The following is a 72,089-nucleotide window of genomic DNA, read 5'->3' on the forward strand; positions in this document are numbered from 1 at the left end:
TCTCGGAGGATGTGTTGGTACCATTCTTTATTCATGGCTGTGTTCTTAGGCAAAATTGTGATTGAGCCCACTGCCTTGGCTGAGAAGCAACCCCACACATAAATGGTCTCAGGATACTTTACTGTTGGCATGACACAGGACTGATGGTAGCGCTTACCTTGTCTTGTGTGTTAGGAATATGGCCCCCACAATCAGACAGCTACCTACCGTCAGGAGACCTGTGAATCCCCACCCTCGCCCTGAGAACATGTCAGACGCCAGAGGCCAACCCATTGCTTTACCTTCTATCGAACTCACACAGGGATGATCAGACAGGGTAAGGGAATCTTCGTTAAGGAGCCAACCCCCGAGCCCTAGTGGTGATCGGTTCTTTCTCCTAACTCTGTGTTTGTTCGTGAGGTGTAACTGGGTTTACCTTTTTGCAGTGTGTGACATGCACCCAGGTGGATCTCTCAGCTATTCTAATGGCAAAGGCAGTGACCAATAGGACTTGGTAGGGCCCTTCCCAACAGGCCTGCTTCCAGTTTTTCTTCTTTAGGGACTGGATGCTCACCAGTCACCCGGTTAGATAGAGTGGGTCACCTTTTCCTTTAGTTCACCTGTGGGGCACAAAACCTCTGACATACGGGTGTGGTTAATAAACTATCTTCACACATACATGTTCAGCTCTCAATTTCTATTCTTGTTGTTTTTTGTTTTTTTTAAAGTATTTTGTCCTCTCCTTCGTATATATTTATTATTTAATCCTACCATCTCCTACCATCCCCCTTTTGACACATGTTCTGCTCATGTGTCAATATTACCACCTACCTAAACAATCACTTAGGTAATATTGGTAATTCATCATCCAATTGCCATCCCTTATTTTTTTTATTTTTTTTTTAGACTGTCCCTTGCTTCTTTATTGCTCCTCCCTTCCTGATCTCATTACTAAATTAATGATCTAGGTTATTGTCAGGATAAACGTGTATGCGGTGAACGAAGTCAAGCGCAGGACACCGAGAGACTGGCAGATGTACTTTACTAACAAACGTAATGAAAAGTACAAAACAACAAAACCTCCAAAACAGGGAGGAACAATAATCGCAATACACAGTCCTGCCGAAAACAAATGGAGAACAAACACACACAACAAACGAATGACAGACAGGGGTTATAAAGGGAAACCATCAACACTAATGGGAAACAGGTGTACACAAAGCAGACCAATCTAGATGATTGCTGAAACCTAGATTGGTGGCAGCTAGTACTCCGGGACGACGAACGCCGAAGCCTGCCCGAGCAAGGAGGAGGAGCAGCCTCGGCTAAATCCGTGACAGTACCCCCCCCTTGACGCGCGGCTCCAGCCGTGCGCCGACCCCGGCCTCGGGGACGGCCAGGAGGACGCGGAGCAGGGCGAGTCGGATGACTCCGGTGGAAATCCCTCAGCATGGAGGGGTCTAGGATGTCCCTCCTAGGGACCCAGCACCGTTCCTCCGGACCGTACCCCTCCCACTCCACGAGATACTGCAGGCCCCCCATCCGACACCTCGAATCCAAGATGGAACGGACTGAGTACGCCGGAGCCCCCTCGATGTCCAATGGGGGTGGAGGAACCTCTCGTACCTCACTCTCCTGGAGTGGACCAGCTACCACCGGCCTGAGGAGAGACTCATGAACGAGGGGTTAATGCGGTAATTAATTGGCAGTTGTAATCTATAGCATACCTCGTTCAATCTCCTCAGGATTTAAATGGCCCCACAAACCGCCGACCCAGCTTCCGGCAGGGCAGGCGAAGGAGCAGGTTTCGGGTCGAGAGCCAGACCCGAGCTCCCGGTGCATACACCGAGACCCCCAGACGTTCCATAAACGCCTTCCAGACTCTAGAGGTGAACTGGGGACCCCGATCAGACACTATATCCTCAGGCACCCCGTAGTGCCGGAAGACGTGTGTAAACAGGGCGTCAGCAGCTTGTAGGGCTGTAGGGAGACCTGGCATAGGAATGAGATGGCAGGCCTTTGAAAACCGATCCACAACGACCAAGATCGTAGTGTTCCCCTGGGAGGGGGGAAGGTCCGTGACAAAATCCACCGATAGGTGAGACCACGGCCGTTGTGGAACGGGTAGATGTCTAGGCGCCTTACACTGGGCGCACACCGAGCAGGAGGAAACATAAACCCGCACGTCCTTAGCTAAAGTGGGCCACCAGTACTTCCCACTAAGGCAGTGCCCCGTCCGACCAATACCAGGATGACCAGAGGAGGGTGACGTGGGAGCCCAATAGATCAATCGATCACGAACCTCGAGCGGCACGTACTTCCGATCCTCTGGACATTGTGGGGGAGTAGGATCGGTACGTAATGCCCGCTCGATGTCTGCATCAACCTCCCACACCACCGGTGCCACCAGACAAGACTCCGGAAGTATGGGAGTGGGCTCAATGGACCTCTCCTCTGTGTCATACAGTCAGGACAGGGCGTCCGCCTTAGTGTTCTGTGACCCTGGTCTATAGGTGAGTTTAAATACAAATCTGGTAAAGAACATGGCCCACCTTGCCTGGCGAGGGTTTAGCCTCCTCGCTGCCCGGATGTACTCCAGGTTACGATGGTCAGTCAAAATGAGAAAAGGGTGGTTAGCCCCCTCAAGCCAATGTCTCCACACCTTCAGTGCTTGGACTACAGCCAACAGCTCCCTGTCCCCCACGTCATAATTACGCTCCGCCGGACTGAGCTTCTTAGAGAAGAAGGCACAGGGGCGGAGTTTTGGTGGCGTACCCGAGCGCTGAGATAGTACAGCACCAATCCCAGCCTAGGACGCATCCACCTCAAACTGGAACGCCAAAGAGGGATCCGGATGTGCCAGCACCGGAGCCGAGGTAAACAGGTCCTTCAGATGTCTAAACGCCCTGTCCGCCTCACCCGACCACTGCAGACGCGCCGGACCCCCTTTAGCAGGGAGGTGATGGGAGCTGCTACCTGTCCAAAGCCCCGGATAAACCTCCGGTAGTAATTGGCAAAACCCAAAAACCGCTGCACTTCCTTCACCGTGGTGGGAGTCTGCCAATTACGCACGGCTGAAACGCGGTCAATCTCCATCTCCACCCCTGACGTGGACAACCGATGCCTCAGGAAGGAGATGGACTCCTGGAAGAACAGACACTTCTCTGCCTTTACATACAGGTCATGCTCCAACAGTCTACCAAGCACCCGACGCACCAGGGACACATGCTCGGCTCGTGTAGCGGAGTATATTAGAATGTCATCAATATACATCACTACACCCTGTCCATGCAAGTCCCGGAAAATCTTGTCCACAAACGATTGGAATACTGAAGGAGCATTCATTAAACCGTATGGCATGACAAGGTACTCATAGTGACCCGAGGTTGTACTAAATGCTGTCTTCCACTCATCTCCCTCCCTAATGCGCACCAGGTTGTACGCGCTCCTGAGGTCCAATTTTGTGAAGAATCGCGCCCCGTGTAATGACTCCGTCATACTAGCAATCAGAGGGAGAGGATAGCTGTACTTGACTGTGATCTGATTGAGACCACGGTAATCAATACACGGGCGTAAACCCCCATCCTTCTTCTTCACAAAAAAGAAACTCGATGACACAGGGGAAGTGGATGGCCGTATGTAGCCCTGTCCCAGAGATTTGGCGACATATGTCTCCATAGCCGCCGTCTCCTCCTGAGACAGAGGATACACATGACTACGAGGAAGCGCAGCGCCTACTTGGAGGTCTATCGCACAATCCCCCTGTCGATGAGGTGGTAATTGAGTCGCCTTCTTTTTACTGAAGGCGAGCGCCAAATCGGCGTATTCAGGTGGAATGTGCATGGGGGGAACTTGGTTCGGACTTTCCACCGTCGTTGCCCCTACGGAAACACCTACACACCGCCCGAAACACTGATCAGACCATCCCTTGAGAGCCCTCTGCTGCCATGAAATGTTGGGGTCATGTGACATTAACCAGGGGAGTCCCAACACCACGGGAAACGCAGGAGAATCCATCAAATACTTACTAATTAACTCCTCATGGCCCTCCTGCGTTCTCATCTTGAGAGGTGCTGTGACTTCCCTAATCAATCCTGACCCCAAAGGACGGCTATCTAGGGCATGGATGGGGAAGGGCACATCAACGGGTACAATAGGAATCCCTAACTTATAGGTGAACTGGCGATCTATAAAATTCCCAGCTGCGCCTGAATCTACTAGCGCCTTATGCTGGGAATGAGGAGAGACCTCGGGAAACATAACAGTAATACACATATGCGCACCAGAGAGCTCTGGGTGAGTTGGGTGCCTACTCACCTGGAATGACTAATCAGTGCGCTGCCTACCGCCTCGAATTCCAGGAGACCCTCCCCAGCACCGACCAGCAGTGTGTCCTCTGCGGCCACAGTTGGTGCAGGGGACGGCCTCCCTCCTGGCCATTCTCCTGGTCTCCCTAGCACCAGCACCTCCGAGCTCCATAGGGGTCGGCTCGGAGGTGCTGGGGGATAGAATGGACGGCCCTGAATCCGGACGTCCGCGGGTAGCCAACAGGGTATCCAGGCGAATAGACATGTCCACCAGTTGGTCGAAGCTGAGGTTGGTGTCCCTGCAGGCCAATTCCCGACGCACGTCCTCCCTCAGGCTACATCGGTAGTGGTCGATGAGGGCCCTCTCATTCCATCCCGCGTTGGCAGCCAGCGTCCGGAAGTCCAGCGCGAACTCCTGTGCGCTCCTTCTCCCCTGCCTGAGGTGGAATAGACGCTCACCCGCCGCCTTACCCTCTGGTGGATGATCGAAAACTGCCCTGAAGCGGCGGGTGAACTCCGCATAGTTGACATTAGCGGCGTCTATTCCCCCCCACTCGGCGTTGGCCCACTCCAGCGCCTTGCCGGACAGACAGGAGATGAGGGCGGACACGATGGTTGCCAGGTAGAGTTCAACCTGGAGCAGGAAACCCTGACACCCGGCAGCTGTGCCATCATAAGCCCTCGGGAGCGAGAGCCGAATCCCACTGGACCCCGGAGGAGAAGCGATGGGTAATGCCGATGGTGGTGGTATCGTAGGAGGAGGTGTAGGCAGACCCCATCTTTCCCATCGCTCCATAGTGCTCACCACCCGTTCCATGGCGGTGCCGAGAGCCTGGATCATGGCCGCTTGTTGTTCAACGCGTTCCTCCACTGATCCAGCTGGCACCGCCGCTCCTGCTGACTCCATGTGAGGTGTGTGATTCTGTCAGGATAAACGTGTATGCGGTGAACGAAGTCAAGCGCAGGACACCGAGAGACTGGCAGATGTACTTTACTAACAAACGTAATGAAAAGTACAAAACAACAAAACCTCCAAAACAGGGAGGAACAATAATCGCAATACACAGTCCTGCCGAAAACAAACGGAGATCACACACAACAAACGAATGACAGACAGGGGTTATAAAGGGAAACCATCAACACTAATGGGAAACAGGTGTACACAAAGCAGACCAATCTAGATGATTGCTGAAACCTAGATCGGTGGCAGCTAGTACTCCGGGGACGACGAACGCCGAAGCCTGCCCGAACAAGGAGGAGGAGCAGCCTTGGCTAAATCCGTGACAGTTATAGCTGTTTCACATTAGATTGTGCCTTCCTCTGATTACTGCAGCTCATTGCATTAATTTAGTTTCAAATACCAACTTGTTGTTTATTAAAGCATACTAAAAATGAAATTTAAATGACAACATTTGATAATACCTCAATTTACTTATATCCCGTAAAAGTAATCCAAGATTAGTACAATTGACTAGCAACACGTATCCCTCATTCAGGGAAAACTCTCTCTCTCTTCTGTTATTTTATGGTTCAAATCATATATATTATTACCAAATTATAATCTTCTTCACACTTTTCACAGTATTATAAATTACCCTCAACTTAGTAAAATAAACTATCTTAAAGTCCTCCTCTCATGCCTTTAGAATGTACTAGTGTGGATGATTAATTAACACCAGAAAGTTAAAACAGAGTTCAGAGGCAATTGAAATTATTAAACGAACTGTTCCATCCCATAGTATACCAAACATTACCATTATTCTAAATATTTCATAAATGTTACTTATCCCAAGTGTTCATTAAGTCCTCATGACATTCATTCTCATAAGAAATCATATATACCCCAAACTCAGCCAAAACTGAAAAACTCTTTAGGCTTTATAAACATCATACTAGGTGTGTTGTTTTTTGTTTGAAAAACCCAATTTGAAAAAACAACAACCACAAATAGCCAGGCCCCACTTAAATACTGCCTAACTTCACTACTGCTCCCCCTAGCCCTGGGCAACATTCCAATGAGATAAGCTAATTATCTTTCTCCTGGTTATAATCTAAAGATGGTAGTACACACACATGATACAGATATCCCCAGTCCTAACCCATCAATAATTGTTTGTATCAATCTAATTCCTCATAACTAATCCATAAAACCACTCAAAATTCCTCGAGTATACAATGATTATTTAACTCTGCTACATGTGATCTCATCTCAAATGATCCATTATCAATTATTTGATCAACCCCCTAAGAAAATCTGTCTCCCCTTCTATTGTTCCTGTCCCCCCTGTAAATGTCATTTTTCAGTTTTTAGCCAATACAATCACGGTTACATCAAATGTTCCCTCAATTAATGGTATTTTCTCCCTAATAGATCTTCATACTCTTCCTCTTTCCCTAAATGAGATTTAATCCCTTGCCTTTCCTCTACTAACCAGTCACTCCACACATTCTGCGATGTCTTCAAAGTAAATACTTCCATTTCATAGAGCAAGTAACATCACCAAATTAAAACTTTACTAGCTTTCACCAAACATTCCGTAGCATCCTGTCACCACCCACACCAGCCGTTGAATTCACTCATACACACAGACTTCACCTCATGCCACCGAAATGCCCAACAAAACATAATAGTTCAATGGAGCCCCCAATTGGCTCTCCACTGTTTATACATTACTTCCATACCCACATTAGTTATGGTCCGATTACCCATTAAACCTTATCACATGATCAAACAACGGCACAACCTTAAACTCATATGGGGCGGCAGGCAGCTTAGTGACCAATAGCGCCGCGCCAACAACCGAGAGGTCGCCGGTTCCAATCCCCGAGCCGACCAGGCAAAAAATCTGCCGATGTGCCCCTGAGCAAGGCACTCAACCCCAATCGCTCCCATAAGTCGCTCTGGACCAGAGCGTCTGCCAAATGACCAAAAATGCAAATGTAAATATTCTCTACTTTATATTTCAACGATAAACCAAATTATTTCAGTCTAATTATTTAACCAGTATTTTGCAGGGTCAAACATCAACCGTTAAATTAAATAATAAACCAAATAGCTTCAACTTAATTATTTAAAACCAGTATTATGCTATGTCAAACATCAAACATTAAATCAAATTATAAACCAAATTGCTTCAACATAATTATTTAAAACTAGTATTATGCTATGTCAAACATCAAACGTTACAGTTCAATTTTATCCATTCAAACGTTTCAGTTTAGTCATACTAGTTATTCATTATTTTACCTTTATGTTCCCAATTATTATTAACGGGTTATACGGTTTAAGCAACCACAAACCCAACAATTATTCACAAATTATACAGTTTGGACAGCCACAGACGTCTTTAATTCCCAATTAGTTTTCTATCAAGGTATACAGGTTTATTAATTTTAGTAACTCTCCCTCTTTTATTTCGTCTGCAAACACTCTTTTGTTACACTGGGATTATTTTACACTCTCATGCATACGACAACACTCTATACTTTAAAGTGCCCCTCTGATCCTAGCTGTACCTAGCCTTTGCTGATACGTGTCAATAGCGTCACCCCTTTCTTAAAGAATTTTAAGTGCCTCCTATGAACCTAGTCATATCTAGTCTGAACTGATATGTGCCATAGCGTCGCACTGCCTAACTATTTAAAGTACCTCCTATGAGTCTCAGTCATAGCTCGCACTGTCTAACTATTTAAAGTACCTCCTATGAGTCTCAGTCATAGCTCGCACTGTCTAACTATTTAAAGTACCTCCTATGAGTCTCAGTCATAGCTCGCACTGTCTAACTATTTAAAGTACCTCCTATGAGTCTCAGTCATAGCTCGCACTGATGATCATACAATTCCCATGGGTTTAACCATCACAATTATCAAACATTTGCATAGTATATTATGAAATCGAAGTAGTATACTGTAATTGTTATTTATAGTACAATAGGGTTCACTTACATCAAACAGGTGCTTCACAAAATTAATTTGGATAAATCCAATGTGCAGAACTTTAGTTACATAACAATAGGTGTCTGCTTACCTGTTTTTAGAAGCCCGGGCACTTTGTGAAACACACCGTCCGACGACAGCGATGTCCAATGGGCTGGATGAATTCCAGCGAAGTTCCGCTACCAGATCACAGTCGGAGGTCACCAATTGTTAGAAATAGCGTAATTCAAATCTGGTATTGGAATAAGAGAAAACATAATCAAGAGATATTCAATCCAAGCTAAATTTATTATATGCAAAATGTATGTATGTTAAGTATGATGGTTCGTATACGGGCTCACTGAAATACCATGCAGGGCAGACAGAGAACTGATCCATTGTTACAGGCTCTTCTTCAAATACTCTGATAGAGATAGATCCCGCTCCCTGCTGGCCAATCAGAGTAGAGACTGAGCGTGGTTTAGACTTACTCAGCCTATCCGTTGGCGCACAGGCTGGTCCCAGCCCCTTGGCGCTTCACTGTTGCACACTGTTGCCAGGCATAAGTTGTTATCATCACAACCTGTAGAGTCAGCACCTTTTTGCAGTACACGTGTCCTTGAGTATGATGGTTTAACAAAGAGGCAGTGTTCGTGTATGTGAGACATTTGAGACACAATTTCTTATCTCCCCCTACTCCCTAACAGCTCCTCACATGAATCACAGCTTGTTATGTGAAATAATTTATATCAGTACAGTACAAACCTATTATGTTTAATCATTAATGCATTCTTTCTAAGCTAGGCATCACATCTAGATCCCCACAAAAACATAAATAAATTGTCACAATGAGCACTTGTCTCTCATACATCGTTAGTTGTTGGTTAGCTAGCTTGACTTGGTGTCAAGAACAAGGTGAAACGAGCAACTTACGATTCCCCACATGGCAGTTTGTTGTCATTCTTGCTAGCAATCTGTCCATCCAGAATCACAACAACACGCTGACTTCTGCCCCATGGAAGTGCGCACATCGTTTTCGTGATGTTGTCAGCTAACCCATCTGTAATATAAGGAAGTGTGATAATGAATTCAGTTATTGTCTTTCTTATGATTATAAGTTCAGTCAACACATTTTAAAGTTATGTAGAGGAGATGTAATGAAAGGTCAGATCACAAGTGATACTAACTAATCCACTGCATTGAAGATGACCAAGAAGTCCATCACCAGAACATGATTTTTGCACAATCACATTTCAAATGCATGAATCAAATACAACTAATCAACATCAAATCTACCAATCAAAAGCTTTCAAAGCACCCCATCTTGTCGCTTAGGTCACTTCCTGTTGACCCACTTATTGATTGACCTGATCATAAGGTCGACCCCGGCCAGGATCATCAATGTGTCCTCCATGGCTCATTCCTGGGGCACCATCAACCTGGACGACATCAACAGTGAGAAGGGCTATGACAAGAAGAAAGCCTACAGCCAGAGCAAGCTAGCTAACATCCTCTTCACCCGCTCCCTGGCAAAGAAGCTACAAGGTTTGGGTTTGTCCACTACTTCTGAGGCTTATACTGTAGCTATTTCTCTGGGTGTTTGTCATAGTTATAATCATGGAGTCCCAAAGAATCAAAAAACAATAATGACGATTATGTTATTACTGCATAATTACAATTTTACCACGTAAGTTCATAACAAATACCTGGTCATTTCTGTTACCGTTGTAGTGTCTAAGCAATTTATGACTTTGCTAATGTTTGCAGATGGTGTTTTAGAGGATGTTGACTCAGCTTAAGGAAGCATCTGGAGAGCATTTCTATAGGGGCACCCTAAAACAGAGGAAGACTGTTTTATGGCGTCCTGGGATTGGTCTGTAGGGGAAACCACCCATATCATGTCACAGATTATAAATACTTTGGTTGGGACAAAGGAGGGGAGAACAACATATTAGAGATTGGGCCGTTGTTCTCCAGATGTCTGCAGAAGTCTGTAAATTGACGCTGAAATCTTCAAATGTAATAAATAATTATAATCGAGGACAGTGTCCGCGGATTTCTTGTTCTCACAGCATCTCAGCATAGTTCTCGACACTACATTAATGGCGACGAGGGTGCCCACCCAAGGACGCTACATTAATGGCGACGAGGTATTTGGGACGTATTGCGTCTTTTCTCAGCGTTCCATTCATGGGCACCGAGTTGACTCTCGCTCCAGAGTCCGGCAGATAAGGGTGAGTTTTCTCACTGCTTTGGGCACTGGTCAGTTCGTGTGTCCGTGTGTGTGCGTTGAATGAATGCACCGTTAAGAACTTGCGTGTGTGCTTTGCTGTTATTTGCTGTGTGATGAGAATCCGTTCTAAATTTCTAAATTTGTTTGCGTTGAAAGCAACACAAACAGGGGGGAGTGTCTATAGGGATTGATAATACTGGACACAGGGATAGTTTGCTTGAGGAAAATTGAAAAAGAATAGAATGAAGGAATAAGGCCAGGAACTAAGGAAAAATGTATACAAATTAGGACGTCGCGGATCTATGGCAAGCCCTCAAACGAGGCGATCATTAGGATGGGCCGAAAATCCTGAAAACTCACTAGGTTGTTTTTAGGTCAGTTCTGGGGACTGGAGATTGTGGTAGATACATTCGGTTGCAAGTTACCGCTCGACTTATAGTTGACGAGGTATATGTTCGATGTAACCGCTCATTGAATATCCGCAAACTCGAGGTAACATAAATTTAGGAACAATGGAAAAACGCCGCAACGGTGGTAGCAGCATGCTTTAGGGGTCCGTAGGAACGGATATAAGCCTCTTAAACTGTGTGTGTATGTGTGTGGAAGAGAGTAGGATTTGTGTTCTATGTTTTGTGTTGGTTTGTGAGTTCTGTTAAGTGTTACTGTTTGTCTATGGGGGGAAATAACGGAGGGACAGCTGGTCTGTCTACTTTCTGTTGTTTAGCTTGGAGAGAGCTGCTTGGGAGCTCCTTCCACTCTGAAATCGCATTGGTGAATGGACTACGCATGCGTGGGATTTTATGAGTTTAGAGTTACGTAGAGCAAATATGCCACCCCCCTGCCTGCACTGAGCTGCTGGGAGACGCAGACTCAGAGCAGACAGAGAGGGAGGAGGAGACTTACACACTAAATAAAGTATTCTGTTTGTTAAATCGGCTGTTGCTTAACGATGAAACTATTTGATTGAGATCTATTGAATTGATAAATGAGAGATATGTTGACGGATTAAAAATAAATAAAATAAAAGGTTATTGAGCTATTTATACTATTCCTGATTTAAGCTGTTTGCTTATTTCTTAGCGCGAATGTGAACAGAGGGGTATTGCATGGTTGAAATAACCCAGTGAGTGCATAAAATACTAAATTCTTGTCTGTTCCTTTGTTCTTCTGTGATATGAGAGACGATAAGGAGGAGACAGAGAGAGAGAGGAGGTGCTGACGAGTGCATCAAGCGACAGGGTGTGCTGCAACGGATCAAGTCAAATCAAGGCCAGTACTGTTCTATTCACAAAACGTACCTTCCCATAGAGGATATTTTGGGTGCCTAGCATATTTCATGTTGTGACAATTTGACAAGGACTTGGCAACAGACTGATCAATTGATGTAATTAAAGAATTGCATTTTGGAGTTTTTTGTGCATGAGTGGGTTTGATTAGAGTTGAGTTGGGAAATCGAGCACTGACATTATTCTGTAAAATTAAGGTAATTGGGTGCTTATTAAGCAATTGGTTTGTGAGTGCTGTAGTGTTGCTGGATTAGAGGTCTTTCTTTTTTGGATTGCTCTGAAGTTGACTACTTTCCTTTACTTTTCCTGATCGGATGTGGTAAGATTGCCACTAATCAATCATTTGGTAAAATAAAATAAAATAAAAATGAATAAATAAGTAAATTGAATTGATTGATTGATTAATTAATTAATTAATTTGGGGGAAAGAAAAAAGAGGGAACCATAAGCTACATAGTCTAAGATAAGAAAATAATTCACAATAAAGGAATATAAAAGAGTTCTTACAATGGGGAAAAAGGACATCAAAACTATGACTCCTGTTGATGTAGTAGAAAATAGTAATCCTCTAGTTAATGGTATTGCAAGGTTATCTGGAAAAGGGAATAAACGTTGGCCTGACATTGAACAACCATGGCCAGTGGAAGGGACTCTTAACCCTGACGTCATCAACATAATGAAAGTGCTTGAATAATAGAGAGAGGAAAAGCAGAAACGACCATAAAGATGAATCCAAAACTCCAAAAGTAAGAAGAAAACGAGATGTCTGGAAACTAAGGGTGGAGTGAGGTTAAGGAGGATGGAACTTGAAGATGATGATGATGATCAGAGTGATTGAGAAGAGATCATGGGTGGATATGACCCTGTGATCAGAAGGAGGTTGGCAAGAGAGGAAAGAAGGGATGAAGGAAGTTGAAGGAAGAAGAAAGATACAAGAGATTCGATCTCTGATGAAAGTGAAGATGGAGAAAGCGATGAAGATTTGGAGATGAAAGGTGCTTCATGTTCAAGAGGATTTTATTCTACAATGATTAGCACAGAAGAAATAGAAAGAGATATAGATCATATAGCCCATCAAGTGGATCTGTACAGGAAAAAGGAACACAACCAGAAAGAACAGGACCAAGAAACTCTCAGAAAACTCAATGAAATACAACAGGGGGAGAATAAGAAGGAGAAGAAACAAGCCTTGGTTATGAAGAATCAGTGTGCACCAAATCAACAATCACTGCCACAGCTTCAACTGAACCAGGTTAAATGCAATTGTACCACCCACAACTAGTGGTACAAGTTGTTTCATATCCATAGACAGTCGCTGGACAGACACATAATTGGAGAGGAAGAGGACGAGAAGGCTTAGATTCAAGCCATACTTCCAACAATCTTCAGAAGTGTGTTATGATTGCGGACAGGTTGGTGACTTTGCTGTGAGTGTAAGGGGAAATTGATTTTCAATACGTCCCAGAAACACCAGAGGGAATTTCAGAGGAAGATACAGGGGCAAGTCAAGATCATCTGGAGGACAGGTGAACCTTATAGGGGCAAGGAGGAAGGATTCTAGGGGTGCCGAGAAGATCCGAAAGGAGTGTGTCAGCTGGTAGCATCAGGACTGGGAAAAAGATCCAACAATTGAGGTGAAAATAAACAACCGACCATTGGAAGTGATGGTGGATAGCAGAACTGCTTTTATCTGTGTTCAGCCTGAAGATGCTACACATCTCACTATGTCCAATCAACTAATTAGGAAAGGGATTTGAGGGAGTGAAACAGTTGATTGCTCTTACGGAACCAATTGAGCTCTGCTATAAAAATCAGAAAATTACAATACCCATACTGATATCAGAACGTACACCTATTGCATTGTTGGGAAGAGATGCATTGGGTAAGTTGAACTGTACAATAAGATGTACACCAGACGGCTGTCTGGTAGAAGTGCCAAAGGAAAAGGTTTACCAATTGTTGATGATGACAGAGATGGATTCGTCTACAGTATTCTGGATTGGAAATCTCAGTGAAGATTTTTTGAAGCAGGCTAAGATATGGGAGAAATTTAGGGGGAAAAATATGCCAGATGCGAGGCTTCTGGAATATCCATTTCAACTCAGCTCAAGTATTTCAAGAATGATGCTCAATCGAACTCAGAGGAATGGTTGAGTCATCAACCAAAGAAAGTTCAACTCAGCTTATGTTGAATAATTCTAGGACTACATGGAGCAGCTATGAAGATAAACATAGATGATTATCTGGATAAAGAATTTGAGATTGAGAAGAGTGTGCCACATGTGACCTTGTTGGTTTCTGAAGGATATGAGCAGAAGCAAATAGGAGAAATTATGACAGAAGCAGAGAGTTGTTTTTGTACTGATGAAAGAGAATTTGGGGGATTTGGAGGAGTGAAGATCAGCGATTTCTCAAAATAATGATTTTGGCTCAAGGACAAGGAGAGTCATAAGCTGTATGGATGACACATTAATCTATTTACAGTGTGAAGATGGATTATGACCCTATGAAAGAGGAGATGTTGCAACAAGTTTAAGAATGTTTGTGGTCTCAACACAGTACCGATAGTGGACTTGTGAAATCAGCCCAACCGGTGAAAGTTGAACTTCGACCAGGAGCCAGACCTCCTTGGAAGAATCAGTATCCATTGAAAGATGAAGCAATCCAAGGGATTGAACCACAAATTGAAGGACTTTTGAAAGCAGGTGTTTTGAAGACAATGGGAAAAATCCTCAGAGTAAGAATTTTTATTGTCTTTGGAGAAACCATGAGGGGTTGATAGTAGCGCCTCTAGACCTATTAAGTCTGATGATTTAGGAAGCTATGGGTTAGCTAATGTTGCAAGGGGGGAGGTTAGGAGAAAGATCATAAAGGAGTATGGTTTTTGGGAACCATATTTGCTTGAACAGGTTGAATGTCATAGGAAGGTGCACAATCTGTCTGAAAAATAATGTTTGCAGGGGTGTGACTGTTATTCTTGGTTACATTCCTACACCAAGAGGTGCATAAGATGTCAAACTAAGCTAAAATATGCTCAATCGTTTGCCATGTTTTTGTGTAAAGAAGTCATAAGCAGGTGGGGACTTCCCGATCGAAATATCCTAAAATTAGTGGGAAAGGAATTTGTGGATAAATCAGTGAAATGGTTTTTGAAAAAATTAGTGGGAAAGGAATTTGTGGATAAATCAGTGAACTGGTTTTTGAAAAAATTAGTGGAAAAAGTCAGACTAATAAGTTATGAAAACTAGGGTTGATGGAACTCTAGGAAAGTCCGCTCAGCTTCAATGTAAGTGTACAAGAGAGAGAACAGTGGTGAAGGGAAATTTAGAGTTAAGTGGAGAGATAATTATGGAGAAGAAGTGTTGTTATCAGGACAAGAAGTAGAAGCTGTTTCACCTAGTCAAAGGAAGTATATTTTGTACAACGATATGAAGTGGAAGAGGGTTATGAGTGATTGCTCACTTATTTTGAGTAATGTTAGAGGGGAAGATCAGGGAGAATACTATCATGGAGGTACAGGATGAGTTCTTTGATTTTGATGGAAGACCAGAAGATATATCTGATCAATACCGCTCGTTAGGGAAGAGAGAAACTAAATGGAAGGCATAGGGATTTGATTGTTCTGTTTTGCAAATTAAAGATGGATGGGCAGGTAGGAATCTATGGTTCCAGCAGTTAACTAATTCTGTAAGATCAGTGAGGAATCTTGAGGGTCCATGTCTGTTGAGAATTCCAGCAGGAACATGGGGTTGAATCTTAGAGAAGGTGGATCAACCTCTATCAAGTATGCGTCAATCTTATGCGTTATCATGGCTGTTGTATCAGCAACAATCATTAACAGATATAATAATGTTGTTGTAGAAGCATTTGTTTAGGCCTAGGTTTAAGTGTTCTGGGTTAAATGAATTACCCTATGTGAATTTGTTAGATGGGAAGGAAAATCAGTTAACAGCGATTCATGAAGCATTGGAGGTGAAACCCGTGAGGGCTAAAAGCTGTTTTTGTTGAAATAAAACATATGATGGAAAGGGGATGTTTAGGGGAATATCAGATTGTGATGATTATATTATGACTTTGGGTAAGCATGAACATAAGGTTAGTAATGAGAAATATAATGTAACTTTTTATGTTGAAGTTAGTAAGAAGAGCAGGACTTTGATGGTGAAAGATCAGCTTTTGCATGGTAATGTGACTATTGGGAATTTTAGAGATATTTAGGGGGTTTGTGGTGAGAGCATATATATTCTTACCCTATGGATGGACAGGATGTTGTTACATGTCGAAGTTGAAGCTTCCATATGAGGTTTTTACCATTAAAAGAGGGGAAGCACCGGACACAGATAAATCTGATTCTAGGTTTGGAAATAGGGTGAAAAGGGGAATGAAGAAATGTCATGGTCTGGAAGCCTACCATTGGAGGATAAGTCTAGGAGAGAAGTGGGGACTTGGACTTTTTCCATGGTATGGTGTAAACTTTTTGGCAGATCACATTGATAATATTACCTATACTTTGCAGGGTTTTGCAAATGAAACGATAAGAGGGTTTAACCTTCTGTCAAATACTCAAAGGAGTGTTGATGGATAGATATCAATTTTGAATATCCGATCATTTTTCACATGTTTTTACATATTATTGTGATTTTAGTATTTTGTGATGAATCAAAGGAGGGAAATGGAATGTGATTCATTTTTTATATTATTGTTGATATTGATGTTTTAATTTGAATGTGTTGTTTTGCAAAATATACTGTTTGGTCTTTTCTTTTCTTCCAGAAGCATATGGGGGAATGTGTAGAGGGGATTCAAATACTCAAACATGGACAATATGAAAGGACAATATGAATGGACTGGAGGAAGTGGAACAAGGAAGGTGTGGAAATGTTCAGATTCCATCATCGACGTTTCATTGAAAGTCGACACTGCTGAGGAGATTAAGTGTAGTGGACTACATTCCAGTTTCTGCAATGATATATAGACATATTTGCATGTGTAATACATAATTTGTGTCATATTCTTTCTGTATTAATTTTTGAAGAATGATATTTGCTGTAGTTGGATACATGTGGGGATCTCAGATGTTTTTGTTTATTTCGTTGATGCTTAGGGATATTGGGTCTAGGCAGGGACAGAGAGAATCCACAGGAGGGTCCGATGGGTCGACCAGCCTGAATGTGGACAAGTTTGATTGTATTTTGTTTGCTGAGGCTTTCATGTGTATTTAATTGCATCATAGTATAAAATGCATTGATAAAGATTTATGAATTGATCTGGAGTACTTAAGTGGTTGCCTGGGGCAGAGGGGCCGTGAGAGAATTTTACTGTCTTGACTGATTGATGGATATTTGGAAAGAAAGCTGCCAGACAGGTTTTTCGCTCTCACACTCCATAAAGATTTGTTCATATTTCATAGAATTTTTTTTACACTCCATAAAGATTTGTTCACATTTCATAGAAATGTATTTACGCTCCATAGAAAATTCTGTTTACTCTCCATAAAATTTGGTTTATTGTTAAAGTTACTCAATAAGATAAATTGTTATTTGTCATAATCCTATTATTTTTGTTTTCGAGACTTAATTAGTCTCGAAGGGGGGAAATATGTAGTGTCTAAGCAATTTATGACTTTGCTAATGTTTGCAGATGGTGTTTTAGAGGATGTTGACTCAGCTTAAGGAAGCATCTGGAGAGCATTTCTATAGGGGCACCCTAAAACAGAGGAAGTCTGTTTTATGGCATCCTGGGATTGGTCTGTAGGGGAAACCACCCATATCATGTCACAGATTATAAATACCTTGGTTGGGACAAAGGAGGGGAGAACAACATATTAAGAGATTGGGCCGTTGTTCTCCAGATGTCTGCAGAAGTCTGTAAATTGACGCTGAAATCTTTTGATATAATAAACCTTTATAATCAAAGTACAGCGTCAGCGGATTCCTTGTTCTCACAGCATAATTAGCATCATATGTTTAGATACCACACCGTAAAATAAAGTGCTACCACAGGATTTCTGAAGGTTATTTGAAGCTGCAACCCTTTTGTCAAAAGTATTGAATTGAATTGTCCTCTATCAGGCACAGGTGTGACAGCATACTCCCTCCACCCTGGCGTGGTTCAGACTGACCTGTGGCGGCACCTGAACGCACCTCAGGCAGCTATAATGAAGATGATCAGTCCCTTCACCAAGACATCCGTCCAGGGAGCTCAGACCACTATCTACTGTGCTGTGGCCCCTGAACTGGAAACCGAGAGTGGTGGATATTACAGGTAAACAAATGTGTATATACACTGAGTGTACAAAACATGAACTGACCAGGTGAATCTAGGTGAAAGCTTATTGATTTCACTAGTTAAATCTACTTCAATCAGTGTAGATAAAGGGGAGGAGACAGGTCAAAGAAGGATTTTTAAGCCTTGAGATAATTGAGACATGGATTGTGTATGTGTTCCATTGAGGGTGAATGGGCAAAACAAAAGATTTAAGTGCCTTTGAACGGGGTATGGTAGTAGGTGCCAGGCGCACCGGTCTGTGTCAAGAACTGCAACGCTGCTGGGGTTTTCCACGCTCAACAGTTTCCTGTGTGTATCAAAATTGGTCCACCACCCAAAGGACATCCAGCCAACTTGACACAACTGTGGTAAGCATTGGAGTCGACATGGGCCAGCATCCCTGTGGAACGCTTTCAACACCTTGTAGTCCATGCCCTGACGAATTAAGGTTGTTCTGAGGGCAAAGGAGGGGGAGAGGAGGGGGCAACTTAATATTACACTGAACAAAAATATAAACTCAATATGTAAAGTGTTGGTCCATGTTTTATGAGCTGAAATCAAAGATCCCAGAAATTTACCATACGCATAAAAACATTATGTATCTCAAATTTTGTGCACAAATTTGTTTACATCCAAGGTAAGTGAGCATTTTTCCTTTGCCAAGATAACCCATCCACCTGACAGGTGTGGCATATCAGGAAGCTGACTAAACAGCATGATCATTACACAGGTGCACCTTGTGCTGGGGGCAATAAAAGGCCACTCTAAAATGTGCAGTTTTGTCACTCAACATGATGCCACAGATATGTCAAGTTTTGAGGGAGCGTGCAATTGGCATTCTGACTGCAGCAATGTCCACCAGAGCTGTTGCCAGAGAATTTAATGTTCACGTCTCTACCATAAGCTGCCTCCAACGTCGTTTTAGAGAATTTGGCAGTACGTCCAACTGGCCTCACAACTGCAGACCACGTGTATGGCGTTGTGTGAGCGAGCGGTTTGCTGATGTCAACATTGTGAACAGTGTGCCCCATGGATGGCGGTGGGGTTATGGTATGGGCAGGCATGAGCTATGGACAACGAACACAATTGCATTTTATCGATGGCAATTTGAATGTACAAAAAGATCCTGAGGCCCATTTTTTCTTTTAAGGTATCTGTGACCAACAGATGCATATCTGTATTCCCAGTCATGTGAAATCCGTAGATTAAGGCCTAATGAATTTATTTCAATTGACTGATATGAACTGTAACTCAGTCAAATCAATGCAATTGTTGCATGTTGTGTTTGTTTTTTGTTCAGTATAGGAAGGTGTTCCTAATGTTTGGTATACTCAGTGTATATGCATATGCATGATGTTTATATTTAGTTTTAAATAAATCTGTGAGTGAGATTCTTCCAGCTTCATCAATACATTTAGTAGAGATGACATTTTCATTTGTTCTAATATTATTGTATTTGTATGTAGTATTTTATATTAAACTGTGTTAGATACATGATCATCTTGTCTGTGTGCCCACAGTGACTGCGCACAAGCCAACTGCTCAAGCTCTGCTTCAGATGACGACACGGCCCAGAAACTGTGGGAGCTAAGCTGCCAGATGCTTTCTCTATCATGGGATTGAATAACTCAGAAATAGTGTATGGTTTACATTGAGATGTATGAGCACTGAAATGCTATGAGCACTGAAGAGTACAACAAATGTACAGCATTTTAAATTAAAGTCCTTTGTCCAATGGATATATTCCAACATATCATATTATGATGTGGTATTTTAATTGAAATTATGTGGTTGACAGATCTTGTAGATGTAACATTAAAAAATACAATTTAACATGGTTGATTGCCACTGGCATTTGATGAGATGGAATACATGGTTGATATTCTTATTTTTTTATACTGTACATATATAGTCATATAATATTGCACATTATTATTATCCGTCAGGTTGGATGGGGAGTGTCGCTACATAGCTATTTTCAGGTCTCTCCAGAGATCGGGTTCAAGTCCGGGCTCTGGCTGGGCCACTCAAGGACATTCAGAGACTTGTCACGAAGCCACTCCTGCGTTGTTTTGGCTGTGTGCTTAGGGTCGTTGTCCGGTTGAAAGGTGAACCTTCGCCACAGTCTGAGGTCCTGAGCTCTCTGGAGCAGGTTTTCATCATGGACCTCTCTGTACTTTGCTCTGTTCATCTATCCCTCGATCCTAACTAGTATCCCAGTCCCTGCCGCTGACAAACATCCCCACATCATGATGGTGCCCGGTTTCCTCCAGACGTGACGCTTGGCATTCAGGCGAAATGGTTAAATCTTGGTTTCATCAGACCAGAAAATCTTGTTTCTCATGGTCTGAAAGTCTTTAGGTGCCTTTTGGCAAACTCCAAGCGGGCTGTACATTTACATTTACGTCATTTAGCAGACGCTCTTATCCAGAGCGACTTAAAGTTAGTGCATACATTATTATTATTTTCATACTGGCCCCCCGTGGGAATCGAACCCACAACCCTGGCGTTGCAAACGCCATGCTCTATCAACTGAGCTACCTCCCTGCCTGCCATTCCCTCCCCTACCCTGGACGACGCTGGGCCAATTGTGCGCCGCCCCATTGGTCTCCCGGTTGCGGCCGGCTACAGCAGAGCCTGGATTCGAACCAGGATCTAGTGGCACAGCTAACACTGCGATGCAGTGCCTTAGACCACTGCGCCACTCGGGAGGCTGTCATGTGCCTTTTACTGAGGCGTGGCTTCCGTCTGGCCACTCTCTAACATAAAGGCCTGATTGCTGGAGTGCTGCAGAGATCGTTGTTCTTCTGGAAGGTTCTCCCATTTCCACAGAGGAACTCTGGAGATCTGTTAGTGACCATCGGGTTCTTGGTCACCTCCCTGACCAAGGCCCTTCTCCCCCGATTGCTCAGTTTGGCCGGACGGCCAGCTCTAGGAAGAGGCTTGGTGGTTCCAAACTTCTTCCATTTAAGAATGATGGAGGCCACTGTGTTCTTGGAGACCTTCAATGCTGCATACATTTTTTGGTACCCCTTCCCCAGATCTGTGCCTCGACACAATCCTGTCTTGGAGCTCTACGGACAATTCCTTCGACCTCATGGCTTGGTTTTTGCTCTGACATGCACTGTTAACTGTGGAACCTTAGACAGGTGTGTGCCTTTCCAAATCATGTCCAATCAATTGAATTTACCACAGATGGACTCCAATCAAGTTGGAGAAACATCTCAAGGATGATCAATGGAAACAGGATGCACCTAAGCTCAATTTCGAGTCTCATAGCAAAGGCTCTGAATACTTATGTAAATAAGGTATTTCAGTTTTTTTATTAGCTGCGATTAGGTTGCCTACCCCTGCTGTATAGCCTCACCATGGTTAAAACTATAATATTGATATAATGGGTGCTCAGTCCTTGCATTATAGCTCTATGAATTTGAGAGTGGTTATTAACCCAGCCCCATCCCTCAGCTCTTTACTATATCAGTGGCGGGGTGTTCGCTTTGTTATTGTTTCAACTGCAGATTTCCCCTTTTTAAGGGTATTTACTAACTCAGCATTTCATAATGAATTTCCACTTATTATACTTTCAGAAAATATTATCGAAGCTTTTTTTTAAACGTTCTAGTGACCTTTTTCTAAAATGATGGTATAATTTTTCTAAACACTTACAATTACCAAGGGATGCCTATAGCATCATGTAACTTCCTTGTTTAATGTGGTCAAACTTTCTATTATGATAGAGCATTAAAATATCCTTCCACCAACATGATTGTAAGTGTGTGTTTCCTTTTCTGTAATTTATATTTTGTTGGATACAGTACATTTATAGAAGTGATCAGATCTGGACAATTTGCAATATTTTTGTTTAATCGTTTATTAAAGACATGAACATAGATATTTTCAAGATCACTAAACCTCTGCTCCACTTTTAACATTCCAATCCTTAGTTTTGTAATATTTGACTTATATATAATTGCCACTCCATCTGCTGCACACTACAAAGATTATTGAACACAACCAGAATAAACAAGAATAGCATGAGATGAAATAATCATTATACACAACTTTAAGATGATCTAAAATTGACCATGATACTCAGAACGGTTGAAAGAAAAATGTCAGATTAAACTATAGTCAAAACATAACAAAAGTCAATTATATCAGGATAATACATATGTATTTTGTGAAAATCAATCACCATATGTGAAAGGTTGTCAACGTTTTACCATAAAAGAAAAGGAGTGAAAATAATTAAGCCTGATATAGTATTTTTGTTTCGCACAAGTATTTTGAACACTTTGTCTTCTCTTGTGAAAATCCCATCTTATATTGCACAAGTTTTGCATTAATAATTTTTCTTCAAGTAACAATGTATACAGTATTGATAATTAATCGTTCAAATAATAATAAAGTTAGCCTTCTGTATGGCTAAACATCATGACCAAATCAAACTAAACTGACATTAAAAGGGTAAGCAGTGTGGGCTCTAAACTCCAAACAATCCTATCTGCCAACCAGGGCTGTGTATGTAAAATATTTTAATTTGTATCAACACGCCTATACAATCAGACTGAGCATTTCAATGGCAAAACGAGGCTCAGGGAAATAAATGATTAAAAATATATATATATTTGGCGTTATTGTCATGAAATAAACACACACAGTGATTTATCAGACAAACAGTTCTATTTTGACTTGAATACGTCTCTAAAGTATGGTAGACATGTAACTTTCTTCCTCATTATTTTCCATCAGATCCAAAGCAAGGTCATCACCATGCTCAGATTCCTGGTTTGCACCCTCTTTCAGCATGGCTACCAACGTAGACAGTGTGCTGTTGGGGTCCAGTAATTTAACCAGGGGAACATTCACACCCCTGTCTTGAAAGATAAGATTCTGTAAAGTCATGGCTAGCATTGAGTCTATGCCTAATGCAGTGAGAGAAGAATCGTCATTCAGCTCATCATTCTCAACACCAAGCGTTTCCCTGAGCACCGACTTGACGTATTCACTTGGTGACATGGACACGGTAGTTTGGTCATATCTTGCATCTACCCCTTTTTCTTTTGTTAGCCCCTCATCCGCCAGTTCGCCTAAACGTATGTTTAGGGATGCATTCTGAGCAAGAACATGATGCATCAGGTTTTTGAAATTAAACTTGCAGACAACCTGTTGTGGCCTGTTCAGCAGAAGGCATTGTTCTAGGCTCTCATTGATTTCTGCTACCCCCATGACCATCATCCCCTTTGCTGCCAGAAATCTTTGGAAATGGTCTTTGTCCAGCAAGAGACCAAGGTTCAAAGCTCCCCAGCTTATGGACTGTCCTGCAAGTCCAATGTTTCGCCTATACTGACAGAATGTGTCCAAGAAGGAGTTGGCTGCACAATAGTTTGTTTGTGATGCATTGCCAATAAAGGCAGAGATGGAGGAGTAACAAACAAAGTAATCTAACTTGCAGTGTTTTGTGGCGTGATGCAGATTCAGAGCCCCATTCACTTTGGGCTTCAGGACTTTCTCATAGAGAGATTTGTCAAGGGTTTCAATCAGGCCATCATGCAGGACGACGGCGCTGTGGAACACCCCTCTGATTGGACAAGACGGGAAACTTTCCCGAATCGCAGTAATGGTCTTCACCACTTGTGCAGAGATTGAAACATCACACTGCAAGCTTACGACTGTGGCGCCATACTGACTCTTAATGTTGCTTATCTCCTGCTGTAAGTCTGGCGAGGGACTGCTTCTGGAAAGAATGACAATGTACCCTCCTCCTCGCTGTGCAATAAACTTCACTGTTTCAAACCCTAGTCCAGTTAGACCACCTGTGACAATGTACACAGAGTTCTTCTGGAAAAGCTGGTTTGGTTTAGGCAACAACTGAATGTTGGACAGTGTGCCTTTGGATTCATCTTTACCCAGTACCACAACAGGCAGGGTTTTTAAGCTGAAGTACGATTCAGACTCTTCAGCAGGCATGAAGCCAATGTTACCGGATGACACTCTCTGAAAGATGGTGGTTTCGAAATCTAAAGACTTCTTGTCCAAATGCATTGATTTGAGCCAACGGTAAATGTGAGGCTTCTCTGCTCTGATAGAACCCTTTTCCAATGCGCTAGACATTTGAACAGTCTGAATGCGAATGTTGTCATTGCCACATCTGAAGCCATTTTGTGAGATGGAGGATTGGCACTCATTTTCACATACAGCAACAATGTGTCTCACACCGGAAACATTGCATGCTTTTTCAAACTGAAATTTGTCAAATGGAGGCAAAAGGACAAATGCATCAAGCTTGTTCACATTTTGAAGCTGATCACTAAACTGTGGCAGAACGATGTTATACCATCCTGATTTGTTTGCAGTTTGGGCTAAGACCTTTGTCAAACCTGAGTCAGGAACGGATGAGATGATGCCCAACCTCTGTTGTTTGACTTTGGGTAATGCACGATGCAAGACTTCCCATGCAAGTATAAAGTAGGACACACAGGGTGCCTCCTTCAGAAATGTGAGCCTCTTTGTCTTGTAGCATGCTGCTTCAGGAATCACAATCTTAGAAGATGCAGCAATGGGATAACATGAAACTACATGGTCTCCCACTTTCAGTTTGCTCACATCTTTCCCTACAGCTGTGACAGTTCCACTGAAGTCTAGAGCGAAAAGCTGGTGGTTGTGAGTTGTGTGTTTGTTCCAGTACATTGTCGGGCCATAGTTCATATCAGAGACACTGACAGGAAAGTAGTCAGAAGAATGAACACAAATCTTACTGAGCTGAATCTCAACTGAATTCTCCTTGATGTTCTTATCCTCAACATCACAGGGAATGGCAGACAGGCTAGTCATTCTGTATGGGTTAGCAGTCTGAAGGATGAACTCCTCAGACTTGAAAGAGTGGACATTTTCCTGTGAGTTGTCACTGCTTTCAGTGGGAGTGTGTACTATGTAAGGTTTTAGAATCTGTCCATCTTTCACCACCAATTCTGGGTATTTGCTGCAGGGGAATGAGTCAAGAACCTGAGACAGAACTCTGATGTCCTCTGTAGAGACAGAGCTGATGTCAATCAGCTGGAAGGAAAGATCTGCCATTTCTGCAGCACACGATCTAGTCATGCCTGACAGGACAAAGCCTGCACTGATGCAGTCCACTGTGTTCTCTGCTGACCGGTAGGTTATTACTCTGACGGAGTTTGGAAATTTCATGGCCTTCAGTTCCAGGACTATTTGTCGGAACATCTCACAGCAGCTTACCATGTTCTCCAGGATAGCCTCTGTTTCGTGGGAGGTGACATTGTCAATGCTCCACACAAACAAGATTTCTGCAAAGCTTTTCAGATCTGAGATTTTGAATGTAGACAACAGTGCTTTCAATCCACGGCTCAAGAGATCATTAGCATGTGTGAAAGAGATGTATTGAGACTGTGAGCTCAAATGTTTTTGCATGGCTTCAGATACACCCATCTGGTCAGCGAAGACCAATGCCTTGGGATTATTAATGGGCTTGTAGTCATCAGAGACAACACTGAAGTCATTGTGGAAGAAGTACTCTTCAACAACATTAGATTGGCTCCGAAGATACTTGACTATGACATGCTTCAGTTCAACCAAGACCCGACCTGCTTTGTCGGTGAAACAGCCAGATACTTCGAAATGGTCGGCTGCAACGTTTGCGGCTCTCAAATATAGAACCATTTCAGGCTGCAGGGGTTCGTGAACAGTCAAACTGCCTATTTCTGCAGGGAAGCCAGGCCTTGCCATGAATGCATTCACTATTGTGATTGGAGTCAGTTGTAGCAAGTAGTCTAGCACTACAGGGTGAATGCAGAAATCATGCAACTGAGGCAGTAGTTCATCAGGGACAGTCACAACAGAGATGGCTTCCATCAAGTCTGCACCATAATGCACATCTCCCTTGTTTCTGAAAACAGAACCATACTGAAACCCTCTCTTACTTAGGTAATCATAAAAGTAATCAGTACTCATAGTTGATGTGCATCGCTTGTAAACTGAGTCTAGAGAGATATACTGTTCTTCAGCCAACCTCCCTTGCTTGCATGATATGCTGCCTGATGCATACGTTGCTGTAGGAGATTGTATCTTAAACATTGTCTCGTTTTCAATGTGATCCAGTTTGACACTCATCTCTGGAGAATTTGGCGAAATTAGAAATGGACTCTGAAAACTGACACTGAGTTGCAGCGTGTTGAGTGGCACCTTTGATTTGGAACTGGCCATGAAGGCAGCCAAACCCAACTCAGCATAGAGGGCACCAGGGACAATGGCAACATCATTGTTTCTATGGTCCTGCAGGTAAGACACTGAGGCTGAGGCCAGATCACAACTGAATGTTTTTCCATCATTGCCTGTCTGAGTTAACACAGGATGACTGCCCGATGTATCTTTCTGTGCTACCTCAAAGATGACATTTTTCTTCACACAATTGAACTGATACATTGGGGTAGGTGTTGGGGATGTCTCACAACCTCTGTAGAACTTGTCCCAGTCTACCTGAACCCCCAACTCAAACAGTTTGGACACAGTGTTCAGCATTGTCTCATGATCTTTATCTTGCTGCACTGATGTGAGCACTTGTGTCTCATTTCCCAGAGTCTCCTGGATGTTCCTTTGTAGTGCCCTTCTAGGTCCTATCTCTACAAAGACCACATTGTTTTTGTCTTTGGTTGCTGATCTCACAGCCTGTTCAAATGAAACAGGCTCTCGAATGTTCCTGGCCCAGTATTTGCCTGTGCTGAAGTCTGGCTGCTCTACCGCCTTCCCTGTCACTGTGGAGAACAATTCTGTCTCAACATGATTCACCTGTAAAGAGCCAATACTGTCCTCTAGTTGAGAGAGGATGGGATCCATCATCTGGCTGTGGTATGCAGCAGGGACATCCAGAACATGGAGGAACAGATTCTTACTCTTGACTGAGTTGCTTAGCTTTTGATGGAGACTGTCTATAGCATCAGCATCACCTGCAAGGGTGCAGGACTGTGGGCTGTTGGAGGCAGCCAGGCAAACCTTATTTAAGTAGGAGGGAAGGAGGTTCAAGACCTCTGACACAGCCATGTTACTGACCACAAGCATTTTCCCCCCTGTGACCTTATTCTGCAGAGTACTGCGGAAGTAAATCACCTTCACTGCATCCTCAAGGGACAAGAGACCAGAGCAGTGGGCAGCAGCAACCTCTCCAACAGAGTGGCCAAGAATGGCATCTGGTCTGATTCCCCAGTGCTTGAAGAGACTGGCAATGCCAACCTGAATAGCAAAGAGTAGGGGCTGGACAACATCTGGTTTTGAAAAGTCGTCATCAACTGATGCACTTTCCAGTCTCTCTGTGATGGACATTCTTTGGTACCTTTGAAAAAGCGCCTCAACCTCCCTGATCTTCTCTCTGAACACTGGTTCCTGTTTCAGGAGCTGCTTGCACATGCCTTGGTAGGCCACACCATTCCCACAGAAAACAAACACTAACTTTGGATCTAGTTTGGAGGGGACAATCTTTTTGTTCAAAGCAGATTTCAGCTGGTTTCTCAGATCAACCAGAGAGGATGTTGTGAATGCCTTCCTGTATTTATGTTTCATGTGGCTTCTTCTACAGGCTGATGTATATGACAGACCCTGGAGTTCCACTGTTTTGTCTGCACTTATCTGTTCAGCTGTGTCCTGTACCATCATGGTAAGGGATTTTTCTGAGGCTGCTGAAAGGACAAAATACTCATATGACCTTTCAACCCTGGCTGTTTGGGTGTGAGAGTTGTTGTACTGTTTAACAATTGTGTGGGCATTTGTGCCTCCAAAACCAAAATTATTGATCCCTGCAACCCGTTCGACGGAGCCTGCATTTCCCCACTTTTCTGCTTTAGTGGGAACTTTTACGTTTAAGGCTTTAGCATCTATACTGGCACTGTCCTCAGAGTAGAAGAGTGAAGGGACAATGGTTTCATGCTTCATCATTAGGAGTACCTTGATTAGCCCTGCCACTCCAGCTGCAGATTCTGTGTGTCCAATGTTGCCTTTCACAGAGCCGATGCGGAGTGTCTCTGAACCTGGAGGTCTGGCTTTGGCAATGACTTTGGAGATGCTGCCTGCTTCTATGGGATCCCCCACTGGAGTTCCAGTCCCATGAGCCTCTATGTACTGGACAGTTGACAGGTCAGACTCTGAATAGATTCTGCGCAGAAGATCCTCTTGTTGGACCATGGATGGCTTGGTGATTGGAGTGACAGTGTGGCCATCTTGGTTTACTGCAGTTTTGCTTATGATGCCCCATACGTGGTCACAGTCTTTCAAGGCCTGTAAAATATTTGAAATTCAACAGAACTGCTGATGTCATGTTTGATAGACCAGTGTCTGTGCCAACCTTTTACTGCATGAAACACTACATGGAACTGTTGGGCTCCACCCTAAATGGCTATTGGTATGTCAAATTGTACAGTATATGCAGATCTGCAATAAAACTGTCAAGTAAAGTCATAATGATTAGAAATAAGAGTTTGTCTATTGCAGTCTAAATAAAATTGGTTATAAAGGATGTTAAATACAGTATATGTCATATGTTAGTCATATTCTAGAAGTTTTGACTAAATGAAAGCTTGAGAGTTAATTCAATGCATCAAATACTCCCAGACACATTGTATAGCCAGCCTGGCTAAATGTTTGCCCAGTTTGAATATGTTTGAACTGTACTGCAAAGAGTGCAAACTGACGAAATCGTAAGCACTCACTTGTTTCAGTGGCTTCAGCAGAATAATCCCGCAGCCCTCTCCTCTGCCATAGCCATCTGCTCTACTGGAGAAAGGTTTGCTGGTGCCTTCAGGTGAAATCATCTTTGCCTTGCTGAGAGCAACAAAGACTTGTGGATCTATGATACAGCTTACACCGCCACAGAGAGCCATCTCGCAGTCACCTGGTAGGACAAACACGTTTTAATATAATTGCAGGTGCCACTCAAACAGTGCTTTTTCATGTAGTTGAAAATGGGCTAATAGTCAAACATATGATTCTAACTTTTGCTTTATGTTTTTTGAAATTACCCTCTGGGCACAATTGGTAGGTTGACAGGGGTAGCCTGCATGAAATCTAGGTTACATATTAAAACAAGCAATCTAAAATAATCTAGCAATCTATAATCATCAATGCTAGCAAAGCAATTATCTTGCTCACAATTTGATAAAAGAGTTGTACCTTGTTTTATGGCTTGACAAGCAAAGTGCAGAGCCACAAGAGATGATGAGCAGGCGCTGTCTATGGCAACTGATGGACCAGTGAGGTTGAAGGTGTAGGATATCCGGTTGGCTGCAATACTCATGGCTTTACCAGTGCCAGTCCAATGGTTGGCCAAGCATGGATCGTACTGGGCGGTTGTGATATCGTAGTCTCTGTTCATTAGTCCTTTCATAGAGAATTGAAAGTGATATTAGTAACAATCATGGTATCACAACATCACACTTATCTGTAAAGTAAAAAAAAAGTATATTACCTAGGTATACTCCAGTCCTAGTTCCGCTAGCTTTCTCCATTGGCATCCCAGCATTCTCTAGTGCCCTATAGGTGCAGTGCAGCAAGAGTTTCTGCTGAGGGTCCATGTAGTCGGCCTCAGCATCGGTGATACCAAAAAACCTCAGGTCTAGTTCATTAAAGCTGAGAATAAAAACATTAACCAGTAAACAAGAGTGGAAAAGGCAATCAGAAGCTGGGAATTCGGAGGTAAAAGCATTTGTATATTTTATTTTTAGGGGGTAGATCAGCTTTAATATTGCAGATAGATTGTCGCTTCCATCAATGTAATTGTCTGCATCACTTCCAATCCCCCATATATTTATTTGCGAACATACATACATACATACAGTACCAGTCAAAAGTTTGGACACACCTATTCATTCAAGGGTTTTCCTTTATTTTTACTATTTTCTGCATTGTAGAATAATAGTGAAGACATCAAAACTATGAAATAACACATATGGAATCATGTCGTAACCAAAAAAGTGTTAAACAAATCAAAATATATTTTAGATTTTAGATTCTTCAAAGTAGCCACCCTTTGCCTTGATGACAGCTTTGCACACTCTTGGCATTCTCTCAACCAGCTTCATGAGGTAGTCACCTGGAATGCATTTCAATTAACAGGTGTGCCTTGTTAAAAGTGAATTTGTGGAATTTCTTTCCTTAATGCGTTTAAGCCAATCAGTTGTGTTGTGACAAGGTAGGGGTGGTATACAGAAGATGGCCCTATTTGGTAAAAGACCAAGTCCATGTTATGGCAAGAACAGGTCAAAGAAGCAAAGAGAAACGACAGTCTATCATTACTTTTAGACATGAATAGTCAATACGGAACATTTCAAGAACTTTGAAAGTTTCTTCAAGTGCAGTCGTAAAAACCATCAAGCGCTGTGATGAAACTGGCTCTCATGAGGACCGCCACAGGAAAGGAAGACCCAGAGTTACCTCTGCTGCAGGGGATTAGTTCATTAGAGTTACCAGCCTCAGAAATTGCAGTCCAAGTAAATGCTTCACAGAGTTCAAGTAACAGACACATTTCAACATCAACTGTTCAGAGGAGACTGCGTGAATCAGGCCTTCATGGTCGAATTGCTGCAAAGAAACCACTACTAAAGGACACCAATAAGAAGAAGAGACTTGCTTTGGCCAAGAAGGGCTATTTTGACCAAGAAGGAGAGTGATGGAGTGCTGCATCAGATGACCTGGCCTCCCCAATCACCCGACCTCAACACAATTGAGATGGTTTGGGATGAGTTGGACCGCAGAGTGAAGGAAAAGCAGCCAACAAGTGCTCAGCATATGTGGGAAGTCCTTCAAGACTATTGGAAAAGCATTCCAGGTAAAGCTGGTTGAGACAATGCCAAGAGTGTTCAAAGCTGTCATCAAGGCAAAGGGTGGCTACTTTGAAGAATCTAAAATCTAAAATATACTGTACATATTCCTATTTTTAAATATATTTTCCTTTATTACTTTCTAACCCTACCACCCCTCCCCTAATTGGAGTAAGCTAGTGAACAACAACGCTTAGGCCTCTACTTCCAGCTTATACATACTCTATACATTTTATGGACACAGACTATTTTACAATAGTTCTAATTTGTTTGTTTTTACTCCTGTCCTTCCTCTACCCTCAACCTCTACCATCTATTTCTGATGTTTTTGATTTCTATTTGCCATATCTTTCAAACTGTGCTCTTTCACAAAAGTTCTTAACCTATAACCTATATACGTTTTACGGACACAGTATGTTTTACATTAGTTATGTTGTTGTTATTAGTTGTTATTAGTCCCAACCTTCAGCTCCATTCAACCCCTCCCATATATCTATTAACATCATCCATATTGAATTTCTATTTGCCATATATTTTTCAACTGTGCTGTGATGTTTCACAAAAGTTCAGAACCTTTCTATTCTCATTGTTTCTGCAGATTGTAAATTGAAAATAATTATTTATGCTAAAAGTATTATTAGATTATTGATCGATTGACTATGACTTTTCAGATCACCCAGTAGTGCTATATGCAGGGTTAGCTCCAGGTAAATATAGCAATTCTTCAGCCATTCCTGAACCTGTGAACTAAAACAAGCTATATATGGACAGTACCAAAACAAATGATCTAATGATTCTGTCTCTTCGCAGCGAAATCTGCAGAGCTGCGAAGGTTGTATCCCCCATATAAATAACATTCTATTGGTTGCAAGAATTTTGTATAATAATTTAAATTGATCAATTCTAAGTTTTGAATCCGGCATCGTTTTGCATATCAGTTCATTACATTTACATTTTGACTTACAGTTAGTGAGTGCATACATTTTTCATACTGGCCACCATGTGCCATGGAATCGGTACGTCAAAAATCTCTTCCCAACTTTCGTAATCTATATGGCACGGCTGTCAATTTTCTGGTCCTTAAATTAAACTGGTATGCTTTTTTATTTATCACAATTCTCTTTAACCAATTATGGTCTTTAATGCAGGGCCGACAGAAATGTTCCTTACTTTTTCCCCCTTCCACTTTCCTCTTCCATTTTTGCGGTAATGCTGCAATTAGATGGTTGTAATTTTGGGTAGAGCAGACATTTCCATTTGTTTTTGTTAGCTGAATGTGTGACATAACTCCACCAGTCCTACCTATGATATAATTTACGAAGATTATGCCTTTTTTAAACATTTTCAAAAAAGAAAAATGCTTTTTTATCAATTGGTATATTTGAGTATAACAACAATATTTGTTGTATTATTTGTTCTGTCGTTTCTGGTGGATGAAATTGAAATTGCAACCAACTTTCTATGGCTTGTTTTAGAAATAGTGATATTCTTACTAATTTGCTAGAGAACCAGTTTGGATTGAAGTATAACTTTTGTATGACTGAAGCCTTTAGTAAGAGGTCTAATGCTTTAATACTTAATAATTTCTGTCCTCCGAATTCATATTCATTATATAAGGCCTGTTTAATTTTGTCTGGCTTGCCGGTCCAAATAAAATGGAATATTTTTTTCTCATATAATTTAAACAACTGTTCACTAGGTGTAGGCAGGACCATAAGCAAATAGGTAAACTGGGCTATTACTAAAGAGTTAATCAGGGTGATTTTTCCACAAATAGACAGGTATTTCCCTTTCCATGGTAGCAAGATCTTATCTATTTTTGCTTACTTTCTATTAAAATGTATTGGAGTGAGATCATTTCTTTCTTTCGGGATATGTACAGTGGGGAAAAAAAGTATTTAGTCAGCCACCAATTGTGCAAGTTCTCCCACTTAAAAAGATGAGAGAGGCCTGTAATTTTCATCATAGGTACACGTCAACTATGACAGACAAACTGAGAATTTTTTTTCCAGAAAATCACATTGTAGGATTTTTTATGAATTTATTTGCAAATTATGGTGGAAAATAAGTATTTGGTCATCTACAAACAAGCAAGATTTCTGGCTCTCACAGACCTGTAACTTCTTCTTTAAGAGGCTCCTCTGTCCTCCACTCGTTACCTGTATTAATGGCACCTGTTTGAACTTGTTATCAGTATAAAAGACATCTGTCCACAACCTCAAACAGTCACACTCCAAACTCCACTATGGCCAAGACCAAAGAGCTGTCAAAGGACACCAGAAACAAAATTGTAGACCTGCACCAGGCTGGGAAGACTGAATCTGCAATAGGTAAGCAGCTTGGTTTGAAGAAATCAACTATGGGAGCAATTATTAGGAAATGGAAGACATACAAGACCACTGATAATCTCCCTCGATCTGGGGCTCCACGCAAGATCTCAGGAATGGGCCAAAATACCAGCAACAGTGTGTGAAAACCTTGTGAAGACTTACAGAAAACGTTTGACCTGTGTCATTGCCAACAAAGGGTATATAACAAAGTATTGAGAAACTTTTGTTATTGACCAAATACTTATTTTCCACCATAATTTGCAAATAAATTCATAAAAAATTCTACAATGTGATTTTCTGGAGAAAAAATTATGAGTAACAGTAGGACTAGTAGCAGTGCTAAAAAAGAAATGGTGAGGGTCAGGGAAACTTCATACTAACCCATCTATGAGAGCAGCTTTGCTAGTGTGAGTCTTTCCAGGTTTGCTGTTGTCAGCATCATACCAGTAAGTACTGTTAAACCTCTCGTTAGGGATTGGCAATGCACAGTTCTTCCCTTCCAGAAGAACCTTCCAGAAATTGTCAAGCCCCTCACCTGGAATTGAATATGTGTTGTATCAGAATAGGAAATACATTGGAATTGTTTTAACATTAATAAGTAACCTATGTATACATATTTTTAACAAAATGTTTTTCCTAACAATGTATATCGTTTTTGAAACAAATTGTAACTCGTTTATAAATAAAACATTTAAAATTATAGCTACAGATGTTAAAACAGTCATAGATTAAAATGTCTACATTCATGTTATTGCATGAATCAATACCCAAGTTAGCTGATGTTTCATAATAGTTGTAATCTCTGTAGTCTGGGGTTTTACATTGCTGGCATTGTAATTATTTAATTAATCAACATAAATTAAGCAGCTTCATATCCCACTGGGCAAAAACTGTTTGAATTAACGTTGTGATGACATTGAATCAAAGTGGAAAACTGATTGGATTTGAAAAAATGCATCAATTTAAGGGAATTTCGTATTTTATTCACCCAACTTTTAACCTAAATCCAATGACATGGTGAAATGTTTTGTTGATTTCACGTTGAATTCACATTAGTTGACAACTCATCCAAATGTAAATCAAAACTAGACGTTGAACTGACGTCTGTGCCCAGTGGGATGGTGCTATAAGAAGTGAAAACATTCCATAACTGCCCCTCCCCCTCTTTGCATATAGCAATTAACCGTGATTTGCCTAGTGATTCTAGACCTTTTGTTTTCTCATACACCTGTACAGTAGTTTTAGTAATCTCAAATTGCTTTAAAGCTAGAATCCTTAGTTGCGACATCCATTTTTGAATACGGTCAGGTCCAAAGTTATTTACATCCTTGATAAAGATGAGCAAAAAATACTGTATAAAAAATGTTTTTTAACGTAAATGTAAATGAACACTTGTATAGCTTAAAAACATGATTAAAATGTATTAATTTGATATCATGGTCAGTCCTTGCATCCATAGCTCTGTCTAGGAATTTGAGAGTGGTTACATTTCTCTAGGCCCATCCTGCAGCTTTTCACCAATACAGAAGCAGGGTGACCGCTTTATTGTTTCAACTGCGGATTCTAGCTTTAAAGTGATTGAAAATATAAACTGAAATTAATTACAATACTTGAGAGAACTAGCTTCATCACAAAAAAAGGTAAACTGTCAAACCTCCAGGGAAGCTGCATCCCATGCCAACCACTGCAATGGCTCCCTCTTCCTCCTCCATGCTGGCTGTCTGTCACACCAGCTGGACACTGAAATGCATGCACTTGTTTCTAAACTTCAAGTATAAACTCAGCTCAGATAGAAGTTCCTTTGGCTCATTGGCTCACCTGCATTGTCTTTATATCCGTAAGGACAGATAGCAGCCCTGTAAGGAAATGCTGATTCAGTTCCCCAGAAATACCCAAGTGCAATCACTGCTCTAAATGAATTCCAGGAGGTGAATGAGTTATTCATTTTATCCAGAGGTTCCTTGGTAAATTGATATCCTCAACCAGATACAGTTCCTCATTACTCATAAACTATCCTGACAAGTCATCTTATCGTTCACAATAGGACACTCTATTGTAAGTCGCGCTGGATAAGAGCGTCTGCTAAATGACTAAAATGTAAATGTAAAATGACTGATTATCCAGCCAAATTTGTTCAAAAGAGCTTATCTGAGATCCATTTTTCCTTTGCCTGATATAGAATCTGTTAATTACATTTAGAAACTAAAATGTTTTCTTCTTACCTTTTGGGGTGTACATAGTCAAGAACCTTAACTGAAACAGTTTGTAAAAATGATAGGAAACCAGAACTGTCACTGTAATGATCAAATTAGTCATTACTAATTAGTTGATCATTCCATTCTCCACGAACCATTAGTAGTATTTTGTAATAATCTGCAAATCTCAGTGAAATGTGTGTACTGAGGAGAGAGATATTTGCTGAGGGCATGGAAAACTCAAGGTGAGCTGATAGGGTGACATTAAAGTCTGCCAGTACCTGATTTACATGGTAGCCAATTTGAGTTTTACTGCTTTAATATAATGCATCAGAAGAACAGTTTATTCCACTATGGTTGTACATTTTACAGGTGTAAAACAATCAAGAATTGTAACAGATCAGTAGGTAGATTAACGTCAGACACAACTTCCAGTGAAAATAAGTTTCATGCTGAGCGTCTGAAAGCGTGTACTATCTGTTCGTAAGAATCCATGATCACATTAGTATGTACTGTACAATACAGTGGTAAATGGAGTCCTACCTTTTCAACTGGGGACATACCCCCATAAAGCTTATTTTCATGGCTCACATAGCCGTATAATAAAGGCCTAGTTCATGAAAGATGACAGCATGTAATATACAAGTATAGATACCCAAACAGAAACATTCAAATGATATAAAGCAGTAACACATCAGGTTTAATTATTAATGAATGGCCTGGTCATTTTTACAGGTGCTCTTTACAGTTAGAACTCATTTTCATGATGACGAGTTCCTCTTTTTGAATATGTATTTTAAGGTTGCAGTTCACAAAGTAGCGGCCAGTTAGTGAGCGGTTCCATTTGAAGCACCTGTGCTCATTACAAGGTCCTTACAGATCGTTTTCTCTACTATACATACAAAATAATACATTTTGATAATAACTTCTTAAATCTTAACCGGTGACCATGCCTTCGTGTCACACAGACTGCATTGAAAAACCGGTGTCAAATTGGTTTCATAAACTTGGAGGTTTTGTTGGGAGAAATCCATGGTGGTTTCTACTTGTCCCTTTGTTCATCTCTGCGGGGCTTGGGGCAGGATTTTACTTCCTTGAAGAGAGAGAGGCACATGGCATAGAGGACCAGTTTACCCCAAAGGACGGGCCTGCAAAAAAGGAGAGACATTTTGTCAAAGAACATTTTCCTCAGAATGATTCAGAGTTCTCTCGTTTGCGGCTGTATACCGAGGGGAGCTATGGGTCTTTCATCGCTGTTTCAAAGTCATCGGATATCTTGAGTGAGAAGGCATTTGAGGAGATCATATATTTAGATGGAAGAGTTAGAGAGATGGGCATAGGCCATGAAAGATTAACTTATGAAAACCTTTGTGCCATGAAAAGTAACATAATTACATGTTAGATGCAAACTTGACCCTTCCTTTTCATAATTCAATGTTTTTGGGGACAGAACTTGGTGGAGTAGTTTTGAATTCAAGTATCATCGTTAGTGCAAAGGCTGTTAGACTCTTCTACTTTCTCAGAGAAAACAACAAGGCAGAAAATGATATTTGGCTACATGGGTTTACTCAAGTGTTTTCCAACTTGTCAGATGAATTGAACAAGGCAAATTCAGAACTGTCTGGGCATACTGCCAGGTTTGGTCAAATACTTTTGTCCATATGTATACAACTATTGAGTGGCTTTACTTATTTGAGCCATATATAATTAGATTACTTATATTCCCTGAAATATAAAAAGGAATGTTTTGTTAAATACTCTGTTCCTAAACTTAACCCTCTACAGTTTTCACTTAGTCTCACAGTATTTGCATTTGTTTTTATATCGGCAGATTCAAGTTTCATATTTCACGTCTAATTCTAGAGAGGAGGAGTTTAAGGGAAACTTAAAATCTGTGATTCCTCTCTTCTCCGTCGCATACTTCCTGGCCATAAGTTTTTCCATTATATCTTGCTTGAGGTAATTTGATGTCTTATGTGTCATCTTTTAAATGAATCAAAATCAGCAAATGTGTGCACCATGTTAAAACACGAATTTAAATTACTATTTAATTGAATATATAATTGCTATGTGTGATGTACCGTATGAAGTAAGAATATTTTCATCTCTAGGTTGGACTGTGTGAGGAACAAGGTGTGGGTGGCCAGCTTTGGTGCTCTGTCTGCAGGCCTAGCAGTGCTGTCCAGTTTCGGGTTGTTGCTGCTCTGTGGAATGCCCTTTGCCATGACTGTTGCAACTGCTCCTTTCTTAATACTTGGTAAAGTTTTTTCTTCAGATACCTTAGATGGTTATCTTAACAACCCAGAACCAAATCTCACGTGATTTTAATGTTTTTGTCTGTCACACGAGACTACTTAGATGGTAACGCTTTACCTTAAGTTGCCCTTATACCTGTGTAACTACACAGTAATAACTGTATTAACAACATTGTATTAACATGTAGTAACATTGTAACTAATAAAGTTTGGCGGTATTTATTACAGTGGTAATTCCCTCTAATGATCTTTGTTCTACTGATGTGTTGTTCCATATACTCTATGTTGATTGCAGGAATTGGTGTTGACGACATGTTCATCATGATTTCCTGCTGGCAGCAGACTCAGGTTCATGACAACGTAGAGGACCGTATGGCAGCTACATACAAAGACGCAGCTATCTCTATCACCATCACAACACTAACTGATGCCCTGGCCTTCTATATTGGTCTGTTAACTCCCTTTGGTTCTGTACAATCCTTTTGTATGTATACTGGCACAGCTGTCCTGTTCTGCTACTTGTACAATATTACCTTCTTTGGTGCATTTCTGGAACTGAATGGAAGACGTGAAAAGGGCAACAGACACTGGCTGACATGCATGAAGGTTCCAGAACCAGAGGATAGTCCTGAAAAGTACAATATCTGCTGTGTAGGAGGGGCATATGACCAGGAAACGGGAAAAGAGGAAGTTATGCCAATTAACAACTTCTTTAAGATGTACTATGGGCCATTTCTAACAAATACTTGGACCAAGGTGTTTGTGATCCTGCTCTATGCTGGATATTTGGGCTCAAGTATCTATGGTTGCTTCCAAATCCAAGAAGGCATTGACCTTAAAAACCTAGCAGCCAATAGCTCATATGTGGGTAGCTATTATGATAATGAGGACCAGTACTTTTCACAGTATGGTCCAAATGTAATGGTTGTTGTGACTGACAGTGAGTTTCAATATTGGAACGAAAGTTTTCGGAATAGTCTTGACTCCTGTCTTCAAAACTTTGGAGGTCTATCAATGGTTTCTCAAAATATGATCATATCTTGGCTCGATGAATATCTTAAATTTGGAAAGATGGCCAATTTGAGTCTGTGAGGAAAATACATTCAAAAGTAATCTGTCTGCATTTCTTGAGATGTCCGATTTCATACATGATGTGAATTTTACCGAAATCAAAATATATGCGTCACGTATGTTCATTTAGACAATCAATGTCAGCACATCAGTTGAAGAAAAGAACATGTTGAATGAACTTCGAGTGATGGCTAAGTCAGATGATTGTCCAGGTTCCTTGTTAGTTTACCACCCTGCTTTCATATACTATGACCAGTATGCAGTGATAGTTTGCAATACCATCCAAAATGTTGTTGTTGCTACCTTAGTCATGCTTGTAATTGCTCTCCTATGGATCCCCAACCCCATATGCTCTCTGTGGGTAACCTTTGCCATTGCCTCTGTCATAGTGGGTGTTGCTGGTTTCATGGCATTTTGGCATATCAATCTAGACTCTGTATCCATGATCAATCTTGTAATCTGCATTGGTTTCTCAGTGGACTTTTCTGCTCATATTTCATATGCCTTTGTCTCTAGCGAAGAGCCGACAGCTAACAAGAAAGCAATTGACGCCATCACCAACTTGGGGTATCCCATCTTACAGGGAGCTGTGTCTACTATTTTAGGAGTAGTGGTGCTGTCTGCTGCTGAGAGCTACATCTTCAGAACCTTCTTTAAGATCATGTTCCTGGTGATTTTGTTTGGGGTACTTCATGGCATCGTTTTCATCCCTGTGTTTCTGACCTTCTTTGGCATATGCAATATTAATTGACCAAGATTCACACACAACACACTAATCATGGTTGAAAGGGTTGGTAGAATAGTAGTTAAATTGTTTTAATGAACTGACTTGTTAGCTTACTTATAATCTTGCGATTATGTCATACTTTGCTTTTATGGTATCAAAATATGTATTTTTATGAGTCATCTTTTGTTTTTATTTAATCATTTTAGAAATAGTTTGTAATGTAAATGCTGTGTTGATTGTTACTACAGTGTGCTTATATTTACCTTTGTTGTAATTGTGTTTTAAAAAGCTAATAAAATGATCTCAAATTATATATTGTCTTTTACATATTTATTCAAACAACAGATGCTCTCGGTTGTCATTATGACCACATCAATAATGGGAAGTATTATTATGGTTAGTAACAGTGCTGAGTTTGCATACTAAACTTATGATGTAATCTATTTAACTGTTCGCCTATTCTAGAGATACACCCTCTTCATAAACATTTCAAATGAACCTGTTCGTCAGTGTTCATCACCCCAAATATCCATCATTGCATGGCAATAATCAGTTAGCTTCCTTCATCTTCAGAATATTTTGTATAACTTAACTATTATAAGGAAACCAGAGCAGTACCTACCATAGCTATAATAAGGAAACTGGATACGTAACCCGCATTTGTTAATATGTAACCATATTTATTGCTCTGACACAGTCATCGTGGTTGTTATAGGATCACAGAGACATGTCCAGGGCTGTCAGAGCTATTGATTAGAACTCTTCAGAGGAACGTTATCATGTTGCTATGTTCAGATGAAGTATAGTTTATGGCTGTGATGTCAACAGAGATGCAGATATAATTCAAGGCAAGTTTATTTTTCTAATAGTACAACTTGAAAAAGAGAATAGAAAATGGCTAGGTGCAAAACAGATTGCGTAGAGAAGCCTATAGCTAGGGGATTTGAAATACTTGGGGGCTTTGTTGGTAGACACCCCTGGTGGTTTTTGATTCTTCCCATGTTCATCTCTGCGGGTCTTGGCGGAGGATTTTACTTCCTTGCGGACAGAGAAGCAAACGGCATTGAAGAGATGTTTACTCCTATGAATGGACCTGCCAAAGAGGAACGACAAGTAGTCAAAGAATACTTTCCACAGAATGATGGCGACTTCTCTCGTTTGCGACTCTATACTGAAGGGACCTTTGCATCTCTCATAATTGTTAAGCCTGGAGCAAATATCCTCACAATTACTGCTTATACAGAAATATTGGAAATGGATAGAAATGTAAAAAGTATGACAATTGGTGCATTAGCATTTGAAGACCTATGTGTTAAGAAAGGTGGTGTGTGTGTGTCAAATTCAATCATTGATATTATTAAAACCAACACAACAACGATTAATTATCCATATCATGGCAAAATTTTCATTGCATCTGAAATTGGTGGTGTGAAACTGAAAAGTGGATTAACTGAAATTGATAGCGCAGAGGCAATTAGACTATTTTACTTCTTAAAAGAAGACAACCAGACTATAAATACCATGTGGCTACAGAAGTTTATAGAGACTGCTTCCAAGATGAAAAAAGAAGGCGTGAGTACTCCGTTTTAGAGATGAAACACTTCTCATTAAGCTCCATAGAAACCATGTAGTGTCATGATAATTTGATTATTCTACTATCTTGAGTTGTTTTACTAATATGTTAACTGGATATCTTATGTTTTTATATTCTTATTTGTCTTTGCAGATTACAATATCTTACTTTACCTCAATATCAAGGGATGACGAGTTTGAGAAGAGTTCTGACTCAATCATACCTCTCTTCTCATTGACATATGCCCTGGCCATCAATTTTTCAATCATATCTTGTTTGAGGTATGTTTTGTAATTTTTACATTTCAATACCATTCAACATTATCAGTCAACATTGGACACCTCAATTGAAAAATCTGTTTAACAGTGTTCATTAGGCCTATCTGAAGACAGATATGGGTCCCAAATCAGGCGAATCCACAATGTGACTGCATTACTGTTTTTAAGGCATATCAGAGAACTCTATGCCTACTTATCAGCATTTACCTACATGGACGAATGTTGTGTTTTTGTGTTTTTCTTCCCTAGGTTGGACTGTGTGAGGAACAAGGTGTGGGTGGCAACCTTTGGTGTTCTCTCATCTGGTATGGCAGTGCTGTCCAGTTTTGGGTTGTTGCTGTACTGTGGGATGCCCTTCGCTATGACTGTGGCAACAGCTCCATTCCTGATTCTGGGTAAGCTTACAAATTGATATAAAATAAACCCAGTGCTTAATTTGAGCCGGATCCTGCCGGAACAGGATCCGGTGTGGTGAAACTGAGGATTTGTCGCCACAAATGGTTTGTTTACATAGCAGGTTAGGAAAACTAATGTAGCAGGTAAGGATAATTAACGTGGCAGGTTAGGTGAATTAACATGGTAGGTTAGGAGAACTAACGCAGCAAGTTAGGTGAATTAACGTAGCAGGTTAGGAGAATTAGGTTAAGGTTAGGAAAAAGGTTAGGCTTAGCTAGAATGCTACAGTTGTCAACGATGCGACCACTAGACAGAGCTGTAAGTCTACTCCATCTAGCCACAATGGTAGAAATGTAAACAAACCATCTGTGGTACAAATCATCTATCATAACATCGGCTCGGGCTTATGGTTTGCGCAACATCGTAGCTAGCCTATGTTAAATTGAGACCAATTCGTAGTCGTTGCTGTGTTGAGAGAGAGAAGCGTGCCTGTGTCTCTCACAGAACTAGAATGAGATTAACTTTCTATGATCTCTCTCCCTCTCTCTGCTCTGATAGACATGAGTCTGCAATTTATATTTCTCCAGTGTAGCACTTCATCATTTATTTCCTTATAGAATCATAGCCATGGGAAGTGTGCTGGAAGTGCTGCAGCACCACTGATCAATTTAAATACATTTGCCAAAGTTATAGAATTACTGCTGTCTGTTCAGAAAGAAATGAAAAAATTCAGAATACTACTAATACTACAGAGTAATACTAGTAGTGTTAATAGTAGTACAATAGTAGTAATACGAATAATACTAATAATAATAACAATAGTAGTAATACTAGTAATACTACAGAGTACTTCAAGATAGCGTAGCAGTGCGGTTGTGTTTTCTGTAGTGTCCTCATGTAAATAGCCTGTTTTTTCGTATATATTTCTCAATCTCACTTTCCATCCTTTAACTAAATATACTTTCCTGCAACCCGCCTCACCCAATGTGGAACGGATTCTATTATTTCTTCATACATTTTTATCCAGAACCTCTGGCTGAAACTAGCCAGCTAGCCAGCTAACTAGCTACTTGCTATTAGCCACCGTTAGCGGTCTTCACCATTGTCCGTGGCAGTGGCCTGCACTACCTACCAGCCAGCTCTAGCCTGGACAATTATCTGCCAGTCTGCACATCGCGCTATCGAGCCAGAGCATATCGGATTTTCTGCCGGAATCACTGAATCACTGGACCTTAACACCGGATCATCGCAACTAGCTAGCTGCAACCAAATGGCTGTTGTCGTTGTTGGCTAATCACCACTGTCCTGAAGCTAACCCCAGTTAGCCTTGAGCTAGCCTCGAGCCAGGCCCATCTCCCGGCTATCTACCTCTCTGTCAACTGGACGGGACCTCCTAGTGTTGACACGGAGCCCCGCCGATCCATCACGACTGGTCTGCCGACGTAATCGTCTGATGTAGTTTCAACAGGCTTCCCGTTGCGACGACCACGAAGATCCATCTGCTAGCCCCGGCCCGCTAGCACACGCAATCAACAGCCGTGCCTCCAGCTCGCCTGTAGCGTAGCAGCCACTGAACTGCTCCCGGACTTACTTATTGCTGTTCACTGGACCTTATGATCACTCAGCTACACAGCTGATGCCTGCTGGACTGTTCCTTTATACGGTACCCCATCCTGTTTATCTGTTTAGCCTCAGCTCAAACTTTCGTCGCCATTACCAGCTGTTGTCTTAGCTCTCTCGAATAACACCTGTGACTGCTTTATGCCTCTCTCCCATGTCAATATGCCTTGCTTATTGCTGTTTCGGTTAGTTCTAACTGTACTTTTTCAATGTAGAGCCCCCAGTCCTGCTCAACCTGTCTCAGATAGCTCCTTTGTCCCACCCCCCACACACGCAGAGACCGGCTCACTCGGTGCCTCCAGTGATGCTATCTCTTTCATCTTTACCCTACGCTTAGGTTTACCTCCACTGTACTCATATCCTTCCATATCCTTGTCTGTACATAATGCCCTGAATCTATTCTAGATAGAACTGCCAAAGGGGGCAGAGTTGCAATCTACAGTAGAGATAGCCTGCAGAGCTCTATCATACTATCCAGGTCTGTGCCCAGACAGTTTGAGCTTCTACTTCTAAAAATCCACCTTTCCAGAAATAAGTCTCTCACTGTTGCTGCTTGCTACAGACCCCCTTCAGCCCCCAGCTGTGCCCTGAACACCATATGTGAATTGATTGCCCCCCATCTATCCTCAGAGTTCGTATTGCTTGGTGACCTAAACTGGGATATGCTTAACACCCCGGCCGTCCTACAATCTAAACTAGATGCCCTCAATCTCACACAAATTACAGTATCAAGGAACCTACCAGGTACAACCCTAAATCCGTTAACATGGGCACCCTTATAGATATCATCCTGACTAATCTACCCTCTATATACACCGCCGCTGTCTTCAACCAGGATCTCAGCGATCACTGCCTCATTGCCTGCGTCCGTAATGGGTCCGCGGTCAAACGACCACCCCTCATCACTGTCAAACGCTCCCTAAAACACTTCAGCAAGCAGGCCTTTCTAATTGACCTGGCCCGGGTATCCTGGATGGATATTGACCTCATTCCGTCAGTAGAGGATGCCTGGTTGTTCTTTAAAAGTGCTTTCCTCTCCATCTTAAATAAGCATGCCCCATTCAAAAAATTCTGAACTTAGAACAGATATAGCCCCTGGTTCACCCCAGACTTGACTGCCCTTGACCAGCACAAAAGCATCCTGTGGCATACTGCATTAGCATCGAACAGCCCCTGCGATATGCAACTTTTCAGGGAAGTCAGGAACCAATATACACAATCAGTTAGGAAAGCAAAGGCTAACTTTTTCAAACAGAAATTTGCATCCTGTAGCACTAACTCCAAAAAGTTTTGGGACACTGTAAAGTCCATGGATAATAAGAGCACCTCCTCCCAGCTGCCCACTGCACTGAGGCTAGGAAACACTGTCACTACCGATAAATGTACGATAATCGAACATTTCAACAAGCATTTTGCTACGGCTGGCCATGCTTTCCACCTGGCTAACCCTAACCCGGCCACCAGCTCTGCACCCTCCGCTGCAACTTGCCCATGCCCCCACCTGCATCTCCTTCACCCAAATTCAGATAGCTGATGTCCTGAAAGAGCTGCAAAATCTGGACACCTACAAATCAGCTGGGCTAGAAAATCTGGACCATTTCTTTCTAAAATTAGCTGCCGAAATTGTCGCAACCCCTATTACCATTTACATTACATTTTTTTACATTTTAGTCATTTACCAGCCTGTTGAACCTCTCTTTCGTATCGTCCGAGATCCCCAGAGATTGGAAATCTGCCGCAGTCATCCCCCTCTTCAAAGGGGGTGACACTCTAGATCCAAACTGTTACAGACCTATATCCATCCTGCCCTGCCTTTCGAAAGTATTTGAAAGCCAAGTTAACAAACAGATCAACGACCATTTCGAATCCCACCGTACAGTACTGTGCAGCCGTCTTCATTGACCTGGCCAAGGCTTTTGACTCTGTCAATCACAGCATTCTTATTGGCAGACTAAATAGCCTTGGTTTCTCAAATGACTGCCTCGCCTGGTTCACCAACTACTTCTCAGATAGAGTTCAATGTGTCAAATCGGAGGGCCTGTTGTCTGGACCTCTGGCAGTCTCTATGGGGGTGCCACAGGGTTAAATTCTCGGGCCGACTCTATTCTCTGTGTATATCAATGATGTCGCTCTTGCTGCTGGTGATTCTCAGATCCACCTCTACGCAGACGACACCATTTTGTATACATCTGGCCCTTCATTGGACACTGTGTTAACAAACCTCCAAATGAGCTTTAATGCCATACAACACTCCTTCCGTGGCCTCCAACTGCTCTTAAACGCTAGTAAAACTAAATGCATGCTCTTCAATCGAATGCTGCTTACACCCGCCTGCCGACTAGAATCATTACTCTCGGCGGGTCTGACTTAGAATATGTGGACAACTACAAATACCTAGGTGTCTGGTTAGACCGTAAACTCTCCTTCCAGACTCACATTAAGCATCTCCAATCAAAAGTTACATCTATAATCAGCTTCCTATTTCGCAACAAAGCCTCCTTCACTCATGCTGCTAAATATGCCCTCATAAAACGGACTCTCCTACCGATCCTTGACTTCGGCGATGTCATTTACAAAATAGCTTCCAACACTCTACTCAGCAAATTGGATGTAGTCTATCACAGTGCCATCCGTTTTGTCACCAAAGCCCCATATACTACCCACCATTGTGACCTGTACCCTCTCGTTGGCTGGCCCTCACTACATATTCGTTGCCAAACCCACTGGCTCCAGGTCATCTATAAATCACTTCTAGGCAAATCCCCGCCTTATCTTAGCTCATTGGTCACCATAGCAACACCCACCCGTAGTATGCGTTCCAGCAGGTATATCTCACTGGTCATCTCCAAAGCCAACACCTCCTTTGGTCGCCATTCCTTCCAGTTCTCTGCTGCAAATTACTGGAACGAACTGCAAAAATCTCTGAAGCTGGAGAGACTTATCTCCCTCACTATCTTTAAGCATCAGTTGTCAGAGCAGCTTACCGATCACTGCACCTGTACACAGCCCATCTGTAATTAGCCCACCCAACTACCTCATCCCCATATTGTTATTTACATTGTTATTTATTTTGCTCATTTGCACCCTAGTATCTCTATTTGCACATCATCTTCTGCACATCTATCACTCCAGTAATAATACTAAATTATAATTGTAATTATTTTGCACTATGGCCTATTTATTGCCTTACCTCCATAACTTACTACATTTGCACACACTGTATATAGATTTTCTATTGTGTTATTGACTGTACGTTTTGTTTATTCCATATGTAACTAAAGCAAATGGCTCCTGCTGAAAAGAGAAGAGTCCAATCTGTCTGTAGGCTACCAAAATATTATAGCAACTTCCAAATAGGCCTATTGAGCGAACAGTAGCCTAGGTACAAAGTAAAACAAGAGGGAGATCCCACTGGGCACACACTGGTTGAATCAACGTTGCTTCAACAGGATTTGTCAACATATTGTGACGTGGAATCAACGTGGAAAATTCATTGGATTTGAAAAAAGCCATCAACCAGTACTGTTTTTGTCTCATTTCAACCAGCATTGTAAAGATTGAAATAAGGGTAAAACATCAACTTAAATACATTGACCAACCTTACTAACAGGTTGTTACATCAATCTAATTTCAACATAATCATCAGAACTATGAGTACGTTGAAATTGTGTTGAAAATTCCACAAACTTTTTCATCCTGTATATTGGGGTGGTTGAAATTATATATAATGTTTGATTTGATTAGACACATTTTATTTGAATCAACGTCATTGTTTCAATGTCATGCTATCAACCTAAATAATTAGGTATATTGAAATGAAATGTGAAGCCACAATCCAATGATTTCTGCCTGAACATTGACTCCTACTGGTATAGTGGTTAGAGTGTTGGGCCAGTAACCAAAAGTTTAGAATCCCTGAGCTGACAATACTTTTATCTTGGATATTGTCTTGTATATGAAGGATGGTTGGTTGATTTCACATTTAATCTAGAAGTTATTCACATCTCCATCCCAACCAAAAATCTAAGTTGAAGAATAGTACTAAATTAAATAACATTTTGGGTTGACATGGAGACGTGAATCCAACATATTAATCTGAAAAACTGGATATTGAATTGTGAACGCAACCAAATATCAACATTTGAAAGAGATGTATCTTCTGTTTGGATAGTGTACTGTATATTATGAATAACATATATAAAAGACAATATACAGAGGTACAAGTTTATTACTATTTATACAGTGAGGGAAAAAAGTATTTGATCCCCTGCTGATTTTGTACGTTTGCCCACTGACAAAGAAATTATCAGTCTATAATTTTAATGGTAGGTTTATTTGAACAGTGAGAAACAGAATAACAACAAAAAATCCAGAAAAACATTTTCTCAAAAAAGAACGTTTTTTTTATCAATTAGTATATTTGAGTTTAACCACAATATTTGTTGCAATATTTGTTCTGTCATTTCTGTAGGATTAAATTGAAATTGCAACCAAATTTCAATGGCTTGTTTTAGAAATAGTGATATTTGGGAGATGATTTCCTTTTCAAATACCTGAAAGTGAGGGGTTGTAATCTGAATAAAGGGAAAAAGTCCCTTCTTGAACATTGGGTGAGACAATCTTACTAGTTTGCTAGAGAACCAGTTCGGATTTAAGTATAATTTTTGTATGACTGAAGCTTTTAGTGATAGGTCTAATGCTTTCATATTTAATAATTTCTGTCCTCCTAATTCATATTCATTATATAAATAGGCCCGTTTAATTTTGTCTGGCTTGCCGTTCCAAATAAAATTGAATATTTTTTTCTCATATAATTTAAAAAACAGTTCGCTAGGCATAGGCAAGACCATAAGCAAATAGGTAAACTGGGACAACACCAAAGAGTTAATCAGGTTGATTTTTCCACAAATTGACAGGTATTTACCTTTCCATGGTAGCAAGATTTTATCTATTTTTGCTAACTTTCTATTACATTTTTTTGGAGTGAGATCATTTATTTCATTTGGGATATGTATTCCGAGTATATCCACATCACCATCAGACCATTTTATTGGTAAACTACATGGTAATGTACATTTTTTATTTTTTAGTGATCCAATACGTAATATAGTACATTTATCATAATTTGGTTGTAATCCAGAGAGGTTAGAAAATGTATCTAGATCCTCTATGAGGCTTTTGGTACTTAAGCATATCTAAAACCAAATACTTTTAGACTTTTACTTAAGTAGTATTTTACTGGGTGACTTTCACTTTTACTTGAGTCATTTTCTATTAAGGTATCTTTATTTTTACTCAAGTATGACAATTGGGCACTTTTTCCACCACTGGATGTGTGAAACTTCTGTAAGCGCCTCTACTCTACTGCTCTATATGAAAATGCGATGATATCCATGCAATGCTTTATTATACAACAAATTTATAATTATGCGTTCCGGTCCCTCACTATTTGTTCCGGCACCTCCCGATTGACCTGTACTCTGATGTGATCACAGGAATGAACACAGGTATAAACTAGGTCTGACATTTTATAAAAGAGTGCATTTTCTCCACAGGAATTGGTGTTGACGACATGTTCATCATGATTTCCTGCTGGCAGCAGACTCAGGTTCATGACAACGTAGAGGACCGTATGGCAGCTACATACAAAGATGCAGCTGTCTCGATCACCATCACAACACTAACTGATGCCCTGGCCTTCTATATTGGTCTGTTAACTCCCTTTGGTTCCGTACAATCCTTTTGTATGTATACTGGCACAGCTGTCCTGTTCTGCTACTTGTACAATATTACCTTCTTTGGTGCATTTCTGGCACTGAATGGAAGACGTGAAAAGGGCAACAGACACTGGCTGACATGCATGAAGGTTCCAGAACCAGAGGAGAACACTAAAAAGTACAACCTTTGTAGTATAGGGGGAGCTTATGATCATAAAACGGGAAAAGAGGAACCTATGCCCATTAACAACTTCTTTAAGATGTACTATGGGCCATTTCTAACAAATACTTGGACCAAGGTGTTTGTGATCCTGCTCTATGCTGGATATTTGGGCTCAAGTATCTATGGTTGCTTCCAAATCCAAGAAGGTATAGACCTTAAAAACCTAGCAGTTGATAGCTCATATGTAGGTAGCTATTACGATAATGAGGATCAATACTTTTCAGAGTATGGTCCAAATGTTATGGTTATTGTGACTGACAGCGAGTTTCAATATTGGGACGAAACTGCTCGAAAGAGTCTTGATACTTGTCTCAGAAGTTTTGAGAGTCTAACATTGGCTGGTCAATCATTGGTTGCTAAAGATATGACCCTTTCTTGGCTTAATGAATATGTAAAAGCGGGTGTAGTTTCAAATCCAAATAACGAAACCATTTTCATGGATAGTTTACCTACATTTTTACAACAATCAGGTTTCACACAAGATGTGAATATTTCAAACAAAGTCATAATTGCCTCACGTTTGTTTATTCAGACAATCAACGTCAGTACAGCTGTTGATGAAAAGAACATGTTGAATAAGCTTCGAGAGACAGCTAATGGTTGTCCAGGAAAGTTGGTTGTTTACCACCCTGCTTTCATATACTTTGACCAGTATGCAGTCATTGTTAGTAATACCATCCAAAACATTGTAGTTGCCACTCTTGCTATGCTGGTGATCTCCCTCATGTTGATCCCCAACCCCATATGTTCTCTGTGGGTGACCTTTGCCATTGCCTCTGTCATAGTGGGTGTTGCTGGTTTCATGGCATTATGGGATGTCAATCTAGACTCTGTATCCATGATCAATCTTGTCATATGCATTGGTTTCTCAGTGGATTTTTCTGCTCACATTTCCTATGCTTTTGTCTCTAGCAAAGAGCCGACAGCTAATAAAAAGGCTGTAGATGCTGTCTATCACTTGGGGTATCCCATCTTACAGGGAGCTGTGTCTACTATTTTAGGAGTGGTGGTGCTGTCTGCTGCTAAGAGCTACATCTTTAGAACCTTCTTTAAGATCATGTTATTGGTCATTTTGTTTGGGGCAGTCCATGGTATAGTGTTTATCCCAGTGTTTCTGACCTTCTTTGGAATCTGCAGAGGCAAAGTCAGTGATAAAAAAGATGTAGATGGTAGGTCTAACACCTTGTCTCAAAGAGGTCACATGTGGGTCACCCAAACCACAGGGGATTTCAACATGAAGAATGTGCATGAATTAAGGGCTGTAGCAGCTAATTCAAATGTATGTTCAATCAGTTCTAACCAACGCTCACATTATTCTTCACATCGTGCTAACGGGAAAACTAATAGTGCTTATGAAAACATTGAAGACTGCCCCTAAAACGGTTGTCTTGAGGCCAGATTTACAAGGCATTTCCACTGTACCCGTTTTTTTGTTTTTATGGAATTAATTAAATATTAAAAGGTAGAACAAACAGATTAAAAACTGTACAAAAAACGTTTACGAGAGGGAATAACCCATTATGGTCAAGTGTAAATGAACACACATTCATGTTTTAGCTTTGTTTTATTTCATTCAGCTCTATGCAGTTGGGGCAAGTACAGTAGTTGTAAAGTGATGGAATGAATCTACAAAATAACCAATTATAAATGACATATCAATCATTGATGATTTATTGTGTTTCAAATCCCTAAATCATTGCACAAAATGTCCACCTACAGTAAATATCAATTGAAAAGGTAGGGAATATTTTCACTGTTTCTGTCATTCGTTTTGTTTCATGTAGAAGTACTGTAACATAAAATCAAATGTTAATTTGTTCATTTTGTAAAATTTCATTTTTATTTAGTTGACTCTAATTGTGAAATCTTGTCATCATTGTAATACGTTTAAGGATAAAGATGTTTTTTGTTGTGTTTTTAATAAAGAAATGAAGGAAATCCTCATTCTATGTTTATTCTTTTCCTGCATTAGATACATTTAGGTAGCAAGAATGACTAAAGTCTTCTCAGTGACAGCCAACATCCACACCATATGGCCTATACATTAGATGCAAATGCAGAATAATTTCATACATTTTAAATAAAAGTATTGACTATTAGGCCTTTTTTTAAGGTAGTTACTTCCACACTTTCTTTAAAATGTGTAGGGAGGACAACATTTTTGTTTTTTAACTAAACAAATTGTTAATCAAGTAAGTACAAGTCTCGCAAGTTAGTCAGCATACCACAGCAGATCAAGACAGTTCACTCCAAAATCAAAGTTTGTCAGATGTTTTCAGACATCTGCAAAAGTGGTGCTAAAATTAAGCCATGCCCAAGGCCATCTGTTGTACAGTGTATTCAATACATTTATACAATACAACATACAATACAACATTAATGAAAACGTTAGTAGTAGCTGTTGTGTCCTATGACATTTTCAATCTCTTCCTAGCTCAGGCCTCTATACCCACCTGCTTCAAGATGTCCACTATCATCCCCGTGCCCAAGAAAGGGAAAGTAACTGAACTGAATGACTACCGACCAGTAGCACTCACTTCCGTCATCATGAAGTGCTTCGAGAGGCTAGTCAAAGACCATATCACCTCCTCCCTCCCCGACATACTCAACCCTCTCCAATTCGCCTACCGCCCTGACAGATCCACGGACGACGCAATTTCCATTTCACTGCACACTGCCCTTACCCACCTGGACAAAAGGAATGCATATGTGAGGATGCTGTTCATCGACTACAGCTCGGCCTTCAATACCATAGTGCCCTATAAGCTCATTACAAAGCTCACAGCCCTGGGTCTGAACTCCTCCCTATGCAACTGGGTCCTGGACTTCCTGACAGGCCGCCCGAGGTGGTGAAGGTAGGCAACACTACCTCCTCGACACTGATCCTCAACACAGGGGCCCCACAAGGGTGCGTCCTCAGTTCCCTCCTGTATTCTCTGTATATCCACGACTGCGTGGCCTCACACAGTTCCAACTCCATCGTCAAGTTCGCTGACGACACAACAGTAGTAGGCCTGATCACCAACAACGACGAGACAGCCTACAGGGAGGAGGTGGGCCCTCTGACAGCGTGGTGCCAGGTAAAATACCTCTCCCTCAACATTAGCAAAACAAAGGAGCTGATTGTGGACTTGAGGAGGAACCAGGCTGGACACGCCCCCATCCTCATCAACGTGGCCGCCGTGGAGACGGTCAATAACTTCAAATTCCTCGGCGTACACATCTCAGAGAAGCTAAAATGGTCTCATCACACAGACACCGTAGTGAAGAAGGTGTGGTGTATTAACATTATGACTGTTTCATGAAGAAATGGAATGTTGTTTATGTTAGTATTAAAAGGGAATGTTTTAGGTGTAACGCCACATACAACCGACAGGAAGTGTGTTGTAGACAGGGGAGACTGGTGATTGGCCAGAAGAGGGAGCATCATTGTTTATAAATAGGGGGGAAAACGAAGGAGAGGGCAGAACGAGCAGCCATTCTGAGGCGTCGCTCTCCGGGTGTCATGTCACCTGTAACTTATGCTGTAACCTCGTGATTTTAATAAAAGCCTCTAACACGATGCAGCATAAACGGACTCTTTGTTGACAGCAATAATATGCCACCATTCACCCGATACGACATAATGGCGCCCAACGTGGGGCTGGTCTGCGCCTCTTCTTTGTTTCAGTCAACCGCCAGGCTAACTCGCTTTGAAGCATGGCCAAACAAGGGTGAGTTTTTCTTATCGCTTCGGAGTTTGTTAGATTGGATACGACTTGTGTACACTTGAGAGATGTACCATTACGACCTTGCCTCGGGTGGCGTTATTGCTGATGACTAGAGTCTGTTAAAATATATTCCATTGGAAACGGCAGATAATTGGAAGTTTTAGAGCATAAAACGGTAGGAATTAAGTATTGAAGTGTACAATTAAGGCAGATATGCGCATTCTTTAGGGCACTGTACCGCTTAAGACCCCCAGGGGGGGCCATTTTAGATGTTGGGCCGGCAAATCCGTTTGCACGATAGAATGGGCAGACGGTGGGTTTTTTAAAAGGAGAACTCGGATTAATGGGGTTTATCTGATTGTGATTATGATTCGACTCTCGTCCGACGGGGGGTTTGTTGGGTTTGATTTCTCGGTGTAATGCTCATTAAGTCCCGGTAGCAAAAACGGTAGGATAAATATGTTTAAAATTGATAGGGCAGTGCAGGATATTTATTTGTATGGTAGGCCGCAGTTAGCTAAAGGCTAAGGCTAATTCTAAATGCTTGATTATGTGTCAGGCCACGTGGTACATCGTGGCTAAGGCTAATTCTAAATGCTGAAGTGTGGGTCATGCTACATTCTACATAGCAGCTAAGGCTAATACTAAATGCTAATTGTGTTGCGTGCTACATGCTAATGGATATCCTTAGAGACCCCATTGCGATGGATTAAAGTCTCTTAAACTTGTCTCTGTGTGTAAGTCAGGTTATATGTTTTGTGAGCGCTGTTAAATGTTGTTTGACTATAAGGGGGAAACGGGAGGTACAGCTGGACTGTTATTCTGTCTGTTTGGGGAGGGAGTAGAAAATCTTCCTTCCACGGTGAAAAGGTATTTTTGAATGGCTGTGCGCATGTGCATGATTTTGCGACACTACACTACAGAAAGGGGGAGTTTATGACACGAGATTAGGACACGTTTTGGTTTACGGCACTAAAACTACGACATGCGGTTGTGCTAAGCCTACAAAACACTGCATTATGGGTAAAGGTCATAGGTCCCATCTGGGGGCTGCAGGGGGAGACAGAGAAACACACAGACAAAGAGATATTTGGACACGAGTATTCTAGTTGTTACATCTGCGGCTGGTTAAAGATGAAACTTGTTTTGTGACCTATTGAATTTATAAATTAAATATATGTTGACGGAGTATAATTAATTAAATTAAATGACGGATTAAAATAAAATAAAAATGTTTTTGAGCGATCTATTTAGTTCTGAGGTTAGTCTTAGAGTGAATAATGGGTGAACGAAGGAATATTGAATATGGTTGAAATAACTCAGTGATTGCATTAACTACTAAAATGTGATTCTGTGTCTCTGTTTTTCTGTCATATGAGAGAGCAATACGATACGACAGGAGAGAGGAGGGGCTAGCGTGTGACTGACGTGCGTCACGTGACAAGGTGTGACGCGGCAGAGGATCAGATATCAGGCTAGTTCACAAAATCATCCCTAACAAAATATGTGATGTTATGACAATTTTACATAGGCTTGGCAAATGATTCTTTAAAAATTGCATTTTGGAGGCTCTGTGCATCACTGGGGTTTGATTGGAGTTGTGTTGGGAATCAAGGATTGACATTATTCTGTAAATTTAAGATACTTGGGTGCATATTAAACAATGGAGTTTATGGTTACATTTACTTTCCTGATGGATTGTGGTAAGATAGCCATTAAATTGATAAATGGGTAAGTTAGGATATAGAAATAGGTTTTAAATTATTCATAATTTTTAATTGATTTTTTGATTGATTTTTTATTTTAATTAGAATTGGTTTTTGAATAAAACATTTAATTGAATTTTTTAATATTCATATTTTGATTGATATTTTTTTTTTTGGAGTTGTTAGGGTTATATTAATAATTACAGGGGGGAAGCCATAGGCTATACAGTCTAAAATAAAATAATTCACGATAAAGGAATATAAAAGGGTTGTTACAATGGGGAGAAAGGACAGCAAGGCTAGATGAAGGTGATTACACCGATTGATATAGGGAAAAAATAGTAATCCTTTAACTAAAGTAGTGTTAGAAAAACTAATGGCAGAAGTTAGTACACCTTTCTCACATACGGATTCAGCAAAAAGTAGAGCTTAGGGATGTTTATCCTCAGCTTTCGGTGATCATCCAGGAGGGTGATTGTTACATCAGAGATGAAGACGAATAATAGATAGAGGGCAAGCAGAAACGACGATGAAGATGAATCAAAACTCCAGAAGGAAGAAAATGAGATGTCTGGAAGAGAAGATTGAGGTCAAGAAAAGGCCACTAGTAAGAAGATGATGGAAGATGATATTTCGAGGACAGAACTTAGAGTATAAGCTGTTGAAGAATACTGATATGTCAACGGCGAGAAGGAACAGGACCAAGAAACTCTCTGAAAACTCAATTAAATACAACTTACAACTGGAGAAGAAGGAGAAGAGAAGCTTTGGTTATGAAGAATCAGAGTGAACCAAATCAACAATCACTGTTACAGCTTCAACTGAACAATATCAAATACAATTGTACCAGCCAAGGGGGGTACCAGATGTTCCATATCCACAGCCAGTTTCTGGACAGACACAGAATTGGAGAGGAAGAGGACGAGAAGACTTAGAAGAAGGAGGAAGATTTCAGCTACACTTCCAGCAACTTTCAGAAGACTGTTATAATTGTGGACAGATTGGGTACGTTACCTGTGAGTGCAACAAGTCAGGAGGGAAAACAGAGAACATTTTTAAGGAAGATACAGGGGCAATTCAAGATCACCTGTTCTCCAGGTGAACCCTAAAGATTCTAGAGTGCCTAGAAGATCCGGAAGGGGGGTGCCAGTTGATAGCATCGATTAGAGAAGAAGAGAAAATAGCTAACAATTGAAGTAAAACCGACCATTAGAAGTGATAGTGAATAGTGTAAAAACTTATCTGTGTTCAGCCTAAAGAGGTTAAACATCTCACTATGTAAACTTGACTAATTAGGATAGGGATTTGAGGTAGTAAAACAGTTAAGTACTCTTAGGGAACCAATGGAGCTCTGCTATAAAAATCAAAGAGAAATTAAAATAGACATACTAATATTAGGACATAAATCTGTTGCAGTGTTGGGAAGAGATGCATGGTGTAAATTGAACTGTACAATAAGATGTACACTAGACGGCTGTCTGGTAGAGGATTTTAAAGAGTCTGGGTTACATTCTTACACCAAGAGATTTCAGGCTAGGCTAAAAGGTGTTTAGTCATTTGCCAAGCTGTGTGTAAGAAAGTCAGAAGCAGGTGGGGACTTTCTCTATCACATATTCTAAACATTTGGTGGTAAGGGGATTTTGTGAATAAATCAGTGGAAAAAGTTTTTAAAGGTTATGAGAGAAAAGATTAGATTAAAATAAGTTAGGAGAACTAGGTTGAAGGAACTCTAAGACAGTAAGCTAAGTTTCAAAGTTAGTAGTAAGAGAGAGAACAATGGTGAATGACACTTTAGAGCAGGGAGATCAAGGTAATTATAGGTGTATTTTTTATAATCAAAAGTTTGAAAGTCAGGGATTAGAGAAAGGACTGAGATTTGGGGAAAAAGTGACACTAGTGGTGATAGATGGAAGTACAAGCAAAGACAACTTTTCTTTGGGGAAAATGGATGAAGCAACAATAAGGACATTAACACTTCAGTCTATTAAAACAACAGTGAGAAGCAATTTAACTCTTTCAACATTGATAGTTATTAAAGCCATAAATATATCGCATTTGATTATAAGGGAACCAATAGCTCCAGCACCAATGTTAGGGAAAAATACTTATTAGGGTTAGGATGGGGACGTTCCTCCCATATGGAGAGATAATTATGGAGAATAAGTATTGTTATCAGGACCAGATGTAGAAGCGGTGTCCCCTAGTCAAAGGAGGGATAGTTTGTACAACGATATGAAGTGGAAGAGGTTAGGAGTGACTGTTCACTTATTTGGCGTAATGTTACAGAGAAAGGTCAGGGAGAATATATGTGTACTTATCTAGTGCAAGCATTAAAATTTGTTCCGGTTAAGAATTATTGGTTAAAAGGCTATGTAATTCATAAAGTAACGCTTATGATGGAAGATTGGAAATCTGTTGAAGTTTCACAGTCACCAAGGGAGTTCAGGAGGAGTAGATTACAGTAGTCACTCCAACAGTGAATAATACACATAGGATATCGGTAGCTTTCCTACTAGAAAGAATTAAGGTTAATACATCAACTACTTTAATGGTAACTTTGGAAGGGATTAATGATACGATAGCATTAGCAAATGTAGGGAGTATGACATCGACAACAACTTTTCTGAAATTAAATGGGGAATTTTAGACTCATGGGTTATGTTACGGATGGAGAGTGCTGTCAATTATAGTACGAATAGGGTTAAAATAGGAGAGCAGATAGTGGTAGAGAGAATATAGATTCATCATGGAGGACAGGATGAGGTCTTTGATTTTAATGACAGACAAGGAGAGGTATCTGATCAGTACCGCTCGTTAGGGAAGAGAGAAACTAAATGCATGTAGTTTGATTCTTCTGTTGTGAAAATTAGAGATAGATAGGCAGGTAGGAATCTTTGGTTCCAGCAGCTCATTCTGTAAGATCAGGGAGGAATCTTGAGGGTCCATGTCTGTTGAGAATTCCAGTCAAACATGTTAGAGACGGTCGCTCGACCTCTATCAAGTATGTGTCAATCTTATGCGTTGTCATGACTGTTGTATCAGCAGCAACAGTCAGTAACAGATAAAATAATGTCGTTGTCAAAACATTTGTTTAAGCCTAGGTTTAGGTGTTATTGGGTTAAGTGAATTAACTTGTGTGAATTTGTTAGATGTAAAGAAAATCAGGTAACAGCGTAACTGAAGCATTTGAGGTGTAACCATTGAGGGCTAAAAGTTGTTTTTGTTCTAATAAAACATATGAGGTAAGGGGTATGTTTATAGGAATATCAGATTGTGATGTTATATGATAACTTTGGATAAGCATGAACATAGGGTTAGAGATGACAAATATGTTACTTTTTATGTACCAGTTAGTAGGAACAGCAGGACTTTGATGGTTAAAAGATTAGCTTTTAACTGACCATGTGACTATGGGGAATTTTAGAGATATTTAGAGGGTTTGTGGTGATAAAGCATATATATTCTGACCCTATGGATAGACAGGATGTTGTTACATGTCAACGTTGAAGCTTCCATATGAGGTTTTTACCATTATAAGAGGGATAGCACCGGACACAGCTAAATCTAGGGTTAAAAGGGTGACATGGCGACATGTCATAGTCTTCAAGCCTATCATTGAAGGATAAATGTAAGGGAGAAGGGGGGACTTTTTCCATGGTATGGTGTAACATTTGGGAAGATCCTATTGATAATATTAGGTATACTTTGAGTCCTGATAGTTCAGATAGTTATATATGCATTGAAGAATATAAGGGATGCATTTGGGAGATCTGAGAAGACTTGGTTGCAAGATCAGTTAGGCCAGTAGGGGCAGTGATGGGTCAGATTTTAGTTTCAGCTTTGATAACACTGTGTGATGTTTGTAATTTGTTACTGACCATTGAGAAAGCTATGATATTGAGATAGGTTGGAGAGTGATGCCTGGAGACAACACTCAGATGCCGGTGTTGACTGTTCCTGATCTGGAGGAAGATGGACAAGTGGAACTGAATGGATAAATATCATTTTTGATGTTTTGATCATTTTTCAAAAAAAAATTCCAATATTAGTGTGATTTGTAGTATGATTTATGAATCAAAGGGGGGAATGGGTTTATGTGATTCATACATCATTTATATATCATTTCTATATTCTTAGTTGATATTGATGTTCAATTTGAAAGTGTTGTTTTGGAAAAGATACTGTTTGGTAATTTCTTTTTCTTTCAGAAGCATTTGGGGGAACATATGGAGAGTGAAATACTCAAACAGGAACATGGGAAGGGACAATATGACTGGAGGAGATGAAACAAGGAGGGTGTGGAAAGATTCCGATTCCATCATCAACAAGTCCATTGGAAGAGGAGACTACGGGGAGATGAAGTGTAGTGGACTACATTCCAGTGTCTGCAATGAAATATAGACATGTGTAATACATAATTGTGTCATATTCTTAGGGATTAATTTTTGTAGAATGATGTTTGATGTTATTGAATACATGTGAGGAACTTAGATGTTTTTGTTTATTTCGGTGATGCTTAGGGACAGAGAAAGTCTAGGCAGGGAGAGGTTCACTGTACGGTCCAATGGGTTGACCAGCCTTACAAGTGGATGTTTTTGGATAGGATTTTGTTTGCAGGGGCTTACATGTGTATTTAATTGCATCATAGTTTCAAATGCATTTACATGGTTTATGAGATTATCTGGAGTACCGAAGGTGGTTGCCTGGGGCAGAGGGACCGTGAGAGAATTTTACTGTCTTGATTGATGGATGGAAGGTTGCCGGACAGTTTTTCGCTCTTACACTCCATAGAGATTTGTTCATATTACATAGTAATGTATTCACACTTCATAAAGATAGTAATGTATTCACACTTCATAAACAGTTATTCATATTGCATAGAAAGGTATTTACACTCTAGAGAAGAATGTTTTTGGTTTAATGTTAAAGATACTCAATAAGATAAATTGTTACTAGTCATAATCCTATTCTGTTTGTTTTCGAGACGTTTAGTTCGTCTCGAAGGGGGGAAATGTGGTGTATTAACATTATGACTGTTTCATGAAGAAATGGAATGTTGTTTATGTTAGTATTAAAAGGGAATGTTTTAGGTGTAACGCCACATACAACCGACAGGAAGTGTGTTGTAGACAGGGGAGACTGGTGATTGGCCAGAAGAGGGAGCATCATTGTTTATAAATAGGGGGGAAAACGAAGGAGAGGGCAGAACGAGCAGCCATTCTGAGGCGTCGCTCTCCGGGTGTCATGTCACCTGTAACTTATGCTGTAACCTCGTGATTTTAATAAAAGCCTCTAACACGATGCAGCATAAACTGACTCTTTGTTGACAGCAATAATATGCCACCATTCACCCGATACGACAAAGGCACGACAGCGACTCTTCAACCTTAGGATGCTGAAGAAATGTAGCCTGTCCCCGAGGGCCCTCACAGTGTTTTACAGGAGCACCATCGAGAGCATACTGTCGGGCTGCATCACAGCCTGGTACGGCAACTCCACCACCACGGACCGCAAGGCTCTTCAGAGGGTGATACGTGCAGCCGAACGCACCATTGGGTGCACACTCCCTGCCCTCCAGGACACCTACAACACCAGGTATCGGAAGAAAGGCCAAGAAGATCATCAGGGACCCCAGCCACCCAAGCTATGCCCTGTTCTCCCCGCTTCAATCACTCAGACGCGGGCAGTACAGGAGCATCATGGCAAAAACTGAAAGACTGGCCAATAGTTTCTCCTCATGCTGCTGCTCCCCCTATGGTCATTCCACCCCAACCCCTCAACAGTCTTTACTCTGCCTCCACCACAATGGACATGTATTTATTAATCACTGCCACAGTTGTTATTATGTACAGTATATAGTGCTATTTCTATAGTTTATATTACCATTTTCATTATTTTATTTCACTAGTCCTGCATGTTGGAGCTCGAAGCCTAAGATTTTCACTGTACCCTGCAATCACACCTGCAACCCTGTACATGTGACTATTAAACTATCTGAATCTGAATCTGATTCTGACATACAATTTCCTGTTTTTAGTCTGTGCTCATCTTTTCCATTCATTTGGGTTTGAGGCATATTGATGAATCTACACACAACCAATATTTGTGGTCATCTGACAAAAACATCAGAATTTTTTGGGGAGGTTCAAAATTACAGAAAACAAATATTCCTTGTAACTTGTAGTTAGAGAAACTGAAGTTAGGGTTACATTTTTTTGTGTGTGAAATAGGAGAGTAATGAAGCATAACAAATATGACAAAGTACCCTCTGCTCGCTCCGTATAATATGTTTTGTCTTTGACTAAATGCAATCAACATTATGTCACGAATGTGGCTTCACAGCAAAGTAACTTGCAATTTGGACAATGACAATCAGGCCACTACTTATAGAATATAAATCCTATATTGACTCATAGAAATACAACATTTACCCAAATCTGAAAATGATTCCAACGCCCCACGTTGCAGCATCATATCACTTTCCATGTGTTTCCTATAAATGCTTATCCTTATTGCCTTTGCATTGATTTCATGAGTTTGTGGGTCAATGTAGAGATTACTAGCATAAACCTACATGTCTAGATTTTATAATTTGTATTAATTACATCAAGACACTGGGAAATGGAGGGATACATAAAACACTTGGTTAAGGATGTTACACTTGTTGTACATCCTCTAAAGACATCAAACCAACAATGATTCACTAAGGACAAGGACCTCATGTACTTAAGTAGTTTTTGGTATCTGTACTTTACTATTTTTGACAACTTTTCCTTTTACTTCACTGAATTCCTAAAGAAAATAATGTACTTTTTACTCCATACATTTTCCCTGACACCCAAAAGTACTTGTTACATTTTGAATGCTTAGCAGGACAAGAAAATGTTCCAATTCCCTAAACACAAATGCTTTCTTTGTAAATTATGTCTGAGTTTAGGAGTGTGCCCCTGGCTATCCGTAAATTAAATGTAAAAAACAAGAAAATCATGCCGTCTGGTTTGCTTAATATAAGGAATTTGAAATGATTTATACTGTACTTTTACTTTTAATACTTAAGCACATTTTACCAATTACATTTACTTTTGATACTTAAGTATATTTAAAACCAAATACTTTTAGACTTTTACTCAAGTAGTATTTTACTGGGTGACTTTCACGTTTACTTGATTCATTTTCTATTAACGTATCTTTACATTTACTCAAGTATAACAATTGGGTACTTTTTCCACCGCTGACCATATCTTTAAACAAGTCAAAGGATGTGCCATGGGAGCTTGCTACAGCCCTTCCTACACTGGCTTGTACTTAGGTAAATGTGAAAATGACTTCATTTCGGATCCTTCTACAAACCAGTTCTTTGACCGGATTATATGGTGGGAACGCTATTTTGATGATGTTTTCCTGTTCTGGTCTGGCTCAGAAGATGAACTTATTTCCTTCCACCAATACCTTAACAGCATTAACCCTAACATCAAACTAACTATGGAGTACAGCAAGGATAACATTCATTTTTTGGACCTTGACATCCGTAAAAATGACAAATGTTGTTTGCACACATAAATCTTTAGGAAGCCTACAGAAGGGAATATCATTCTGAGGGCAGACATCTTCCACCCCAAAAGGCTAAAAGAGAACACTCCATATGGCCAATTCCAAAGAGTATGCAGAATTTGCGATCAGGAAACAGACTACAGTGTCAAATCTGCTGAATTGGAGAATCGCTTCTTGAACCGGGGATACAGCGCTCAGGTCCTGAAAGATGCAGGTATAAGGGCTTGACGACTTGACAGAGAGAAGTTGTTGCGAAGGGGAGCGCCTCGTGATGCACCAGAGAGAGTGTACTTTGTTACAAAATACTGCACTTAAGCAAGGAACATTAAAATAATCATTAACAATAATTGGGGAATCATCCAAAGTGATAAGCTACTACGCGAAGTCTTCCCAGAGCCACCAGTCATAAGCTTTAAGATGTAAGATGTCCTACCCTAAATGACAAATTAGTCCACAGCTATCTTCCTGGTGACTCTCAAAAAAACGTGTCTAGACCACAAACCCAGGGGCTATTTTAAATGCAACCAGTGCAACCATTGCAGAAATATTGCACAGAAAAGTATTTTGTTGACACAGAGTATCAAGTCAAGCATTTCATTAACTGCAAAACCCCACTCATGTCATCTACAGATTGGAATGTCCACAGTGCAAGGTGTTCTACATTGGATGGACAAAGAGAAGCCTTTAAGACAGCTTAGCGGAACACAAGTACACCATTCGGGCAGGCAATGAAGACTACTCCATGGCAAGGCACTACAAGTCTTTACACCATGGCGACCCTGCCTCCCTACAAGTATGCTATTATTTTGTGTATCATTAAGGCAAATGTAGGGAGAGGTCAAAGGTAAAATATAATAAACATGTTTGATATTTTATAATCCAGATACATGCTTAAATAAGGAATATAGCCATGTAGTATATGCTGGGTTTCAAATGAATGTATGTGCTCTTTCACAAAAGCTCTCAACAGTATGCATTACATTAGTTCTTTTTTAAGAAGGGGCCTAGGCCACGCAGCCAATAGAATGATAGAATGAGAGGCTTCATATAGAAAAAAGCATTCATGACCTTTTGGAGTGGACATTGTGTGACAGCTGGACGTTGAAAAAGAAGGGTGGTGCAGAACTAAAATAAGTTAGGAATTTGCCATAAGGGGGGTAACTGAATATGCCATGTAAGTATGTTTGTGCATTTGTGTGTGTATAAAAGGGATCTCTAAGCCAGAGAGAGACAGCCGTTCCATGGAACTGCTCGGCTTTCGTTATTAGATAATAAAAGTCTAATTTTTGGATTCACAGGCTCCTGTTTCTTGAGAGATATTTTAGAGTTGACTACTTTGGAGTCAAATATTTCTACGACATATTTGGCGAGCTTGCCAGGAGTTGATAACAGGGGCCAGAGACGGTGTACATCTGCAGTTATGAAACGGCTTGGACGGACCATACAAACAAAAGCGGACGCATTTAATAGGTAAGCCAAGTTCTTACTTATATAGTATAAAGTTTTATGGTTCGATCCGGGGCCCGGCCTCAGCAGCAAAATACCAAGTAGGTCTCTCCAAATTTAAGAACCAGAAAATTAGAGACTGGGAGCTTTTGGATTTAAGAATACATGTCGATGTCACTATGTTGTTCGTCTGAACCGTTTGTTCAAATCATATGATTCATTTGTTTGTCCCGTCTGTTCGATTCAGTCGACTCATTTGATTAATCTTGCTGATCACTCTGTCTGGGTCATTTCGGCACGGGCGGCTGTCCAGCTGGTTGAGCGATCAGACAATAACATGTTAAAAAGACCTACAGATACCGCTCTAGAAGTGTAGTGGAAGTGAATCGTCTTGAGGACTGCTTCGGTAGGCGAAATCCTGTGCAATAACGCTATTTCTCTGTGTCGTGGAAGTGTATCAGAGAAAGAGGGCCAAATTTACAGGTCGCTTAGGAAAGCGTAGGATAGGTAGAAGTCCAGGTGTGTGGGGGAAGTGTATCACCTAGGGGGCTAAATAAATAGAAATCCTGTGGATACCGCTTTGGAGAGCTAAAATTAGCACTCCAGAGGGCTGAACGGGCAGGTGGCTAGCTAAATTTGGGACCTACGGTTACCGCTCTAATGAGGAATTCATTGTTAGAGGTCTGCTCGGGTAGGTGGGGCATCATCCTGTGTTGTGGTGATGCCAAAGTTAGGCAGGGTCGACCAGGTAAAAAAGTTAGGTCATCCTGAGTAGGTGAACGGGTTAAATAGCCACAAGGGCTTCAAAATATAGAGAAAGTGTTAAATAGAGTAGGTCTGCTCATCTTGTGTGGGTGAATGGTTTGCTTAGGCGGCTGTGAGTCATTCAACTGTCTGATTCATTTGGGCACAAGTGGCTGCTCATCTGTGTGAGTGAGAATAATAAGAAATCCTGCAAGTAAATAGCCTTTCTGTAAGGAAAGGAAATATATTTGAGGTCGTTTGAAGCTTCTGTCTGATGGAGAAAGGGCGTGCCCAATCTCACATTAGGAAAGAGAAGAATAAATGGTGCGTGGATATTCATTGACAAACTAAGTGTAGAAATTCAAGTTACCAGGAGGGGTAGAATAAATCCTGTTGGAGGAACAGGTCACGTGTACCGGTGTGATCATATGACGTCTATGCATTGTATTTTGATCAATCTTTTAGGGTATGTTTCTGACATTATATTTGGAAACTTTAGAGGTGATGTAGTATTATGATAAATTGACTACAGTAAAATAATAACTGGGATAGGGTTAACATTCCAAATTTGGGCCCTTTGATATAATAAAATATTCCTGTAGGTTATACAATAGTAATTAAGCGCGTTTGAGAACAACATTGTATAAATATGGAATGAGAGTGATATAAATGGTGTAAATGAGTCACATTCTAAAGTTTGAATGATGAGATAGAGATGTGTATGATAATTATATATATACATTGGAATAATAAGCTTTTCTTGTAAATGATATCTTGAAGTTTCGTACAACAATGCCTGTCATAGAATTTTGTAAGATCAGTGAATAGTGACCAGCCTATATGATTCTGGGAAGATTCTGTGACTGAGAGGAAGGATTTGGGTAATTTGTTGTTCGTTCCGCTGAGACTAGATTGTGATTAATTGATTTGTGGCAATAAAGAATCATTAGAAACATTAATGGTTTGGTAGATGTGAATATATTAGAATAGAATGAATTTTATGGGAGTGTAATTTAGTACGAGGGATTGGATAAAATTATAGGTGTTGACTTGATAGACGTACGTGGGGATGGGAGAAAGTACATAGAGCATTTGGCTGTCACGCCCTGACTCAGGGGACTCTTATATGTTGAGTCAGGGTGTGAATATTCTATGTTTCAGTCTAGGTGTTGTATATCTATGTTTGGTCGGGTGTAATTCCCAATCAGAGACAGCTGTCGCTCGTTGTCTCTGATTGGGGATCATACTTAGGCAGCCTGTTGGCGTGCATTAGTTGTGGGATCTTGTTCCGTGTGGAGGCTTGTTTAGTGTTTCAGCCTTAGGTGTGCTGCCATCTTGTTAGAAGGTAACAGATTTATTTTATTATAGTGATTAAGAGTGACTTTCATTGTGTTCCATGGTGTTTAGCGCCCCCTAGTGGAGCTTTCTGGTACTTAGAATTATGTACAAAAACCCGGAAGTAAAGTTGTTATTATGCACGCAGACAAGCAGCTAGAAACAACGTTACTGTACAGTTCTTTCAGTGCAACTATTTCTTGTTACGCTTCAGCCTCGGAAAATATTTGTTTGTAAGTTCAATTCAAGCATATTGCAAGTGATGATAATATTGTTATTGACAGAATTGCTTACTTATCAAAGTTAATTGGTTACATTTACTCACGCAAATTGCATTGACTTTCATGGATGCCGTTAGCTGTATTAGTTTGCTCGTGCGTCATGTAAAAGAAGTGTAAAACATACTATAGTTTGTTACTGTTTCTAGTGTAATATGCTTTGTTATTGTACAGAGGTGTTTGTACATTATTAGAGTAATGAAAGGAGTTGGCTAGTTGTTACTCATAGAGTAATTATCTATTTAGTTGTCGTCATGCCAGATACATGGTAACTTGGCACTTGCTTTGTATTTATGCAACTTCAACTTGAAATGTATAATGTACAGCTACAGTATGTCAATGTGAATTGAATACTAAAGTATATTCTTTTCTGTATTTGCAGTTTCACAACATAAACGTTTTCAATACATTCGTTCAAGAAAAGTCACGCCTTGGAAGTTTTATTGAAGACTCAGTTGTTAGCTATCTGTCTAGTTTTGCACGGGAACGCAATTCAAGGGCAGAATATTAGGACTTCACGTTTCGTTGGTTTGTTGTTTTGTCGTGTGTTTATCATTTAAATAAACATGTACGCATTTCACGCTGCGCCTTGGTCTGACCCGTCCTTAAACGACAGTGGTAGAATTAAGCGTTATAATAAGCTATCTATTATTTCAGAAGCAGAGGTGATATAGTCAAGGAATTTTAGTATATTAGGGGAAAATATAATTCATTTGGTTAGGTTATTAGATCTGTTTCTGTCACGATCGTTGACGAACGAGAAGGACCAAGGCGCAGCGTGATATGCATTCATGTTTTATATTGAATAAACACCACGACAAAACAACAAATGAAACGAAACGTGAAGTCCAAGGTAGACAAACAACATACCTCACACGGAACAAGATCCCACAACCCACTAGTGCCAATAGGCTGCCTAAGTATGGTCCCCAATCAGAGACAACGAGCGACAGCTGCCTCTGATTGGGAACCACACCGGCCAACATAGAAATAGACATACTAGATTCTACAACATAGAACTAACACAACAAGGAATACACACACCCTGACTCAACATATAAGCGTCCCCTGAGTCAGGGCGTGACAGTACCCCCCCCCCCAAAGGTGCGGACTCCGACCGCGCAACAAAAAAATAACAGGGTAGGGGCCGGGTGGGCATTCCGCCTCGGAGGCGGATCCGGCTCCGGGCGTGACCACCACCTATTCTCCGCCTCCCTGTTGCGCCCCTGGTCTGGTCTGGACCTCGGCGCGCTGCTTGCCCTCTCCTTCCTCCCACGAAGTACCAAGCCCTGTCTGGACCCTGGTGTGGGAGACCCCGAACCTGGAGAGGGGCTGACGTCTGGGTCTGGACTGGAACCGCTGACTACGGTGGAGCGAACTGCTCTGGCTCCGGAGTAGAGCCGCTGACCGGACCTGGATCAGGCACCGGTGGAGCGGACTGCTCTGGCTCCGGAGTGGAGCCGCTGACCGGAGCTGGACTGGACCCCGGTGGAGCGGGCCGGGCTGGCGACGCGCACCACTGGCTTGGTGCGAGGGGCAGGAACAGGCCGGGCCGGGCTGGCGACGCGCACCACTGGCTTGGTGCGAGGGACAGGAACAGGCCGGACCGGGCTGGCAACGCGCACCACTGGCTTGGTGCGAGGGGCAGGAACAGGCCGGGCAGGGCTGGCGACACGCACCACTGGCTTGGTGCGAGGGGCAGGAACAGGCCGGGCCGGGCTGCGAAGACAGACTGGAGGTCTGGAGCGGAGAGCTGGCACAACCCGTCCTGGCTGGCTGCCCACTTTTGCACTACACGTGCGGGGCGCTGGCATAGGACGCACTGGGCTGTGCACGCGTACTGGCGATACAGCTCGTAGAACTGGCGCAGGATATGCGGGACCGAGGAGGCGTACTGGAGACCAGGAGCGTTGAGCCGGCACACCCCGTCCTGGCTTGATGCCCATGTTCGCACGGCACGTGCATGGTGCAAGCACAGGACGTACAGGACTGTGCCGGCGCACTGGCGACACAGTACGTAGCTCCGCATAACATGGAGCTTGCCCAGTCATACGCCTTCTCGCGTGAGTACGGGGAGTTGGCTCTGCTCTAACCCTAGGCTCCGCCAACCACCCTCTTAGCCCCCCAAAAAATGTTTTCTTAGGGGCTGTCTCTCGGGCTTCTTCCTCGACCGGCTTCCTCTGTGCTGCTGTTGCTCCTTTCCTGCCTGGGCATCTACCTTTGCCCATGGCCCTTTCCCCGCAAATATCTCCTCCCATGACCACCATTTGCCCACCTGTGACATGGCAATTCGCTCTTCCTGGGCACGCTGCTTGGTCCTCGTTTGGTGGGATCTTCTGTCACGATCGTTGACGAACGAGAAGGACCAAGGCGCAGCGTGATATGCATTCATGTTTATTTATATTGAATAAACACCACAACAAAACAACAAATGAAACGAAACGTGAAGTCCAAGGTAGACAAACAACATACCTCACACGGAACAAGATCCCACAACCCACTAGTGCCAATAGGCTGCCTAAGTATGGTCCCCAATCAGAAACAACGAGTGACAGCTGCCTCTGATTGGGAACCACACCGGCCAACATAGAAATAGACATACTAGATTCTACAACATAGAACTAACACAACAAGGAATACACACACCCTGACTCAACATATAAGCGTCCCCTTAGTCAGGGCGTGACCATTTCCAAATCAATGAATGTGGGTTTGACTCATTGACTGCTAAGTTGTTTACGTTGAGCGTGTAAGATCTGTGTCCTACAAAGCTATTTTCTGATAAAGTGTCGTATGTGCCAGATACTAAAACGACTGACCATTATCATTGGAATAAAGGAGGATTAACTTGTCATTTCAATAAATCATAGATTCTGCATTGCTGATTAGAGTCTAGGTTTTTTAAGTATAGTTCAACTATGGTTGTGGGTTGTCTAGATTGACGGAACAGTCAGGATAAGACTGGACGATTTAGCAGCCTGCGTCTTTTCAGACTGAAGGACTCACTTATTCAACGGGAAAGAGGGAGGAGTGACTATAGTCTAATCAGAAAGGACAGTTACATACATTTGAATAGCGGACTGGCAATTGCGATGATGCCATGATCTTGTTCTCGGGTGGATGAGAGTCGTGCTTGGTTGACTGTGTCGAGCTGAAAGAGATATTTGAAGCAAGTTTGAATAGTTGGATGGAAAACATTTATGTGACAAATTCTAATTGTTATTACTTTATTCTATAGTTTGCATGACACCAGTGATGTATGCGAATAGTTGGTGAATTCTAGAACGATAATTTATTTTCGTTACGTGAACCAGGGGATGCAAGGAGCTTTGGCTATTATGCTGAGGGAATAGCACCAATTTATAGTGGGTTCTAGATTTGTTGAATAAACAAACTTATATTTTAAACTTGTGGTGTCCAAGACAACGATGCTGATCTATGCTGTGATGATAAGAAGTCCGCTTACACTGTACTTTGATTATAAAGGTTTATTTGTATCAAAGATCACAGTATCAATTTACAGACATCTGCAGAATATCTGGAGAGCAACGGCCCAATCTGTTGATCTAATATGTTGTCTCCCCCCGTCCTTTGTTCAGAACATGGTATTTATATCCTATGTAACATAATATGGCGTGATTTTAATAAACCAATCCCCTGCCTCTACATAGCAGACTTTCCTCTATTCCAAGAAACCTATGTAGTAATGCTTTCCAGATGTTTCCGCAAGCAGAGCCAAGTTCCTCTAACACACCATTTGCAAACGTCAGCAAAATCATAAACTGTTTAGATACTACAAACTAAAGTAATGCAATAGGCTACAATTATAACATTATCAGTAAAAGGCACTATACGCTCATCTGTGGTCTTCTGTAGCTCAGCTGGTAGAGCATGGCGCTTGTAACGCCAGGGTAGTGGGTTAGATCCCCGGGACCACCCATATACAAAAATGTATGCACGCATGACTTTAAGTTGCTTTGGATAAAAGCGTCTGCTAAATGGCATATTATTATTATTATTATTATCTGGAAAAAGCACATTTAAGACACAGAAGGACAATAAAAAACCCAGAAAAATAATGGATACTAGGGGTGCCCAGAGAATCCTAAAGGGGAGGGTCAGCTAGTGGCAGTAACTATGCAGGCTGATGAAGAACCTATGCTAAAGGTTCAGGTGAAGAATAGAGGCACCCCAATGATGATAGATACTGGAGAAACTTACTCATGTGTAAATCCAAATTATGCCTCTCACCAACCCCATGTTAGGCAAAGATGCACAGCCAGTAGAATTTTCATGACAAATGTAGGTAATACATATGACAGTTCCAGTAGAATAAAAAGCAGGAAAAAGCTACGTGTACATATATTAGTGTCAGAACAAATTCCAGTTAATTTAGTAGGAAGAGATACACTGTGTAGAATGGGGGTCCAGATTAATTGCAGATCAGAGGGACTAATAATAGTTAAGGAAGGGGTATGTCCACAGAAGGTAATGGGGAAACCATCATCACATTAGTAAACTATTTTGGTAGAAGGGCCGAGGCTTATGTGGAGCGACGGGTAACGGTGCTTCGAGGGTGACTGTTGTCGATGTGTGCAGAGGGTCCCTGGTTCGAGCCCAGGAAGGGGCGAGGAGAGGGACGGAAGCAACACTGTTACATTGATGCTGTTGACCCTGGTTGCTGCGGAAAAGGAGGTCAAAAGGGGGGTGAGTGTAACCGGTGTGAAATGGTTAGCTAGTTAGCGGTGCGCGCTAGCAGCATTTCAATCGGTGACGTCACTCGCTCTGAGACCTTGAAGTAGTTGTTTCCCTTGCTCTGCTAGGGCCACAGGCATGTGGGAAAGTAAAACAAACGAGGCAAGGGATAGCATATTTGAGTTTTCGATGTCACAAAGCATGTTGGAGTGATTGAGTGGTAGCAGTGCGGCTAAGGAAAAGCCTAGGGGTTTAAATCTTATGGGATTTTATTTCGTTTTATGTGCGATGAATTGTGGAATTCACCGGAGAAGGGAGCAGTCACAAGTGATGTTCTTGAGGGTTGTCGGAAAGGAGGGATCAGGAGATGTGGCAAGAGAGTGAGAATTTCGAATTTAGATTGTGTGGACTGATTAAGAGGTATCAAAATGGAAACCAACTCAATTTGTACTTTTTCTTCCAGAAAAAAGGGGGGAGTGATTCTCTTTTCTTATAAATATTTTCTGGGACTATAAATAAGGCCTGGCCATTTTTTGTTTGTTTATTGTTTTACTATATGGTGTTCGAATAACCACAAACAAACTACGTAGTATGAAATGTTAGCTGTATAGGATTTTTATTTCTATTTTGGGTTTTTTGACGGGATGGAAGTGAAATATCTTAAAGGGGCATACACATGTAATGTGGGTTTTTATTTACTGAGGGATAAGTAAATATGTGTGATTTATTTTGAAAAGAGCTGTACTAAGGACTTACTGTACACTCGGGATACAACATTTATCCAATTATCTTGATGGTTGTTAAGAGTAGTATACAGTGGGGAAAAAAAGTATTTAGTCAGCCACCAATTGTGCAAGTTCTCCCACTTAAAAAGATGAGAGAGGCCTGTAATTTTCATCATAGGTACACGTCAACTATGACAGACAAAATGAGAAACAAAAATCCAGAAAATCACATTGTAGGATTTTTAATGAATTTATTTGCAAATAATGGTGGAAAATAAGTATTTGGTCAATAACAAAAGTTTCTCAATACTTTGTTATATACCCTTTGTTGGCAATGACACAGGTCAAACCTTTTCTGTAAGTCTTCACAAGGTTTTCACACACTGTTGCTGGTATTTTGGCCCATTCCTCCATGCAGATCTCCTCTAGAGCAGTGATGTTTTGGGGCTGTCGCTGGGCAACATGGACTTTCAACTCCCTCCAAAGATTTTCTATGGGGTTGAGATCTGGAGACTGGCTAGGCCACTCCAGGACCTTGAAATGCTTCTTACGAAGCCACTCCTTCGTTGCCCGGGCGGTGTGTTTGGGATCATTGTCATGCTGAAAGACCCAGCCACGTTTCATCTTCAATGCCCTTGCTGATGGAAGGAGGTTTTCACTCAAGATCTCACGATACATGGCCCCATTCATTATTTCCTTTACACGG

The 72,089-nt window shown here is 41.2% G+C and overlaps 3 protein-coding genes and 1 pseudogene across 4 annotated transcripts; 3 read left to right on the plus strand and 1 right to left on the minus strand.

Moving 5' to 3' along the window:
- Window positions 1-9,496: 9,496 nt before the first annotated feature.
- On the plus strand, window positions 9,497-20,631 carry LOC311105820 (retinol dehydrogenase 12-like; the record flags this gene model as incomplete). The annotated part of the gene is made up of 3 exons (XM_084148024.1): window positions 9,497-9,746; window positions 17,792-17,984; window positions 19,508-20,631. Coding segments are annotated over 3 exons (546 nt in total), but the record flags the coding sequence as incomplete, so codon positions are not given.
- A 2,060-nt stretch (window positions 20,632-22,691) lies between these two features.
- On the minus strand, window positions 22,692-34,850 carry LOC311138466 (mycolipanoate synthase-like; the record flags this gene model as incomplete). Its single annotated transcript, XM_084173152.1, has 6 exons — window positions 22,692-28,271; window positions 28,703-28,884; window positions 29,163-29,369; window positions 29,458-29,618; window positions 33,520-33,673; window positions 34,793-34,850. The coding sequence occupies 6 exons, from the start codon at window positions 34,848-34,850 to the stop codon at window positions 22,692-22,694; spliced, it is 6,342 nt and encodes a 2,113-aa protein (XP_084029278.1).
- Window positions 34,851-36,282: 1,432 nt separating this feature from the next.
- Window positions 36,283-39,410, plus strand: LOC311138476 (patched domain-containing protein 3-like; annotated as a pseudogene). The gene is made up of 4 exons: window positions 36,283-36,318; window positions 37,165-37,292; window positions 37,445-37,590; window positions 37,884-39,410. The product of its transcript is annotated as a patched domain-containing protein 3-like (transcript).
- Window positions 39,411-40,280: 870 nt separating this feature from the next.
- Window positions 40,281-50,818, plus strand: LOC311105811 (patched domain-containing protein 3-like; the record flags this gene model as incomplete). The annotated part of the gene is made up of 4 exons (XM_084148011.1): window positions 40,281-40,958; window positions 41,113-41,240; window positions 41,487-41,632; window positions 48,809-50,818. 4 exons carry the CDS (start codon window positions 40,281-40,283, stop codon window positions 50,569-50,571), a joined length of 2,715 nt encoding a protein of 904 aa, XP_084004137.1. The 3' UTR covers window positions 50,572-50,818.
- Window positions 50,819-72,089: the final 21,271 nt, after the last annotated feature.

The sequence above is a fragment of the Coregonus lavaretus genome (genome assembly GCF_964263955.1).
Source record: "Coregonus lavaretus genome assembly, chromosome: 2".
NCBI lineage: Eukaryota > Metazoa > Chordata > Actinopteri > Salmoniformes > Salmonidae > Coregonus > Coregonus lavaretus.